Genomic DNA, 72,089 nt, shown 5'->3' with positions numbered 1-72,089 from the left:
TCAGCCAGTCGAAGTCTTGATACCGTCGCCGCACGCAATAATCGGGCAGGTCAAATTCCATCCGTGTCGTCTTGAGGGAAAATACACATGTTGCACCATTAGCCACTTAAAATACACATGTTGCACCATTAGCCACTTAAAATACACATGTTGCACCATTAGCCACTTAAAATACACATGTTGAACCATTAGCCACTTAAAATACACATGTTGCACCATTAGCCACTTAAAATACACATGTTGCACCATTAGCCACTTAAAATACACATGTTGCACCATTAGCCACTTGCTGTTAAAATACACATGTTCTTGCATTCAGCACACCTTACAACAGTGGTAATAAAAGATGCAACCTATGCTTAAAAGAGAAACTGTTTATTATATACCGCCCAGACCTGTCATCCCTCAACAAGCGCAGCGAGATTGTATCAGCATGTCGTCACAGAAGGAAACACCTCCTAGGTAACACATGAGCCAATCACCACGCCCCTACGCCTGCCTGTACCTACCCGTTCTGAGCCCTATATAAACCATGGTATGTGAATGCTTCTATTAAAATCTCCTGATGATTGAGGGAACCCCTCATGAAACAGGCCTGTAGAGATGAAGTAGTCTTGTGATTTTTTTCCCCACACATACATATATACAGGTATACACTACCGTTCAAAAGTTTGGGGTCACCCAAACAATTTTGTGGAATAGCCTTCATTTCTAAGAACAAGAATAGACTGTCGAGTTTCAGATGAAAGTTATCTTTTTCTGGCCATTTTGAGCGTTTAATTGACCCCACAAATGTGATGCTCCAGAAACTCAATCTGCTCAAAGGAAGGTCAGTTTTGTAGCTTCTGTAACGAGCTAAAGTGTTTTCAGATGTGTGAACATGATTGCACAAGGGTTTTCTAATCATCAATTAGCCTTCTGAGCCAATGAGCAAACACATTGTACCATTAGAACACTGGAGTGATAGTCGCTGGAAATGGGCCTCTATACACCTATGTAGATATTGCACCAAAAACCAGACATTTGCAGCTAGAATAGTCATTTACCACATTAGCAATGTATAGAGTGTATTTCTTTCAAGTTAAGACTAGTTTAAAGTTATCTTCATTGAAAAGTACAGTGCTTTTCCTTCAAAAATAAGGACATTTACATGTGACCACAAACTTTTGAACGGTAGTGTGTGTGTATATATATATATATATATATATATATATATATATATATATATATATATATATATATATATATATATATATATATATATATATATATATATATATATATATACATATACATATACATATATATATATACAAACCCTGTTTCCATATGAGTTGGGAAATGGTGTTAGATGTAAATATAAACGGAATACAATGATTTGCAAATAATTTTCAAGCCATATTCAGTTGAATATGCTACAAAGACAACATATTTGATGTTCAAACTGATAAACATTTTTTTTTGTGCAAATAATCATTAACTTTAGAATTTGATGGCAGCAACACGTGACAAAGAAGTTGGGAAAGGTGGCAATAAATACTGATAAAGTTGAGGAATGCTCATCAAACACTTATTTGGAACATCCCACAGGTGTGCAGGCTAATTGGGAACAGGTGGGTGCCATGATTGGGTATAAAAGTAGATTCCATGAAATGCTCAGTCATTCACAAACAAGGATGGGGCGAGGGTCACCACTTTGTCAACAAATGCCTGAGCAAATTGTTGAACAGTTTAAGAAAAACCTTTCTCAAGCAGCTATTGCAAGGAATTTAGGGATTTCACCATCTACGCTCCGTAATATCATCAAAGGGTTCAGAGAATGTGGAGAAATCACTGCACGTAAGCAGCTAAGCCTGTGACCTTCCATCCCTCAGGCTGTACTGCATCAACAAGCTACATCAGTGTGTAAAGGATATCACCACATGGGCTCAGGAACACTTCAGAAACCCACTGTCAGTAACTACAGTTGGTCGCTACATCTGTAAGTGCAAGTTAAAACTCTCCTATGCAAGGCGAAAACCGTTTATCAACAACACCCAGAAACGCCGTCGGCTTCGCTGGGCCTGAGCTCATCTAAGATGGACTGATACAAAGTGGAAAAGTGTTCTGTGGTTTGACGAGTCCACATTTCAAATTGTTTTTGGAAACTGTGGACGTCGTGTCCTCCGGACCAAAGAGGAAAAGAACCATCCGGATTGTTCTAGGCGCAAAGTGTAAAAGGCAGCATGTGTGATGGTATGGGGGTGTATTAGTGGCCAAGACATGGGTAACTTACACATCTGTGAAGGCACCATTAATGCTGAAAGGTACATACAGCTTTTGGAGCAACATATGTTTGCCATCCAAAAAGTTTATGAGTTTGAACATCAAATATGTTGTCTTTGTAGTGCATTCAATTGAATATGGCTTGAAAATGATTTGCAAATCATTGTATTCCGTTTATATTTACATCTAACACAATTTCCCAACTCATATGGAAACGGGGTTTGTGTATATATATATATATATATATATATATATATATATATATATATATATATATATATATATATATATATATATATATATCTATCAACTATAGTACATTATTAACCAGGGTGTGTTCACATCCTGTATAGTACATTATTAACCAGGGTGTGTTTACATCAACTATAGTACATTATTAACCAGGGTGTGTTCACATCCTATATCAACTATAGCACATTATTAACCTGGGTGTGTTCACATCCTATATCAACTATAGTACATTATTAACTTGGGTGTGTTCACATCCTATATCAACTATAGTACATTATTAACTTGGGTGTGTTCACATCCTATATAGTACATTATTAACCTGGGTGTGTTTACATCATATATAGTACATTATTAACCTGGGTGTGTTCACATCCTATATAGTACATTATTAACCAGGGTGTGTTCACATCTTATATAGTACATTATTAACCAGGGTGTGTTCACATCCTATATAGTACATTATTAACCAGGGTGTGTTCACATCTTATATAGTACATTATTAACCAGGGTGTGTTCACATCCTATGTATATGAACTAGAGTCCACAGTGCACGTGTGCAAATAGAGCACTGTTAAAAACCCTCACTTAATGCACACTATGTCTTCATATTTGCCTGGGATGTTTGTTTAAAGCCTTTCACCCTCAACACCCTAGTCACATAGCAACGGTCGCCATGACGCCAACAGGCCTGGACCTACAGTAAAGGAGGCGAGGCGATCAAGCTGGTAAATAGAAGCTATTGAATTTACCATTGAATCATTTTTCATAGGAGGGATTGAAAGAAGAAGCTGTGCCCAAAATGGAATGAATGTGTTTCTTCAGCCGAGAGAATGACTTGAGTTTATTACCACAGGATGATGTCATCATTTGTCAATAACTGATAGTCTGCTACTGTATTTGACCTCTGGAACAGATGACTGTTCTAGAAGTATGGCTTTATTTCATGGTAGAGAGAACTAAGATATTAATTAGGGAGAAGACTTTATAGACATTGTTTCCTATAAAATATATTTTAATAATATTTTTCAAAAATAAGTAACGGTCAAGGTAACTGTTCTTTAAAACTTAATAAAAAAGACTGTTTAAAATATAATTTTGGGTGTTAAATTGTGCTCAGCATCAGCAGTGAACTCCTAATAACTGTCTAAATAGTGCCTAATAACTGAGATTAATTCAATCAATCAAAGTTGACTTATATAGCCCTAAATCACGAGTGTCTCAAAGGGCTGCACAAGCCACAACCACATCCTGGGCTCAGATCCCACATCAGGGCAAGGAAAAACTCAATGTCCCGATGGAATGACAATGAGAACCTTGGAGGGGACCGCAGATGTTCACTTTAACACACATTTTTCTCTTGGAAGAGAAAAAGGAGGCCACCATTTGGGAAAGGGATTTAGTGAAACACGCAACAATCAGGCTTGTGCAAAATTCAGATTTCTGAATTTGAATTGAAATGACTGCACACCACGGGATCATTTACAAGTGGAATTGAATTCATTGCAATTCAGAGAAATGTCTTATAGTCGTGTTACAAGAGGAATTTGTCTAACAAAGGTTTTTGTTAGACAATACTTACAAAGACTAAAATTAGACATAAAAATGTGAAATTATTTCCCATCATTTTAGGTCACAAATTCCGTGACTTTTAGTTTTAGATCTACAAAATTGGCTAAAATGCAGATAGTTAGCATGCTAACTGTTACTTATGTCTTTTATAGAAGACACTTCTATTTTTAAAGGGGCTGTTTGCAACTTTCTCAGAGTTAAAACCACAAACATCTTAGTGGTTTATTGGAAAATATGTGTTTATATTTTTACAATTACAAATTATGTTGGATAAAAATAGCCTAAGGAATTTGCGTGTCACTCACTTCACACGTGCACGCACTGCACGCGTACACTCACTGCACGCGTGCACTCACTGCACGCGTGCACTCACTGCACGCGTGCACTCACTGCACGCGTGCACTCACTGCACGCGTGCACTCACTGCACGCGTACACTCACTGCACACAATCACTGCACACAATCACTGCACACGTACGCTCACTGCACACGTACTCACTGCATGCACACACTCACTGCATGCACACACTCACTGCACACGTACGCTCACTGCACACGTACGCTCACTGCACACGTACGCTCACTGCACACGTGCGCTCACTGCACACGTGCGCTCACTGCAAACCCACATTATCAATTGGAATTTCATTGAATTTGACTTCCCTCATTTCAAATTGGCATTGCAAATCTAACTCCTGTTTGCAACCTCAATTCAATTTCCAGTGAAAACTTTGAATTTGAGAGACATTCTCAACTACTTTGGGAGTTTTGCACAAGCCTGCGGTCACTTAAATACGGGAATTCCGTTTCTTAAAGAAAAAATGAATGATTGGTAGGTTGGCCGAACATAAGCAGTTCCTAGGGCTTGACCATGTCACCATGACGGAAGTAAACAACAGACCATTGTGGACACTCTGTAGGTGATGTAGGTCTCCATGGTAGAGACGTGCTTCTTTGGGTCGTCCACCGTGACAAACAGATCACGGGTTTCAGTGGAAACGTAGTGGTCTCGTGGGTCGGATTCCAGGTCGTCGTCCAGCTGCAGCCTGTTGAACAGTGAGGACGTAGAGGCGGGACTCGGCGTGTCCACTGGCGTGCCATTGGACAGCCCTGCCTCCTGAGAAGACAGATGTATATATCTTTAAAAAGGCTGAGGAAGAGGAAGGGCAAACAAAGGGGTGATAGAATGATGCTGATTCAGTTGTTTGTTGCTGTGAATGAAGCTATTGTTGGCGTCCCGCTTATGTGCTCGCCTTGCACCATGCATCATGTGACCCAACATCTGCAGTCACCCTAACTGAGTGATGGCTGAGGCAAGAGAAATGGAGCAAACATTGCACTGTAATTATAGCAAAAGTGAACACAACTTAGTTTTCCCACTCAGAGACTAAAGAAATGAACGCCCCAAGTCTTTGCTTTGTAGTGCCAACACTTAAAAGGAGGCTGCGCTGGCAAATACAAAAAATATAAGAGATTATTTTGAGGTCAACCAGCATCCTGGAATTCAGATTTTACTGCATTAGTCCCACGTTTGTTTTGAAGCCAACAGAAAGTGTTGAGAATCTCTTGGTCTTCCCTCCTTTCCTCCTCCCTCGGGTTCAGAGTGTTTTTTCCCTTTTACACTGCGGCACAAACCCCTAAACTTGTAATCACAGCCCACGTAATTGCAGTGGCTTGCATCATTGTATCACAGGGAGGAACAGCCAGGCCACTCACTCACAGAAAATAACACATTGAGAGTCCAGAAATGTATTTGTTTCTTTAAAAAGAAAATCTGGCAGACGTGTTGGTGTCATTTTAGTGCTGCCTCATTGGAATTACATTTGTTGCACATTTTTTGGCCACGAGTGTTACCCAGAAGGTTAGCAACTAACTATGGCAAACCTGGTATTTGAACACATTTCCTAATTATCCAAAGAGCAAAAAACATAATTGTGTGGTACCTCAACTTAAGAGTGTTTAAGATAAGAGCTGTTTCTTGGCTAATTGTTATGCTTTAAGTTGGAAGCAAACATTTGAGTTACAAGCACCCTTGCCATTAGTTGGCGTAGAAAATGCCACAGTGAACCCCGTAAGTCCGCCCAAAACAGCTGGTCTTAATTAGCATTAGCTTGCCATCTCCACTCAGGCATTAAAGGCCTACTGAAAGCCACTACTAGCGACCACGCAGTCTGATAGTTTATATATCAATGATGAAATCTTAACATTGCAACACATGCCAATACGGCCGGGTTAACTTATAAAGTGACATTTTAAATTTCCCGGGAAATATCCGGCTGAAACGTCGCGGTATGATGACGTATGCGCGTGACGTAGTCAGTTAAACGGAAGTTATGGTACCCCGTAGAATCCTATACAAAAAGCTCTGTTTTAATTTCATAATTCCACAGTATTCTGGACATCTTTTGCAATTTGTTTAATGAACAATGAAGGCTGCAAAGAAGAAAGTTGTAGGTGGGATCGGTGTATTAGCAGCGGACTACAGCAACACAACCAGGAGGACTTTGTTGGAGAGCAGACGCGCTAGCCGGCGACCTCACCTTGACTTCCTACGTCTCCGAGCCGCCAAACGCATCGGGTGAAGTCCTTCGTCCTTCCGTCGATCGCTGGAACGCAGGTGAGCACGGGTGTTGATGAGCAGATGAAGGCTGGCTGGCGTAGGTGGAGAGCTAATGTTTTTAGCATAGCTCTGTGAGGTCCGGTTGCTAAGTAGGCTTCAATGGCGTCGTTAGCACAGCATTGTTAACCTTCGCCAGCCTGGAAAGCATTAACCGTGTATTTACATGTCCACGGTTTAATAGTATTGTTGATTTTCTATCTATCCTTCCAGTCAGGGGTTTATTTTTTTTGTTTCTATATGCAGTTAAAGCACGATGCTATCACGTTAGCTCGTAGCTAAAGCGTTTCGCCGATGGTTTGTCGTGGAGATAAAAGGCACTGAATGTCCATTTCGCGTTCTCGACTCTCATTTTCAAGAGGATATAGTATCCCAGGTGGTTTAAAATACAAATCCGTGATCCACAATAGAAAAAGGAGAGAGTGTGGAATCCAATGAGTCAGCTTGTACCTAAGTTACGGTCAGAGCGGAAAAAAAAATGTATTTCACTGCATTCTAGTCCGTCACTCTAACGTTCCTCGTCCACGAATCTTTCATCCTCGCTCAAATTAATGGGGTAATGGTCCGAATAGCTCTAGCTGCGTTGAAAACAATAGGAAAATATGAGGGAGTGAACAACTGACAACGTCACGCTACTTCCGGTAGGGGCAAGGTTTTTTTTTAATCAGAGACCAAAAGTTGCGAACTTTATCGACGTTGTTCTATACTAAATCCTTTCAGCAAAAATATGGCAATATCGCAAAATGATCAAGTATGACACATAGAATGGATCTGCTATCCCTGTTTAAATAAAAAAATGTCATTTGGGGCGGTATAGCTCGGTTGGTAGAGCGGCCGTGCCAGCAACTTGAGGGTTGCAGGTTCGATCCCCGCTTCCGCCATCCTAGTCACTGCCGTTGTGTCCTTGGGCAAGACACTTTACCCACCTGCTCCCAGTGCCACCCACACTGGTTTGAATGTAACTTAGATATTGGGTTTCACTATGTAAAGCGCTTTGAGTCACTTGAGAAAAAGCGCTATATAAATGTAATTCACTTCACTTCACTTCAGTAGGCCTTTAAAAAAAGAATAGACCTAAAAATGAGCGATCATCAATCTTCACTATGACGTCCCTTTTGTTACTTGAGTGACATTCACGGCACCCGAGGGTCTAGTGAGATGATGCTGCCAGATCATTGTTAAGAAAAAACGACCGTCAGGAAGGCGAGAAACACTTTTTATTACAACAGACTCTCGCGTCGTACCTGCTGTCAAAACCCTAAAGACCGACCGCACAGTTCATGTCTTCACAATAAAAGTACTGCTCCATCCTGCCTGCACTAACAAAATAAGAACAAGCTAGCAAGCTACAGAGTTTGCTGTGAATGTATTTCTTACGAAGTGTATAAAAACAAATATTGAAGGTGGACAAAGAGGAAGCTAAAAAGCAACCACCGATAGAAAATGGATGGATATTTATTCAATTAATGAATTATTGAAAATGATGAATTGACTTAGAATCGGGATGAATAACAATCGCGATTCGGATTTGAATCGATCTTTTGTGCACTTCGAGCAAAAATGATCAATTATTGCATACTAACAAAGCACTACCACTTTTTTTGTCAAACTATCCCACACATACAAGATACACTGAGTTGTTTAAATAATAACCCTTGCTATCACATTGATATTAACAATAATAATAATAATAACAACCCTTGCTATCACAATGATATTAATAATAATAACAACCCTTGCTATCACAATGATATTAATAATAATAATAATAACAACCCTTGCTATCACAATGATATTAATAATAATAATAATAATAACAACCCTTGCTATCACAATGATATTAATAATAATAATAATATCAAAACCCTTGCTATCACAATGGGTGGCGTGGCGAAGTTGGTAGAGTGGCCGTGCCAGCAATCGGAGGGTTGCTGGTTACTGGGGTTCAATCCCCACCTTCTACCATCCTAGTCACGTCCGTTGTGTCCTTGGGCAAGACACTTCACCCTTGCTCCTGATGGCAGCTGGTTAGCGCCTTGCATGGCAGCTCCCGCCATCAGTGTGTGAATGTGTGTGTGAATGTGGAAATAGTGCCAAAGCGCTTTGAGTACCTTGAAGGTAGAAAAGCGCTATACAAGTATAACCCATTTATTATTTATCATTTAATGATATTATTAATAATAATAATAATAACCCTTGCTATCACAATGATATTAACAATAATAATAACAACCCTTGCTATCACAATTATATTAATAATAACAACCCTTGCTATCACAATGATATTAACAATAATAATAATAACCCTTGCTATCACAATGATATTAACAATAATAATAATAACCCTTGCTATCACAATGATATTAACAATAATAATAATAACCCTTGCTATCACAATGATATTAACAATAATAATAACAACCCTTGCTATCACAATTATATTAATAATAACAACCCTTGCTGTCACAATGATATTTGTATTTCAAAATGGTTAAGTTTGAAATTTAGCACCAACAGGTTAGTAAACATGAATGAATGAAAGCACCATCACTGCTCTTTTCCCTCACTTCTGTCCAGCGACGTGGAGCCTACCTTGTGGCCCCCAGGGGTGACGCTGCCATGTGGCCCCGGGGACAGAGGCTCCTCGGCGGCGGACAGCGGGTGGACAATGTCTGCGAGGTGCTTCTGCCCCGAGCTGGCCAGGCCTCGCGGGGCGCCGACACTCATGGCGCAGCAGGCGGGGAGCGGAGGCCAAATTTACCGCGACTATTAGTTGTTTGTCCGCTCCTCGGCTCCTCGGCTCCTAAGCTCCGTGTGTCTTCCTGCAGCTTGGAGCCGCTATTTGCTCTGGTAGTCAGCACAGCTCTACTGCGCAGCTGCGGAAGTTAAACGCTGAGAGACCGGAAGTAAACACCGTGACTGTCTGTGACAACGAGACGCGCACAATTACTTTGAATAACGTATGTATTTTCTCCCGTTAAATGGAGTTTGTAGTATCACAATGTGTTTGATAACAGTATGTATTTTATGTTTTTGAATTTGAAGGTTTGTCATATTTGTAATCAGGCATCCGCACGGACACCTTAGTACGGCGCCCGAGAGAATCACCGCGCGAGGACACAAGAAAGCAGACACGTGGTAGGCGACACGTTGCAGGCAAATAAAGCAAAGACTTACTTTATTATCTCCAAAGACTTACTTTATTATCTCCACTTAATCTGTCTTTTCCCTCGTCGATATGACCGCTAATCCTCCAGGACCAGGTAAACTTACTCCCTGTGCGAGTATGACGGCAGCGTCTTCTTGTGCTTTGTCCTTATCAAGCCTGCCGAACTATTTCACTCTTTTGCTGTCCGTGCTCTTTAAACTCAATACCATTTAAAGCTGACACCAAAACTCTGCTTAATTCTATGGAGATTGTACTCATGTATGTATTTATGATATTACACCAATTTGTTGGCTTCTACAACTGTTAGTTAACCATAGGACAGGTTGTACAACTGTTAGTTAACCATAGGACTGGTTGTACCACTGTTAGTTAACCATAGGACTGGTTGTACCACTGTTAGTTAACCATAGGACTGGTTGTACCACTGTTAGTTAACCATAGGACTGGCTCTACAACTGTTAATTAACCATAGGACTGGTTGTACAACTGTTAGTTAACCATAGGACTGGTTGTACCACTGTTAGTTAACCATAGGACTGGTTGTACCACTGTTAGTTAACCATAGGACTGGCTCTACAACTGTTAATTAACCATAGGACTGGTTGTACCACTGTTAATTAACCATAAACTGTTAGTTAACCATAGGACTGGTTGTACAACTGTTAATTAACCATAGGACTGGTTCTACAACTGTTAGTTAACCATAGGACTGGTTGTACAACTGTTAGTTAACCATAGGACTGGTTGTACCACTGTTAATTAACCATAGGACTGGTTGTACCACTGTTAGTTAACCATAGGGCTGGTTGTACCACTGTTAATTAACCATATGACTGGTTGTACAACTGTTAGTTAACCATAGGACTGGTTGTACAACTGTTAATTAACCATACGACTGGTTGTACCACTGTTAATTAACCATAGGACTGGTTGTACAACTGTTAGTTAACCATAGGACTGGTTGTACAACTGTTAATTAACCATAGGACTGGTTCTACAACTGTTAGTTAACCATAGGACTGGTTGTACAACTGTTAGTTAACCATAGGACTGGTTGGACCACTGTTAATTAACCATAGGACTGGTTGTACCACTGTTAGTTAACCATAGGGCTGGTTGTACCACTGTTAATTAACCATAGGACTGGTTGTACAACTGTTAGTTAACCATAGGACTGGTTGTACAACTGTTAATTAACCATAGGACTGGTTCTACAACTGTTAGTTAACCATAGGACTGGTTGTACAACTGTTAGTTAACCATAGGACTGGTTGTACCACTGTTAATTAACCATAGGACTGGTTGTACAACTGTTAATTAACCATAGGACTGGTTCTACAACTGTTAGTTAACCATAGGACTGGTTGTACAACTGTTAATTAACCATAGGACTGGTTGTACAACTGTTAGTTAACCATAGGACTGGCTCTACAACTGTTAGTTAACATGGGGCTGGTTGTACAACTGTTAGTTAACCATAGGACTGGTTGTACCACTGTTAGTTAACCATAGGACTGGTTCTACAACTGTTAGTTAACCATAGGACTGGTTGTACCACTGTTAGTTAACCATAGGACTGGTTCTACAACTGTTAGTTAACCATAGGGCTGGGTCCAACACATTGTTGTGACGTCAGAAATATGTTTTTGTCAGCTGTGGTCCCTATGGCTGCAGCGGTACTCAGTTGTAAAACACTTTTCCACCACTTGTGGCAGTAATCACAATATCAGACAAACAGAAGAAGTCTAGAGCTAAAGTCTGATAAGTTTCATAAGCGCACAAATTATGACTAAAGAGGTGAAAGCTGTATTTTTATTTGCACATATATTTTGCTGACAGTATATTTTAGAAACATACATGTTATTTGGAATGTAGTTATTTTAGCACTGCATAATCAGTTTTAATGAGTTACTTCTTGTGCAGTATATTTGATTAGTATTTATTTTTGTAATCAGCCTGACCTAAGCCATGATGGATTAGTCTACATTTTAGTTTCCTTTTTCATGACCCTAGAAAACATATTTGCCTGGGAAGCCTTATCGAAGCGATGATAAGGTCATATCTGCTTTTTAAAGGGCTGCCACACCAATAGAAGTGTGTGGACAACAAGGGAGACTATGTCAGGGAAAAAAACCCACACATGGTCAAATTGGAGCATTGTAGTCAGCCTATGAGCTTCTCAGCTCACCCTCGTACATACACAATCTGCTTATGGGTGTATTCAGAGTTGCATGTGTATTAAATACCACTGTACTAGTAATTATGTTCTTTTACTAACTGCAGTCTTCCAGAATAAGGCCCGAGTACAAATCCTGGCTGAGCTGGAGAAAGAGAGAAAACGCTTGATGCAGAATCCGTCCATGACCACTCCAGGAGCCAGGTAGCTGAGTATCACAATGTCCATTAAAGTAACACTAACCAGGTAGCTGAGTATCACAATGTCCATTAAAGTCCCACTAACCAGGTAGCTGAGTATCACAATGTCCATTAAAGTAACACTAACCAGGTAGCTGAGTATCACAATGTCCATTAAAGTCACACTAACCAGGTAGCTGAGTATCACAATGTCCATTAAAGTAACACTAACCAGGTAGCTTAGTATCACAATGTCCATTAAAGTCACACTAACCAGGTAGCTGAGTATCACAGTGTCCATTAAAGTCACACTAACCAGGTAGCTGAGTCTCACAATGTCCATTAAAGTCACACTAACCAGGTAGCTGAGTATCACAATGTCCATTAAAGTCACACTAACCAGGTAGCTGAGTATCACAATGTCAATTAAAGTCACACTAACCAGGTAGCTGAGTATCACAATGTCCATTAAAGTCACACTAACCAGGTAGCTGAGTATCACAATGTCCATTAAAGTCACAGGTAGCTGAGTATCACAATGTCCATTAAAGTCACACTAACCAGGTAGCTGAGTATCACAATGTCCATTAAAGTCACACTAACCAGGTAGCTGAGTGTCACAATGTCCATTAAAGTCACACTAACCAGGTAGCTGAGTGTCACAATGTCCATTAAAGTCACACTAACCAGGTAGCTGAGTATCACAATGTCCATTAAAGTCACACTAACCAGGTAGCTGAGTATCACAATGTCCATTAAAGTAACACTAACCAGGTAGCTTAGTATCACAATGTCCATTAAAGTCACACTAACCAGGTAGCTGAGTATCACAGTGTCCATTAAAGTCACACTAACCAGGTAGCTGAGTCTCACAATGTCCATTAAAGTCACACTAACCAGGTAGCTGAGTATCACAATGTCCATTAAAGTCACACTAACCAGGTAGCTGAGTATCACAGTGTCCATTAAAGTCACACTAACCAGGTAGCTGAGTATCACAATGTCCATTAAAGTCACACTAACCAGGTAGCTGAGTATCACAATGTCCATTAAAGTCACACTAACCAGGTAGCTGAGTATCACAATGTCCATTAAAGTCACACTAACCAGGTAGCTGAGTATCACAGTGTCCATTAACCTGTCCCTCCAGAAATATGCAATGTCGCAATTCAACCGTTCCCCGTGAATTATGCCCGCACATTTAGGCCAATCCACGTTGCGTAGCTCAGACCGATATCCGATATTCCGATATTGTCCAAATCTTAATTACCGATTCCGATATCAACCGATTTATACAGTCGTGGAATTAACACATTAGTATGCCGAATTGTGTTGTGATGCCCCGCTGGATGCATTCAACAATGTAACTTTACCATGAATTAATTAACGTGGACCCCGACTTAAACAAGTTGAAAAACTTATTGGGGTGATACCATTTAGTGGTCAATTGTACGGAATATGTACTGTACTGTGCAATCTACTAATACGAGTTTCAATCAGTCAATCAAAAACAAGGTTTTCCAAAATAAGATAACTTCAAATCAAGTTATGGAAAAAAGTGCCAACATGGCACTGCAATATTTATTATTGAAGTCACAAAGTGCATTATTTTTTTTAACATGCCTCAAAACAGCTTGGAATTTGGGACATACTCTCCCTGAGATAATCCTGATACCCACTACAACTATGGGAAATACTATACTTTGACTTTCACAAAGTGCATTATTTTTTATTTCTTTTAAACATGCCTTAAAACAACAGCTACAAAAACAATGAAGGCACACAGCTTCAGTCCAGAGTATACTAGAGCATACTTGCCAACCTTGAGACCTCCGAATTCGGGAGATGGTGGTAGCGGGGGGGTGTATATTGTAGCGTCCCGGAAGAGTTAGTGCTGCAAGGGGTTGTGGGTATTTGTTCTGTTGTGTTTATGTTGTGTTACGGTGCGGATGTTCTCCCGAAATGTGTTTGTCATTCTTGTTTGGTGTGGGTTCACAGTGTGGCGCATATTTGTAACAGTGTTAAAGTTGTTTATACGGCTACCCTCAGTGTGGCCTGTATGGCTGTTGATCAAGTATGCCTTGCATTCACTTGTGTGTGTGTAAAAGCCGCATGTATTATGTGACTGGGCCGGCACACTGTTTGTATGGACCTGACGACAGGTTGTAGAGGACGCTAAAGGCAGTGCCTTTAAGGCACACCCCCTTTATTGTTGTCCGGGTGGAAATCGGGAGAAATTCGGGTGAATGGTTGCCCCGGGAGAATTTCGGGAGGGGCACTGAAATTCGGGAGTCTCCCGGGAAAATCGTGAGGGTTGGCAAGTATGCCCTACGTTCGTGTTTTACCGGATATGTACCGCTACGTACAGCGGCGTTTTAAAAAGTCATTAATTTTACTTTTTGAAACCGATACCGATAATTTCTGATATTACATTTTAAAGCATTTATCGGCCGATAATATCGGCAGGCTGATATTATCGGACATCTCTACTGTCAACAGTTCACAAATGCTCTTAACTTGCAGGCGTAAATGTGTTGGAACATAAGTGAAGGGTTAAGTTGAGCAAACACTTCAAGCATACACAGAAAATGCAATGATGGAGGACAAGGCAGACAGCAGACAATAAGGAAGCCATTGGTGGTGTTTCTTTTTATAATGACAGTATAATTATTATATATATATATTATATAACTATTTCAAATAAACCTCTATAAAAAAATGTAGGTCTGGGTTAGTTTTTTCCTCACTTCAACTGACAAATGTGTGAAGAATGTACTACCAACCTGATAAGTCAGAAAGAGATTCTATCTCCTCACAGGAATGAGACAAAAATACAACCTTACCTACAGTCTGATTAATTATTACTATGATTGGTAATAATGAATGAATACATTTGACAGCGAGTATGTGCCATCTAGCGTGTACTTGAACTCTGCTTTAACGCAGTATTTGTTTTCCTTTAAAACCTGTGACATTTGAGGTCACCAGGAACACTTCAACCACGGATAATCAAATCATAGGTCGATTCAATGTTGTTGGACAAAGAAAATTAGCCTCAAAACATTGCAACCTTCTTGATTTAAACATGGCAAGAGTATGTAGAACAGTCCTTAGGTCAGGAAGTTAAAAAGACTTCTTTTGTGAGGAGGTGACTCCTTTAAGGTAATTATTGACCTAATGTACACCCTCAGAAATGTCATTTAAAAGTGATTGATTGTCATTTCTCATCTAAGAGCCCCTGCTCTTTTCTTCCTCATATTCATCTTACAGCAGCCCGATTTCTCGGCCCAGCATGAAGGAGTTCCGGGACAGTGCAGAGCAACAACACATTGTTGTCCAGCAGAAAGCAGCCCTGCAGGTGATGCACCTTCTTTAATGACGCCATAATCCATCATCTAAGACACAGGTGAAACTAGTGTGCGCTCTTTCCTTGCAGCATGCACACGCACACTCGTCAGGCTTCTTCATCACTCAGGACTCCTCATTCGGTAACCTCATCCTCCCTGTGATTCCACGCCTGGACCCTGAGTCGTGACGCACACTCCCAGGTTTCTTATCATGTGACCACATACAACATACCAAGACTGTACACCAGTCTTCCATGCCATCACTACCAAACATAGGGCTCATTATTTTCTACACATTGAATTGTTTGGAATGCTGTCTAGGTAATAAAATTCTAATATTCAATTTGATGTTTTTTTCCATCAGTATATCTTTAAGCGTACTGTTTATTTCGGAGCCTTTTGAAGAACTCACAGAACACTACATTAGGTCCCCTACTCACAGCTAATACAAAACGAGCTCTGTAATAATGTTTGGGTAATTATTACTTATCAGTGTTGTTAAGTTTGTAATGATACGTTTTTGGATAAAACCGATACGCCTGATGGTATTTCTTCTATACCAGAGAAAATAATCTTGCAGCAAAGAATGCACTGCTCCTTTTGGCCATAAGATGCCAGCAGTTGGCGTTCAGGTTGTCCTGAACTACAGTAGAACCTGCTTCAGGCCTGACTGTGCTCAATTAATTTTCGAGGAGAAGGAATGATTCAACATAAATGGAATATTTTCATAGCTGGTACATAAGTCTTCTAAATATGTTTGATACCATTATGAGAGCCCTCTCTTTCCACCCAATATAGTGATGTCACCCAATCAGTGGACCTGATACTGATGTCTTTGCTCTCATCTCGTGTCCAATTATGCTGCAATATTAATACTTACAGTTCATTTAGCCATTTTCATGCTTTAAAAATGGTAATGTAGGCCAAAAATACATAGATTATGCTTTTTAAAAGTGTGATAGCAGTAAAGTTGCAAACTTGGTTGTGCATTGTAGCAACTGTACTTTCTTCCTAAATGATGGGCAACACTAAATGGTCCCTAGTGTGTGAATGTTGTCTGTCTGTGTTGATGAGGTGGCCACTTGTCCGGGGTGTACTCTGCCTTCTCCCCGGATGCAGCTGGGATAGGCTCCAGCGACCCCGAAAGGGACAAGCGGTAGAAGATGGATGGATGGATAAAAAAAAAAGAGGGTTTACAATCACAATTGGTGGTCAACTTTTTTTTAAATGATTAAGTACAAAACCCAAAAGCAGTGAAGTTGTCATGTTGTGTAAATGGTAAATAAAAACAGAATACAATGATTTGCAAATCCTTTTCAACTTATATTTTTTGCAAATAATCATGAAGTTAGAATTTAATGGCAGCAACACATTGCAAAAAAGGCACTTTTACCACTGTTACATGGTCTTTCCTTTTAACAACACTCAGTAAAGGCTTGGGAAGTGAGGAGACACATTTTTGTATTTTAACACATACCTTGGCATTGTCTTGCTGAATAAGCAGGGGCGTCCATGGTAACGTTGCTTGGATGGCAACATATGTTGCTCCAAAAGCTGTATGTACCTTTCAGCATTAATGGTGCCTTCACAGATGTGTAAGTTACGCATGTCTTGGCCACTAATACATCCCCATACCATCACACATGCTGCCTTTTACACTTTTGAGATGTTGTAAATTCTAAAAGAACCAAAATGGAAAACTGAGCTTTGTCAACGAGATAGATTCATGTATTGTCATGGTAAATAAACACACCATTGGATTTAAAGCACAAAGTGAAACTCATGGAATATACAACAACTAAAAAGATCAATAATGTTCCATTCATACTTCTCATGCATGCAAGCCAATAGTGCCTAAAGATGTACTGTGATGATAAAAGAAGCTTTTTCTGTATTTAAAATGTATGGGAATGGCCTCATGTTTTTAAGGACTTGATGTAGTTTGGTGATGGTTTGAGAATAACAACTATGTCTTGTACAACCAGGGCTGCCTTATTGTGAAGAAACATCATTTTACTCAACACAACAACAATGAAAAAATATCATTTAAAACAATAATTGTATTTATGAAAACATCTCCTTAGTGATGTGTAACAGAACCTAGTCCACTTCAAGAACTGTACTGATGATCTGGGAGATCCCCTGTGCTTTTAGCTCAGTAGTCAGCAGGCATCTCACACCGGTGACATGGCTTTGTGCCCCGCCCACAGCAGTATGAAGAAAACAGAGGAGTTGACTATCGCTCTGTGATTGACAGCTATGAACACCAATCCTTGCATTCCCTCTGATGGGATGAGGGCCTCAAGGGCTTCAGCCCAGGTAAGTCTCTGCATTAAGGCAATGTAACGTGTCTTATATGTCTACTACAAACCTGTATGTATTCTGTCTTATATGTCTACTACAACCCTGTATGTAACCTGTCTTATATGTCTACTACAACCCTGTATGTAACCTGTCTTATATGTCTACTACAACCCTGTATGTAACCTGTCTTATGTCTACTACAACCCTGTATGTTACCTGTCTTATGTCTACTACAACCCTGTATGTAACCTGTCTTATATGTCTACTACAACCCTGTATGTAACCTGTCTTATATGTCTACTACAACCCTGTATGTAACCTGTCTTATATGTCTACTACAACCCTGTATGTAACCTGTCTTATGTCTACTACAACCCTGTATGTTACCTGTCTTATATGTCTACTACAACCCTGTATGTAACCTGTCTTATGTCTACTACAACCCTGTATGTTACCTGTCTTATGTCTACTACAACCCTGTATGTTACCTGTCTTATATGTCTACTACAACCCTGTATGTAACCTGTCTTATGTCTACTACAACCCTGTATGTAACCTGTCTTATATGTCTACTACAACCCTGTATGTTACCTGTCTTATGTCTACTACAACCCTGTATGTAACCTGTCTTATATGTCTACTACAACCCTGTATGTAACCTGTCTTATATGTCTACTACAACCCTGTATGTAACCTGTCTTATGTCTACTACAACCCTGTATGTAACCTGTCTTATATGTCTACTACAACACACCCATGTTTTTTTTTCAAAGATATATTTTGAAGCTAGGTGTACATTGGTTGCTGCACATAATGTAAATATTGATATTGTATGTTTCAATGTGCAGGGGGTATACCCACTGCTAAATGACTCTTTAAAAGGCCACTTTAAAACATGTTATTCATTGATTTATTTGCCTGCTTTTAAAGAATGCATGTTGACATGCTGAATTGTTTTGTTTTGAAAACATAATGTATGTGAATGTGAGAAAGACATTACAACTGTCCCCCAAACTATTCACTAGGTTTTAGTACATTTGATATAAATCCTGAAATTTCACCCGAAAGCTGAACACCCTGAACGTTTTGTGAGTTGTATTAATGAAAGAAACGTTGATAAAAGTTCTTCAAAACCATACTCCTCCAAGCAATGTGTGCATTGTTGGAGGTCATTGTGCCATGTGACCACTAGATGGCAGCATTGTGGGAGGTCATTGCTCCATGTGACCACTAGATGGCAGCATTGTTGCAGGTCATTGCTCCATGTGACCACTAGATGGCAGCATTGTGGGAGGTCATTGCTCCATGTGACCACTAGATGGCAGCATTGTGGGAGGTCATTGCTCCATGTGACCACTAGATGGCAGCATTGTGGGAGGTCATTGCTCCATGTGACCACTAGATGGCAGCATTGTTGCAGGTCATTGCTCCATGTGACCACTAGATGGCAGCATTGTTGGGGGTCATTAGATGGCAGCATTGTTGGAGGTCATTGCTCCATGTGACCACTAGATGACAGCATTGTGGGAGGTCATTAGATGGCAGCATTGTGGGAGGTCATTGCTCCATGTGACCACTAGATGACAGCATTGTGGGAGGTCATTGCTCCATGTGACCACTAGATGGCAGCATTGTGGGAGGTCATTAGATGGCAGCATTGTGGGAGGTCATTGCTCCATGTGACCACCAGATGGCACCATTGTGGGAGGTCATTAGATGGCAGCATTGTGGGAGGTCATTGCTCCATGTGACCACCAGATGGCACCATTGTGGGAGGTCATTAGATGGCAGCATTGTGGGAGGTCATTGCTCCATGTGACCACTAGATGGCAGCATTGTGGGAGGTCATTGCTCCATGTGACCACTAGATGGCAGCATTGGTCCCCACACTGCCTCTCGCTCTATTTTCACTCTCTCTCTCTCTCTCTCTCTGCTCTCTATTTCCCGGCAGGAAGCAGTCTTCTATTGGAGAGTCCTGCTGGAGTATGAGAGCATCTCAGCACACCTGAACAGGAGGAACGGAGGCGAGGAGCCTGTCGCAGGTGAGCAAACTCACGTGGGCTATTTGGAGAAGTTCCCCAGGTAAAATTGTGTTACAGTAGGAAGGAAGGAATTGGATGTTAATGTGACGTAGAATCCAACATATTGTTTAGGAGGACCTTCCTACAGGTGTGACATTGGCTCTACATGTTCAGCAATGCACACATTTGACAGTAAAAGTCACTATTTTCTCCACAATTTGAGTTCATTAAGGTATCATTTGCATCTCAATAAATTAGAATATGGTGCAAATGTTTTCTGATTTCAGTCATTTCTAAGCGAGTGATGAAAAATACATCTCCATTAGAGCTGTTGACAATATTTCTATTGTTATAAGATAGTGGGTTTGGATTTGAATGATGCAGCATATTCATTACAATGATGAAGAAATACAGTCTTGAATATTTGACAGTGTGTAGTGATGAAGAAATACAGTCTTGAATATTTGACAGTGTGTGTAGTGATGAAGAAATACATTCTTGTATATTTGACAGTGTGTGTAGTGATGAAGAAAAGTCCCACTTTGAAATGAACTGTGGAAATAACGTATGTGGGCTCTGTACCGAGGATGTCGTTGTGGCTTGTACAGCCCTTTGAGACACTTGTGATTTAGGGCTATATAAATAAACATTGATTGATTGATTGAATGAGATAACTACAGCAGTTGTAATGTGTTTTGAATGACAGGAGGGTTCACTCTTTATTTCAAAAAACGTGCCCAGGTGCTGAGATCAATGCAAAGAGTGAACCCTCTGGCAGCCTGTTTGGAAGACGTACATTTCATTTGTCCTTGGATTTAGTACTCCTGCCATCCGGTTACGTAATGACTGCCATGTGTTTGTTTCTATCTTAGTTGGGAACAAAAGTTATGGCAGCATTTTGATTCAACTTGAAGGAAATGTCAGGGATAATTAAGGAGTAGATCTTGAAGATGATCCGGAACACCATTTGCATTCAGAATAAAAAAAACAGATTCTTTACTATTAGTAGATAGAGCTTGGCTGAGGTCGGTGCGCTGTGTGAGGTCTTTGTTGTGATTGACTTAAACCTGAGCTCAACTTCTGTTGCTCTACTGCTGCCCTAACATTCTAGTAGCTTCTCTGAATAAGGACCAAGAGAACAGCTAATCATCAGGCCTAACATTCTAGCAGCTTCTCTGGATAAGGACCAAGAGAACAGCTAATCATCAGGCCTAACATTCTAGCAGCTTCTCTGGATAAGGACCAAGAGAACAGCTAATCATCAGGCCTAACATTCTAGTAGCTTCTCTGGATAAGGACCAAGAGAACAGCTAATCATCAGGCCTAACATTCTAGTAGCTTCTCTGGATAGGGACCAAGAGAACAGCTAATCATCAGGCCTAACATTCTAGCAGCTTCTCTGGATAGGGACCAAGAGAACAGCTAATCATCAGGCCTAACATTCTAGTAGCTTCTCTGGATAAGGACCAAGAGAACAGCTAATCATCAGGCCTAACATTCTAGCAGCTTCTCTGGATAGGGACCAAGGGAACAGCTAATCATCAGGCCTAACATTCTAGTAGCTTCTCTGGATAAGGACCAAGAGAACAGCTAATCATCAGGCCTAACATTCTAGTAGCTTCTCTGGATAGGGACCAAGAGAACAGCTAATCATCAGGCCTAACATTCTAGCAGCTTCTCTGGATAGGGACCAAGAGAACAGCTAATCATCAGGCCTAACATTCTAGTAGCTTCTCTGGATAGGGACCAAGAGAACAGCTAATCATCAGGCCTAACATTCTAGTAGCTTCTCTGGATAAGGACCAAGAGAACAGCTAATCATCAGGCCTAACATTCTAGTAGCTTCTCTGGATAGGGACCAAGAGAACAGCTAATCATCAGGCCTGACATTCTAGTAGCTTCTCTGGATAAGGATCAAGAGAACAGCTAATCATCAGGCCTAACATTCTAGTAGCTTCTCTGGATAGGGACCAAGAGAACAGCTAATCATCAGGCCTAACATTCTAGTAGCTTCTCTGGATAGGGACCAAGAGAACAGCTAACCATCAGGCCTAACATTCTAGCAGCTTCTCTGGATAGGGACCAAGAGAACAGCTAATCATCAGGCCTAACATTCTAGTAGCTTCTCTGGATAGGGACCAAGAGAACAGCTAATCATCAGGCCTAACATTCTAGTAGCTTCTCTGGATAAGGACCAAGAGAACAGCTAATCATCAGGCCTAACATTCTAGTAGCTTCTCTGGATAGGGACCAAGAGAACAGCTAATCATCAGGCCTGACATTCTAGTAGCTTCTCTGGATAAGGATCAAGAGAACAGCTAATCATCAGGCCTAACATTCTAGTAGCTTCTCTGGATAGGGACCAAGAGAACAGCTAATCATCAGGCCTGACATTCTAGTAGCTTCTCTGGATAAGGATCAAGAGAACAGCTAATCATCAGGCCTAACATTCTAGTAGCTTCTCTGGATAGGGACCAAGAGAACAGCTAATCATCAGGCCTGACATTCTAGTAGCTTCTCTGGATAAGGATCAAGAGAACAGCTAATCATCAGGCCTAACATTCTAGTAGCTTCTCTGGATAGGGACCAAGAGAACAGCTAATCATCAGGCCTAACATTCTAGTAGCTTCTCTGGATAGGGACCAAGAGAACAGCTAATCATCAGGCCTAACATTCTAGCAGCTTCTCTGGATAGGGACCAAGAGAACAGCTAATCATCAGGCCTAACATTCTAGTAGCTTCTCTGGATAGGGACCAAGAGAACAGCTAATCATCAGGCCTAACATTCTAGTAGCTTCTCTGGATAAGGACCAAGAGAACAGCTAATCATCAGGCCTAACATTCTAGTAGCTTCTCTGGATAGGGACCAAGAGAACAGCTAATCATCAGGCCTGACATTCTAGTAGCTTCTCTGGATAAGGACCAAGAGAACAGCTAATCATCAGGCCTAACATTCTAGTAGCTTCTCTGGATAGGGACCAAGAGAACAGCTAATCATCAGGCCTAACATTCTAGCAGCTTCTCTGGATAGGGACCAAGAGAACAGGACAATTTGACCCGTTTCGTGGTCCTTAACAATATTTTGCTTTTGCCCCAATTTAGTTTTTGTAATATTACTTTGGTTTGATTTGATAACTTGCAACATAAGTTTCTATGCCCTGTTCTGCACCAAGAGAGTCCCCAATGTGGTTCTTTCTCCTAATGGTTCTGTTTTTCTGACAAACCAACTTCATTATTCGACCGATTTTTTGTTCTTGTCTAATAAAAGTCATGAAGAGGAAGTCTTCTGTGCGTCTGATGGCTGACATGATGTCGTCAGCTCTGCAAACAACATTTACTGTAGGGCCACACCCGGCTGCAGGCTTCAAAAAAGCAACTGTGGTTGTAAAGATTTTTGAAGGCAGTAAAACGGCTGATCAAACAAAACAGGAAAGTCATTGATGTCTTTATTCATCCTTTATGAGATGAATGAGATTTTATTTTTGTTTTATTAAAGGAGTCATATGTAATAATGTGGCCATGCACGGTACTGCAATCACCGTCAAAATCATGTAATCTAGTGAAAATAAGTAGAACATGTTTAGCAGACTAATGTACGCCCAACACTGAAGAGGAGACATTTGACCAAGGTATGCCTATAGGCTACTGTTTCAAACCTTTCACATTGCCATATAAGTTGGTACATGTAGTCCACAATATGCAAACACCAATGAGGAATTTTTTGATCATGTGATTTGTCTCCATACCTTTCACATTGTCATGATGACTAATGTTGGAAGCATTTCCTCAGCGTATTGAGAAGCAAATAGGCACTGACACTACACATAGCCACATAGCTTTTATTTGTACTAAATACATGTTGTCCTGTCAGTTGGATGACACATGGACATACATGCTAACTAGCATATGTTAGCATGTATGTCCATGTGTCATTGACCGGGCTAGCATGCTAACATTGGTTGCAGGAACATACAAACCCTGTTTCCATATGAGTTGGGAAATTGTGTTAGATGTAAATATAAACGGAATACAATGATTTGCAAATCATTTTCAAGCCATATTCAGTTGAATATGCTACAAAGACAACATATTTGATGTACGAACTGATAAACTTCTTTTTTTTTTGCAAATAATCATTAACTTTAGAATTTGACGGCAGCAACACGTGACAAAGAAGTTGGGAAAGGTGGCAATAAATACTGATAGAGTTGAGGAATGCTCATCAAACACTTATTTGGAACATCCCACAGGTGAACAGGCTAATTGGGAACAGGTGGGTGCCATGATTGGGTATAAAAGTAGATTCCATGAAACGCTCAGTCATTCACAAACAAGGATGGGGCGAGGGTCACCACTTTGTCAACAAATGCCTGAGCAAATTGTTGAACAGTTTAAGAAAAACCTTTCTCAAGCAGCTATTGCAAGGAATTTAGGGATTTCACCATCTACGCTCCGTAATATCATCAAAGGGTTCAGAGAATGTGGAGAAATCACTGCACGTAAGCAGCTAAGCCCGTGACCTTCCATCCCTCAGGCTGTACTGCATCAACAAGCCACATCAGTGTGTAAAGGATATCACCACATGGAACACTTCAGAAACCCACTGTCAGTAACTACAGTTGGTCGCTACATCTGTAAGTGCAAGTTAAAACTCTCCTATGCAAGGCGAAAACCGTTTATCAACAACACCCAGAAACGCCGTCAGCTTCGCTGGGCCTGAGCTCATCTAAGATGGACTGATACAAAGTGGAAAAGTGTTCTGTGGTTTGACGAGTCCACACTTCAAATTGTTTTTAGAAACTGTGGACGTCGTGTCCTCCGGACCAAAGAGGAAAAGAACCATCCGGATTGTTCTAGGCGCAAATTGTAAAAAGCAGCATGTGTGATGGTATGGGGGTGTATTAGTGGCCAAGACATGGGTAACTTACACATCTGTGAAGGTGCCATTAATGCTGAAAGGTACATACAGCTTTTGGAGGAACATATGTTGCCATCCAAGCAACGTTACCATGGACGCCCCTGCTTATTTCAGCAAGACAATGCCAAGCCACGTGTTACATCAACGTGGCTTCATAGTAAAAGAGTGCGGGTACTAGACTGGCCTGCCTGTAGTCCAGACATTGAAAATGTGTGGCACCTAAAATAGCAGAAGGGAGACCCCCGGACTGTTGAACAACTTAAGCTGTACATCAAGCAAGAATGGGAAAGAATTCCACTTCAAAAATGTGTCTCCTCACTTCCCAAACCTTTACTGAGTGTTGTTAAAAGGAAAGGCCATGTAACACAGTGGTGAACATGCCCTTTCACAACTACTTTGTCACGTGTTGCAGCCATGAAATTCTAAGTTAATTATTATTTGCAAAAAAAAAAAAAAAAAGTTTATGAGTTTGAACATGAAATATGTTGTCTTTGTAGCATATTCAACTGAATATGGCTTGAAAAAGATTTGCAAATCGTTGTATTCCGTTTATATTTACATCTAACACAATTTCCCAACTCATATGGAAACAGGGTTTGTACTTTAATGGCTAAGTTCAGGCCATTTAGATATTTGAAGGTCAACTAATTTCACTTCAGTACACGAGCAGTTGTATGCTCAAACTGCTTTGCCAAGTCAGCGCCACGCTCGGTCATGTTTTTGATGATTTATTTCTTGAATTCAATAAATATCATCCACTCCTTCACTCACACTTTCTCCATCCCAATAGTTGGAAAAACAAAGTTGTAATCATTGCTAGCAAGAAAGACTGAATGTTTGGCTGGGATATTTCAGGTGTGACATTTGCTTTGCCAGCGAGCACAAATGTTTGCTGGCAGCAAAAACAACAAACAAGTAAAAGAGTAAACAAGTAAAACAAGTAAAATAATGTAAAACAAGTAAAAGAGTAAACAAGAAAGACTGAATGTTTGGCTTGGATATTTCAGGTGTGACATTTGCTTTGCCAGCGAGCAGAAATGTTTGCTGGCAGCCTCAATAAATGACAAATAAGGCCAGAGACAGAAAGACTAGAATTGTATTCCCATTCCCAGGCACAGCCACCGCTGCTGCTCACTGCTCCCCTCACCTCCCAGGGGGTGAACAAGGGGATGGGTCAAATGCAGAGGACACATTTCACCACACCTTGTGTGTGTGTGTGTGTGTGTGTGTGTGTGTGTGTGTGTGTGTGTGTGTGTGTGTGTGTGTGTGTGTGTGTGTGTGTGTGTGTGTGTGTGTGTGTGTGTGTGTGTGTGTGTGTGTGTGTGTGTGTGTGTGTGTGTGTGTGTGTGTGTGTGCGTGCGTACATCATTCATGATATTAGTTGTCTTTACCAAGTACATCATTCATGCTATTAGTTGTCTTTACCAAGTACATCATTCATGCTATTAGTTGTCTTTACCAAGTACATCATTCATGCTATTAGTTGTCTTTACCAAGTACATCATTCATGCTATTAGTTGTCTTTACCAAGTACATCATTCATGCTATTAGTTGTCTTTACCAAGTACATCATTCATGCTATTAGTTGTCTTTACCAAGTACATCATTCATGCTATTAGTTGTCTTTAACAAGTACATCATTCATGCTATTAGTTGTCTTTAACAAGTACATCATTCATGTTATTAGTTGTCTTTACCAAGTACATCATTCATGCTATTAGTTGTCTTTACCAAGTACATCATTCACGTTATTTGTTGTCTTTAACAAGTACATCATTCATGTTATTAGTTGTCTTTACCAAGTACATCATTCATGTTATTAGTTGTCTTTACCAAGTACATCATTCATGTTATTAGTTGTCTTTACCAAGTACATCATTCATGTTATTAGTTGTCTTTACCAAGTACATCATTCATGCTATTAGTTGTCTTTACCAAGTACATCATTCATGTTATTAGTTGTCTTTACCAAGTACATCATTCATGTTATTAGTTGTCTTTACCAAGTACATCATTCATGCTATTAGTTGTCTTTACCAAGTACATCATTCATGTTATTAGTTGTCTTTACCAAGTACATCATTCATGCTATTAGTTGTCTTTACCAAGTACATCATTCATGTTATTAGTTGTCTTTACCAAGTACATCATTCATGCTATTAGTTGTCTTTACCAAGTACATCATTCATGCTATTAGTTGTCTTTACCAAGTACATCATTCATGCTATTAGTTGTCTTTACCAAGTACATCATTCATGCTATTAGTATGGTCATCGATCATCAACATAGTAAACATAGAATAAATCATACATCACAAAGTCTGTAAGTTTATTCTAGATCATTAATCATACATCACAAAGTCTGTAAGTTTATTCTAGATCATTAATCATACATCACAAAGTCTGTAAGTTTATTCTAGATCATACAAGATAGCTCCAAATCTATTTGTGGCTGTCCAAATGTATTAGTGGCGTACTTTGACTTTGAGCCCTCACTGCTTGCCTCACTATCTGACTATGGTCACACTCACTATATTCTACATTTAGACAAATATTTGTTTTTAATGTGTACATAAATGTGTGAGTGTACATTAAAGCACAGCTCCATTTTTTACTTACAGTATCACTTTTTAATTTGTTTTATCTGGGAGATTCAGCTTCCTCTTGTCCAAATATTACAGATTACAGAGTGATACCATGTTCAAATATTACAGAGTGATACCATGTTCAAATATTACAGAGTGATACCATGTTCAAATATTACAGAGTGATAACATGCTCAAATATTACAGAGTGATAACATGCTCAGCACAGTTTCCTTAGCAACTAGATCTGAATATCCTCCACATTGCAAAAGTGTTGGTGCGTGCACACGCACGCACACACACACACACACACACACACACACACACACACACACACACACACACACACGCACACACTCGGTTCACATCTCAAAGCTGTGAGAAGATGATGTGTCCAGTTCAGTCCTGTCAGGACTCAGGAGGCTTTTTGTTTACATGTTGTCATGTTTACATGTTGTCATGTTTACATGTTGTCATGTTTACAAGAATTAGATCTAATATTGACATTCATGCTACAATCTGAAAACATGCTAAATATTCTTCTAACTTCTTGAGACTTCATGATGCTGTCAGTGTATAGATGAGGGGTCGGGAACCTTTTTGGCTGAGAGAGCCATGAAAGCCAAATATTTTAAAAAGTATTTCCGTGAAAGCCGTATAATATTTTTTAACAATGAATACAACTAAGTGCGTGCATTTTTAAGTAAGACCAACATTTTTAGAGTATAATAAGTCTCTTATCTTACCATTAATGCGACTTCTGGTGCTGCATGGTTTTGCTGATGGCTTTGTAGTCTGGTTGATACGTGGTTGTTTTTAACACTGTGATTACCAGCGCAATTATTCATTACTTAAGTGTTAAGCAGTGTTAGCTAACATTTATCTGAGAGCCAGCTGCAGTCATCAAAAGAGCCACATCTGGCTCTAGAGCCATAGGTTCCCTACCCCTGGTATAGATGAAAGATATAGATGTAAGTATTTCACAAAGAGATGAAAGTTATAGATATAGATGTAAGTATTTCTGATATAGATGAAAGAAAATGCTAACACTCAAATGTATTAGTTAGTCTGTTTATTGAGACACACAATCAGTTGCTAGCTTGACTCAGTGTCAGCCAATTAGTGATTGGCATTAAGAGACATTATTCTGCAATGGTGATCACAAATTTGTGAATGAAACTCATTCAATACTGATTGGTGGCACATCTACAGTTTGCACACACTATTTAGCACGCAGTACTTGGGATCTTATAGATAGTGTAGTAAAAAAATGTTTGTATAAAAACATCTAACACCTCAATCAATGTCAGACTTTCAATGCAGTTAAGATCTAATCCAAGAAATGTAGTGAGGAAGGACAAAGATGAAAAGTGGAAGCTCCGGTGTACGTCATCCAGTGGAGAGAAGGATTATATAACCATACCACTGATATAACCATACCAGTAATGTAACCATACCAGTAATATAACCATACCAGTAAAATAACCATACCAGTAATATAACCATACCAGTAATATAACCATACCACTAATATAACCATACCAGTAATGTAACCATACCAGTAATGTAACCATACCAGTAATATAACCATACCAGTAATATAACTATACCAGTAATGTAACCATACCAGTAATATAACCATACCAGTAATATACGAGTAATATAACCATATGAGTAAGTATTGACAGTATCACTTTGAGAGTACTGTGTTGACGTTTGAGTGCGACAACACCTCCCAGTGGTCATACAAAGACAAGATATGAAGTCATGATAGGTGTTCAAAGATATGAAGTCGTGATAGGTGTTCAAAGATATGAAGTCGTGATAGGTGTTCAAAGATATGAAGTCGTGATAGGTGTTCAAAGATATGAAGTCGTGATAGGTGTTCAAAGATATGAAGTCCTGATAGGTGTTCAAAGATATGAAGTCCTGATAGGTGTTCAAAGATATGAAGTCCTGATAGGTGTTCAAAGATATGAAGTCGTGATAGGTGTTCAAAGATATGAAGTCGTGATAGGTGTTCAAAGATATGAAGTCGTGATAGGTGTTCAAAGATATGAAGTCGTGATAGGTGTTCAAAGATATGAAGTCGTGATAGGTGTTCAAATATATGAAGTCATGATAGGTGTTCAAAGATATGAAGTCGTGATAGGTGTTCAAAGATATGAAGTCATGATAGGTGTTCAAAGATATGAAGTCATGATAGGTGTTCAAAGATATGAAGTCGTGATAGGTGTTCAAAGATATGAAGTCATGATAGGTGTTCAAAGATATGAAGTCATGACAGGTGTTCAAAGATATGAAGTCATGATAGGTGTTCAAAGATATGAAGTCGTGATAGGTGTTCAAATATATGAAGTCATGATAGGTGTTCAAAGATATGAAGTCGTGATAGGTGTTCAAATATATGAAGTCGTGATAGGTGTTCAAAGATATGAAGTCGTGATAGGTGTTCAAAGATATGAAGTCGTGATAGGTGTTCAAATATATGAAGTCATGATAGGTGTTCAAAGATATGAAGTCATGATAGGTGTTCAAAGATATGAAGTCGTGATAGGTGTTCAAATATATGAAGTCCTGATAGGTGTTCAAAGATATGAAGTCCTGATAGGTGTTCAAAGATATGAAGTCGTGATAGGTGTTCAAAGATATGAAGTCGTGATAGGTGTTCAAATATATGAAGTCGTGATAGGTGTTCAAAGATATGAAGTCGTGATAGGTGTTCAAAGATATGAAGTCGTGATAGGTGTTCAAATATATGAAGTCATGATAGGTGTTCAAAGATATGAAGTCGTGATAGGTGTTCAAAGATATGAAGTCATGATAGGTGTTCAAAGATATGAAGTCATGATAGGTGTTCAAAGATATGAAGTCGTGATAGGTGTTCAAAGATATGAAGTCATGATAGGTGTTCAAAGATATGAAGTCATGACAGGTGTTCAAAGATATGAAGTCATGATAGGTGTTCAAAGATATGAAGTCGTGATAGGTGTTCAAATATATGAAGTCATGATAGGTGTTCAAAGATATGAAGTCGTGATAGGTGTTCAAATATATGAAGTCGTGATAGGTTTTCAAAGATATGAAGTCGTGATAGGTGTTCAAAGATATGAAGTCGTGATAGGTGTTCAAATATATGAAGTCATGATAGGTGTTCAAAGATATGAAGTCATGATAGGTGTTCAAAGATATGAAGTCGTGATAGGTGTTCAAATATATGAAGTCATGATAGGTGTTCAAAGATATGAAGTCAGGATAGGTGTTCAAAGATATGAAGTCCTGATAGGTGTTCAAAGATATGAAGTCGTGATAGGTGTTCAAAGATATGAAGTCCTGATAGGTGTTCAAAGATATGAAGTCGTGATAGGTGTTCAAAGATATGAAGTCGTGATAGGTGTTCAAAGATATGAAGTCATGATAGGTGTTCAAAGATATGAAGTCGTGATAGGTGTTCAAAGATATGAAGTCATGATAGGTGTTCAAAGATATGAAGTCGTGATAGGTGTTCAAAGATATGAAGTCGTGATAGGTGTTCAAAGATATGAAGTCATGATAGGTGTTCAAAGATATGAAGTCGTGATAGGTGTTCAAAGATATGAAGTCGTGATAGGTGTTCAAAGATATGAAGTCGTGATAGGTGTTCAAAGATATGAAGTCGTGATAGGTGTTCAAAGATATGAAGTCGTGATAGGTGTTCAAAGATATGAAGTCATGATAGGTGTTCAAAGATATGAAGTCGTGATAGGTGTTCAAAGATATGAAGTCGTGATAGGTGTTCAAAGATATGAAGTCGTGATAGGTGTTCAAAGATATGAAGTCATGATAGGTGTTCAAAGATATGAAGTCATGATAGGTGTTCAAAGATATGAAGTCATGATAGGTGTTCAAAGATATGAAGTCGTGATAGGTGTTCAAAGATATGAAGTCATGATAGGTGTTCAAAGATATGAAGTCATGACAGGTGTTCAAAGATATGAAGTCATGATAGGTGTTCAAAGATATGAAGTCGTGATAGGTGTTCAAATATATGAAGTCATGATAGGTGTTCAAAGATATGAAGTCGTGATAGGTGTTCAAATATATGAAGTCGTGATAGGTGTTCAAAGATATGAAGTCGTGATAGGTGTTCAAAGATATGAAGTCGTGATAGGTGTTCAAATATATGAAGTCATGATAGGTGTTCAAAGATATGAAGTCGTGATAGGTGTTCAAAGATATGAAGTCATGATAGGTGTTCAAAGATATGAAGTCATGATAGGTGTTCAAAGATATGAAGTCGTGATAGGTGTTCAAAGATATGAAGTCATGATAGGTGTTCAAAGATATGAAGTCATGACAGGTGTTCAAAGATATGAAGTCATGATAGGTGTTCAAAGATATGAAGTCGTGATAGGTGTTCAAATATATGAAGTCATGATAGGTGTTCAAAGATATGAAGTCGTGATAGGTGTTCAAATATATGAAGTCGTGATAGGTGTTCAAAGATATGAAGTCGTGATAGGTGTTCAAAGATATGAAGTCGTGATAGGTGTTCAAATATATGAAGTCATGATAGGTGTTCAAAGATATGAAGTCATGATAGGTGTTCAAAGATATGAAGTCGTGATAGGTGTTCAAATATATGAAGTCATGATAGGTGTTCAAAGATATGAAGTCGTGATAGGTGTTCAAAGATATGAAGTCATGATAGGTGTTCAAAGATATGAAGTCATGATAGGTGTTCAAAGATATGAAGTCGTGATAGGTGTTCAAATATATGAAGTCGTGATAGGTGTTCAAAGATATGAAGTCGTGATAGGTGTTCAAAGATATGAAGTCGTGATAGGTGTTCAAAGATATGAAGTCATGATAGGTGTTCAAAGATATGAAGTCATGATAGGTGTTCAAAGATATGAAGTCATGATAGGTGTTCAAATATATGAAGTCGTGATAGGTGTTCAAAGATATGAAGTCCTGATAGGTGTTCAAAGATATGAAGTCCTGATAGGTGTTCAAAGATATGAAGTCCTGATAGGTGTTCAAAGATATGAAGTCGTGATAGGTGTTCAAAGATATGAAGTCGTGATAGGTGTTCAAAGATATGAAGTCGTGATAGGTGTTCAAAGATATGAAGTCGTGATAGGTGTTCAAAGATATGAAGTCGTGATAGGTGTTCAAATATATGAAGTCATGATAGGTGTTCAAAGATATGAAGTCGTGATAGGTGTTCAAAGATATGAAGTCATGATAGGTGTTCAAAGATATGAAGTCATGATAGGTGTTCAAAGATATGAAGTCGTGATAGGTGTTCAAAGATATGAAGTCATGATAGGTGTTCAAAGATATGAAGTCATGACAGGTGTTCAAAGATATGAAGTCATGATAGGTGTTCAAAGATATGAAGTCGTGATAGGTGTTCAAATATATGAAGTCATGATAGGTGTTCAAAGATATGAAGTCGTGATAGGTGTTCAAATATATGAAGTCGTGATAGGTGTTCAAAGATATGAAGTCGTGATAGGTGTTCAAAGATATGAAGTCGTGATAGGTGTTCAAATATATGAAGTCATGATAGGTGTTCAAAGATATGAAGTCATGATAGGTGTTCAAAGATATGAAGTCGTGATAGGTGTTCAAATATATGAAGTCCTGATAGGTGTTCAAAGATATGAAGTCCTGATAGGTGTTCAAAGATATGAAGTCGTGATAGGTGTTCAAAGATATGAAGTCGTGATAGGTGTTCAAATATATGAAGTCGTGATAGGTGTTCAAAGATATGAAGTCGTGATAGGTGTTCAAAGATATGAAGTCGTGATAGGTGTTCAAATATATGAAGTCATGATAGGTGTTCAAAGATATGAAGTCGTGATAGGTGTTCAAAGATGTGAAGTCATGATAGGTGTTCAAAGATATGAAGTCATGATAGGTGTTCAAAGATATGAAGTCGTGATAGGTGTTCAAAGATATGAAGTCATGATAGGTGTTCAAAGATATGAAGTCATGACAGGTGTTCAAAGATATGAAGTCATGATAGGTGTTCAAAGATATGAAGTCGTGATAGGTGTTCAAATATATGAAGTCATGATAGGTGTTCAAAGATATGAAGTCGTGATAGGTGTTCAAATATATGAAGTCGTGATAGGTGTTCAAAGATATGAAGTCGTGATAGGTGTTCAAAGATATGAAGTCGTGATAGGTGTTCAAATATATGAAGTCATGATAGGTGTTCAAAGATATGAAGTCATGATAGGTGTTCAAAGATATGAAGTCGTGATAGGTGTTCAAATATATGAAGTCATGATAGGTGTTCAAAGATATGAAGTCATGATAGGTGTTCAAAGATATGAAGTCCTGATAGGTGTTCAAAGATATGAAGTCGTGATAGGTGTTCAAAGATATGAAGTCCTGATAGGTGTTCAAAGATATGAAGTCGTGATAGGTGTTCAAAGATATGAAGTCGTGATAGGTGTTCAAAGATATGAAGTCATGATAGGTGTTCAAAGATATGAAGTCGTGATAGGTGTTCAAAGATATGAAGTCATGATAGGTGTTCAAAGATATGAAGTCGTGATAGGTGTTCAAAGATATGAAGTCATGATAGGTGTTCAAAGATATGAAGTCGTGATAGGTGTTCAAAGATATGAAGTCGTGATAGGTGTTCAAAGATATGAAGTCGTGATAGGTGTTCAAAGATATGAAGTCGTGATAGGTGTTCAAAGATATGAAGTCGTGATAGGTGTTCAAAGATATGAAGTCATGATAGGTGTTCAAAGATATGAAGTCGTGATAGGTGTTCAAAGATATGAAGTCGTGATAGGTGTTCAAAGATATGAAGTCGTGATAGGTGTTCAAAGATATGAAGTCATGATAGGTGTTCAAAGATATGAAGTCATGATAGGTGTTCAAAGATATGAAGTCATGATAGGTGTTCAAAGATATGAAGTCGTGATAGGTGTTCAAAGATATGAAGTCATGATAGGTGTTCAAAGATATGAAGTCATGACAGGTGTTCAAAGATATGAAGTCATGATAGGTGTTCAAAGATATGAAGTCGTGATAGGTGTTCAAATATATGAAGTCATGATAGGTGTTCAAAGATATGAAGTCGTGATAGGTGTTCAAATATATGAAGTCGTGATAGGTGTTCAAAGATATGAAGTCGTGATAGGTGTTCAAAGATATGAAGTCGTGATAGGTGTTCAAATATATGAAGTCATGATAGGTGTTCAAAGATATGAAGTCGTGATAGGTGTTCAAAGATATGAAGTCATGATAGGTGTTCAAAGATATGAAGTCATGATAGGTGTTCAAAGATATGAAGTCGTGATAGGTGTTCAAAGATATGAAGTCATGATAGGTGTTCAAAGATATGAAGTCATGACAGGTGTTCAAAGATATGAAGTCATGATAGGTGTTCAAAGATATGAAGTCGTGATAGGTGTTCAAATATATGAAGTCATGATAGGTGTTCAAAGATATGAAGTCGTGATAGGTGTTCAAATATATGAAGTCGTGATAGGTGTTCAAAGATATGAAGTCGTGATAGGTGTTCAAAGATATGAAGTCGTGATAGGTGTTCAAATATATGAAGTCATGATAGGTGTTCAAAGATATGAAGTCATGATAGGTGTTCAAAGATATGAAGTCGTGATAGGTGTTCAAATATATGAAGTCATGATAGGTGTTCAAAGATATGAAGTCGTGATAGGTGTTCAAAGATATGAAGTCATGATAGGTGTTCAAAGATATGAAGTCATGATAGGTGTTCAAAGATATGAAGTCGTGATAGGTGTTCAAATATATGAAGTCGTGATAGGTGTTCAAAGATATGAAGTCGTGATAGGTGTTCAAAGATATGAAGTCGTGATAGGTGTTCAAAGATATGAAGTCATGATAGGTGTTCAAAGATATGAAGTCGTGATAGGTGTTCAAAGATATGAAGTCATGATAGGTGTTCAAAGCCAATGAGACCCCCTGCTGATACAAAAGATTGTGTAAAGTGGCTTCAAATACAGTAAGGACATAAAAAGGTAGTTATTAACGTATACTCGTCTACCTTTCTGCTTACAAAGCACATTCGCATTATTTCCGTAATTTTAACATCTGTTTGTTCAAAGTGAATTGTTTAGAAGTTGTGGAATTGAAGCTCACACCTCCAAAGCATCCTGGTGTACTTTCTGCAAATGTTCCACCAGGGCAGGAACATGGGGTGACCTGGGCCGACCTCAAGGCAGATGACCAGTGATGGCCACAGCATCACCTGGACTGTAAGTGCTTCACTCATCACTGCGCTACACAATCAACCGTTTTGATTTCATTCTTTCTAGATTTCAGCATGACGTCATTAAGGCAGAACGGGAAGAAGAACTGCTGAAGTCACTGGAGAGCATCCTTCTCACCGCCGGGCTGTCCATCATCATCGTCATGACGGTGTTTGGAAACCTGCTGGTCATGGTGGCGCTCTGCAAGGATCGAAATCTACGGTCGGTCTTTTGAAACTCTCTAAACTGCTTGTTGGACTCATTGTGTAAGTCACAACAATGTAGCATTAGCATCATAAAACTCAAATCACAATAATGTAGCATTAGCATCATAGTACTCGAGTCACAACAATGTAGCATTAGCATCAAAGTACTCAAGTCACAACAATGTAGCATTAGCATCATAGTACTCAAGTCACAACAATGTAGCATTAGCATCAAAGTACTCAAGTCACAACAATGTAGCATTAGCATCATAGTACTCAAGTCACAACAAGGCCAGCTGTTCCTTCCAATCTTGCCTCTCCAGGTCTCACCGTTGTTGCCAACGTGAGCAATGAAGTCATCCAGTAGAACAACGGAATCCCCTGAGGGAACACTCTCCAGTACTTCCTTTAGGGACTCAAAAAAAGTCGGGTACTCTGAACTACTGTCAGGACCTGTCCCCCCACCCAGAGGCGGAAGGAAGCTACCCTCTCATCCAGCGAGTTAAACTCCAATGTACAGGCTCTGAGCCGCGGGCCAACAAGTATTGCCACCCCTGTCTGTCGCCTCTCACTGCTTGGAACGCCAGAGTGGAAAAGAGTCCAGCCCCTCTCAAGAGAACTGTTTCCAGAGCCCTTGCTGTGCATCCAAGTGAGACCGACTATATCAAGCCGCAATTTCTTCACTTCGTGCACCAGATCAGGCTCCTTACCCCCCAGAGAAGTGACACTCCACGTCTCCAGAGCTATCTTCAGTAGCTGAGGATCAGACCGCCAGGGGCCCTTCCTTTGACTGCCGCCCAGCTCACAAAGCACCCAACCCTCTATGGCCCCTCAGATGGGTGGTGAGCCTTTTGGAGCCCCACCTCTAGGCCTGGCTCCAGAGGGGGGCCCCGGTGACCCGCAACCGGGTGAGGGCAAACTGAGTTCCCGTTCTTGTCTATTCATAGAAGTCTTTGAGATGCTCTTTGTCTGGTCCCTCACTGAGGACCTGTTTCTCCTGGGAGACCCTACCAGGGGCTTAGGAGCCCCAGACAACATAGGTCCTAGGATCTTGGGACATGTCCTGGGAGACCCTACTAGGGGCTTAGGAGCCCCAGACAACATAGGTCCTAGGATCTTGGGATTGTCCTGGGAGACCCTACTAGGGGCTTAGGAGCCCCAGACAACATAGGTCCTAGGATCTTGGGACATGTCCTGGGAGACCCTACTAGGGGCTTAGGAGCCCCAGACAACATAGATCCTAGGATCATTGGGACACGCAATCTGCGATAAGGTAGAAGCTCAGAGAGGAGTGAAATGATCATGAAACATAGCAATTGGTCATAGAATAAATACATTGGTCATGAATTATTTTTATTAGTTTGAAATACTGTAATATTATTTTGCAAATAAATGAATGTACTTTTCAATAAATTGTTTTAATTGTGTTAGTTTCTTTAATTGTCTTTTTATAAAACACTATTCAACACTTGCTTATCTCAGGAAGAAAAAGACCAACTACTTCATCGTCTCGTTGGCCTTTGCCGACCTGCTGGTGGCGCTGGTGGTGATGCCCTTCGCCGCCATCGAGCTGACCACCGGCGTGTGGAAGTACGGCCAGCTCTTCTGTCTGGTGCGGACCTCGCTGGACGTCCTGTTGACCACCGCCTCCATTCTGCATCTCTGCTGCATTGCACTGGACAGGTGTGTGTGTGTGTGTGTGTGTGTGTGTGTGTGTGTGTGTGTGTGTGTGTGTGTGTGTGTGTGTGTGTGTGTGTGTGTGTGTGTGTGTGTGTGTGTGTGTGTGTGTGTGTGTGTGTGTGTGTGTGTGTGTGTGTGTGTGTGTGTGTGTGTGTGTGTGTGTGTGTGTGTGTGTGTGTGTGTGTGTGTGTACAATGGGAGGCTAACATTGGAAGTGTGTTCCAGGTACTACGCCATCTGCTGCCAGCCTCTGGTGTACAGACACAAGATGACCCACCTCAGAGTGGCGGTGATGCTCGGTGGCTGCTGGCTCATCCCCACCTTCATTTCCTTCTTACCCATCATGCAAAGCTGGCACGCCATTGGCATCGAGGATATTGTAAGTCCTAGAACGCTGCACCCAGGACAAGAGAATCAAGTCTTACACAGCAAGGTCAACCAACTGTCCTGAAGAGTTGGTATACCTCCTTAAAGAGGAAGAGGATGTTTGGAGAAGGCATCACATGGTGTCTTCCTAATAACATTCTAATAACATTCCCAATCCCTCCAACACACTAAACTCAACTATTTCATCCTCAGCGGAGGCTCAGTGGCTGCGAGCGACTTCAGCAGACATTTTCTGCTGCTTTGTGGCCAGGTTATTTTACAACTACCTCAACATGAGCTGCAGAAATCCCAGCCAGCAGGACAGAGCCTACTTTAATGAAATACACATCTGCCTCTAAGCCAGGCTGCTTGCAGACAACATGCTGGATGTGTCAGAGATGTTTACACACATCATGATATTATATACTGGATGTGTCAGAGATGTAGTCCATGTTTACACACATCATGATATTATAGGAACATGCTGGATGTGTCAGAGATGTAGTCCATGTTTACACACATCATGATATTATAGGAACATGCTGGATGTGTCAGAGATGTAGTCCATGTTTACACACATCATGATATTATAGGAACATGCTGGATGTGTCAGAGATGTAGTCCATGTTTACACATATCATGATATTATGGGAAGAAGTCAATGGAGCTACTGATTCATGGTGACAACATATCACACCTCTGCATTGTTTTTAATGAATACTTAGGCCTACTACACTACTGTATTTAATGTTGTCATTATGGTGGTACTTAATGAATACTTAGGTCTACTACACTACTGTATTTAATGTTGTCATTATGGTGGTACTTAATGAATACTTAAGTAAGTAAGGTATTTGAGAAAGACCGGAGTTATGAGTGACAATCAAGCCTGTTCTCCTATATATATATATATATATATATATATATATATATATATATATATATATATATATATATATATATATATATATATATATATATATATATATATATATATATATATATTGTTTAGGTTGTCTGTTGAAGACGATGGTCTGATGGCTAACATACTGTAGTTCCTGGTATGCTTGTTAGGTAGGTAGGTCTGATCACTAACATACTGCAGTTCCTGGTATGCTTGTTAAGTATGTATGTAGGTAGGTAGGTCTGATCACTAACATACTGCAGTTCCTGGTTATTTTCACCTTTCTTGCAGATCGAGGAGAGGCGTTCCTCACCAGGAGGCTCCAACGACACAAGTTGCGTGTTTGTGGTCAACCGTCCATACGCTCTGATCTGCTCCACGGTGGCCTTCTACGTGCCGCTGGCCCTCATGGTCCTGGCCTACCAGCGCATCTACGTCACCGCCATGAGCCATGTGCGGCAGATTGAGACGCTACAACGCGCTGGCTCCGCCCCAGTTACCCCCGCCATCATCATGAGGTCATCGACCTGCTCGGACCACTACCACCTGAGGACGGAGCAGACTCCACTTGCCAACAGTCGCATGCACATTGAGACCAAAGCGGCAAAGACCCTGGCCATCATAATGGGCTGCTTCTGCCTGTGCTGGGCACCCTTCTTCATCACCAACGTGGTGGACCCCTTCATCCACTACTCCGTGCCCTGGCAGCTATGGACTACATGGCTTTGGCTCGGCTACATCAACTCGGGCCTGAACCCCTTCCTCTACGCCTTCCTCAACCGGGCTTTTCGAAGGGCCTTTCTGGTGATTCTTTGCTGTGGGGATGAGCGCTTCGTACGCCAGGCTAGCTCCTCCTATGGACCCGCCCACAGAGTGTGCTCGCCATCCGTCAACGGGACTTCCATGGCACTAAGGTAAAGATACCACTTTCTGTGTTCCCACTTTGGTATAGTGGCAAATAAGATATTCCTTCTGGGCGGTAATGGTAAACTTGCATTGTTCAACCAATAAAGACAAAGTCCAAAACTAAAAACACCAAGCTAGTTATGTGCTAAAGAAAATGTCTTGTGTTTACAACATGATCCAGAACAGTAACACAAACTCTGCAGCTAACTCAACTTTATACGCCACTAAAGTCATCTGGGCCAATGTAATAACGTTCTTCTTGTAAGCAATGATTTCATCTACTTGTCCTCTCAACATTAAAAATAGCCTCACTTTTCATCACAATAATGACTCGTAACGCTGGATGTTAGCCACGGCTCAGTTGACAGCTGTGTTTGGGTTCAAGTGGAGAGGATGATGGAGGCGGCGACCCACTCGGGTCTGCTTTGTTTCCCTTGTCACACAACGTGCAGAGACTAAAGAAAAGGCATGAACATTCTTGAAAAATGGACACACACACACACACACACACACACACACACACACACACAAAAGATGTATGAACTTAGGCAACATTAACAGAATAAAACAAATGTCTGCTAGAACAAACGACTACCAGGTCTTACTTAGTCCACAACATAACTAGCTTGGATTGGAACACTAGACTCTGTTTGGATTTTTTATTTGTCTTACTTTTCTTCCTTTTGCCGTGTGGAGGCAGACTCACTCTTATCACACATCTGACTGCAGATTGGTCAGCTGTTGCGTGCTGTCAATCATGGTCATACTGGCAAGAAGGCAGCCCCACAAAGCCAATCAATGCACTTTTGAACGGTGCAAAGGCGACAAGCTTCAGCCTGAACAACCGTTTTCCGCCTGGAGCTAGTGTTGGACTGGCCTCTGTTGAATAGCGCTACATTAGCTTCGGACCTTAAAAAGTGTGCGGGACAAAACTGCTTGTTGAAAAAGTGCAAGGCACATGTCGACCCCTCCCACCCCACAATTACGTCCATGGCTCAGTGCAGAGGAGGCTAGAGTTCCTGGTATGCTTGTTATTATTTATTGATGAGTTTCCACACCAGAGAGCTCTGTCTCTCAAGTTGTGGTATGAAAATGCACAGAACTTTTTCTTTGGTGTAGACACTTCAACGTTTGGTGTATTTCATCTCAAATTGTAAATATTTAGCTCTTTGGTGTTTGTCCTCTGGAGGTTACACGGAATCCTAAACAATTGGAGAATTTACAGTAGTGGTGTTTGTGGGATGCAGCATTTTTTTCAGGGTTCAAGAAATCCCTTTTGTAAGGCGAATTAACTTTTGTAAAGTGAATTGTGTTTTCTGGTGTGTGCTCGCACGTGATTGTGTTCCGAGAACAGTCAGGCAGACACTCTTGCAGCAAATCTAAGAACTTCTCTCTTAAAATGAGACAATCCTAGAAAAGTCTATGCTGAAGTTATAGAGGAGTCTTAACTACAAACCCCAAAAGCAGTGAAGTTGTGTAAATGGTAAATAAAAAGAGAATACAACAAATCCTTTTCAACTTATATTCAATTGAATAGACTGCAAAAACAAGATATTTAACGTTCGAACTGGTAAACTTTGTTATTTTTTGCAAATATTAGCTCATTTGGAATTTGATGGCTGCAACATGTTTCAAAAAAGCTGGCACAAGTGGCAAAAAAGAGTGATAAAGTTGAGGAATGCTCATCAAAGACTTATTTGGAACATCCCACAGGTGAACAGGCTAATTGGGAACAGGTGGGTGCCATGATTGGGTATAAAAGCAGCTTCCATGAAATGCTCAGTCATTCACAAACAAGGACGCGGCGAGGGTCACCACTTTGTCAACAAATTGTTAAAGAACAACATTTCTCAAGCAGCTATTGCAAGGAATTGAGGGATTTCACCATCTACGCTCCGTAATATCATCAAAAGGTTGAGAGAATGTGGAGAAATCACTGCAGGTAAGCAGCAAGGCTGAAAACCAGCATTGAATGTCCGTGACCTTCCATCCCTCAGGCTGTACTGCATCAACAAGCGGCATCAGTGTATAAAGGATATCACCACATGGGCTCAGGAACACTTCAGAAACCCACTGTCAGTAACTACAGTTGGTCGCTACATCTGTAAGTGCAAGTTAAAACTCTACTATGCAAAGCCAAAGCCATTTATCAACAACACCCGGAAACGTTTCACTGGGCCTGAGCTCATCTAAGATGGACTGATGCAAAGTGGAAAATTGTTTTGTGGTCTGATGAGTCCACATTTCAAATTGTTTTTGGAAACTGTGGACATTGTCACCAAAGAGGAAAAGAACCATCCGGATTTTGCTTGTTTTCTGTCTAATGATAAAAGTTGCTTCTTTTAAATGATATTCCTGTGAATCTGCACAGAAATGGAATTGTGTAGAAAGAACTCCTGACTAGATATGATATCCTCGTGGCAACAATATCTGTCATCATTTAAATCCTCAGATCCCCGAATAACATTCAAATAATACAGTTAGACTAAATGAATGACATCATTGATCATCATTTGACATGAAGCATACTTATCTTGTTCAGTTGCTTCAATGTGGCGTTAAAGGTGAATAAACAAATAGTCATGGCTTTAGCTTGTTGACATGTAGCATGTTGCTAACCCACTTAAATCTATGATTATCTTTATCAGCTTCTTTCTGCCATGAGAACCTCAAAGAGGCTGAACTCCAGAATGAAAGTCAAGCAATAAAGTGGTATGAAAAAAAAGGTGAAGTCAACAAAGCATCCCATGTAAAGGTAAGCCAAAAGGCTATTATGCAACATCCCATGTAAAGGTAAGCCAAAAGGCTATTCTGCAAGCTGCTGCATAACAAACTACAACTCAGCATGTCAAAGTCTTCCTGGACACTAAATCTAGTTCAGTACCTCCATCCTGAAGTTACCTTATCTCCTAACCATGACATCATCACCGCTCTCATGGATCTTGTCCACGCCGTGTTTGCTGCAGAATAACATTTGTCTTGGAATTAGAGAATGATCACGATAAGGAAGTTGGAAAATTACTCTTTCTGAATTTGACAGAAATGAGGAAAAGGTGTTGAGATCTTAAGTATAGTTGGAAACAGAAAGAAGCGTGACTACAACTCTAATGTATCACATCTTATGATAAATCAACTTGGATATGTAGCTAGGCCACAAAGGCTTTTTTTATATATATATATTACTTTTATGTTTTGGGTATCAAACCAATGTCACCTTTATTATGTCGCAGCCTTTTAATGCCCAAAGAAGCTCAATGGAGTTTGAACATCTCCGAAAGGGACAAGCGGTAGAAAATGGATGGATGGATGGATGGATGGATATTTGAGCAGGTCGTTGTCAACTTGAGCAGTGAGAAGCATTTCTCAATCAATGTTTGGTGGAGCACAAAGCTGATTGATCATTTATTGTTGTTTGATTGAAACCCAAATCCTACTTTCACTCTTCCTACGTCCTGTTTACATGTCATTAACATTTCAATTGTCCTTTCTCATCTGGATTCCTTCTTTATGTGCACATTAATTATTGTTTCTCATACATACACTGAAGTTGTCATGCTACTCCAATGTAAGCTAAGCTAGAAACATCCATGTATTTGCTTTTCCATATAGGTGACAAAGCACATCTGCATCCACATCAGCATCCACATCTGCATGAACATCTGCATCCACATCTGCATCCACATCAGCATCCACATCAGCATCCACATCTGCATCCACATCTGCATCCACATCAGCATCCACATCTGCATCCACATCTGCATGAACATCTGCATCCACATCTGCATCCACATCTGCATGAACATCTGCATGAACATCTGCATCCACATCAGCATCCACATCTGCATGAACATCTGCATGAACATCTGCATCCACATCTGCATCCACATCAGCATCCACATCTGCATCCACATCTGCATCCACATCAGCATCCACATCTGCATCCACATCAGCATCCACATCTGCATCCACATCTGCATCCACATGTTTTAAACAACAAAAGTTATTGTATCTTGAGAAAAGGGGTCAAGGTCAAACCTTTTGGAGGGCCAAATGGAAAAAACAACAAATCAATATATAAAACATTATTGTTTAAATGTGTCATTAATAATTATAAGTATAATTTAAATATTTATCATTTAATCAATTAATGATTTAATTATTTTATTTTAATTATATATTTCACAATTTAATTTATTTATTCAATGTTAATTTATTGATTTAATTGATTAATGACACATTTAAGTCATTATTTTCTAAATGATTTATTTATTGAATTGTGTCTCATTGGACCCTCCCTGAAGCCCTTTGGTGGTCTCTGGAGTGATGAGTGGATGATGTCATCCTCTTGAGGCACCCTGGTGAGCTCATATACAGGAGGGACAGAGACAATAGAGAATGTTGCTACAGAATTAGAGACTGCACTTGGTGGGTGTTTGTGAAAGTAGCAAAGAGTGTGAATGAATGTTGCTTGTTCTTTATGTTGATGTAGTTTCGCTGTGGATAGCAGCACACTTACAATTAGTACTCAGTCACATTTCCTTGTTTCCACAGAGATGGTTCTTTGTTTTTGATAACAGACATATAAATAATAAACAGTACATATAATGATATATTTGTACAAGTATGTTGGTGATCAACTATTTACCCTGAGTAGCCTTTTGGGAATTGTTTAAATCCAGCTCTTATTTAGGAGCTTAGCCAAAAGAACCGACTCACTTCAACGATCTGAAAAGCCCATTGCTATTATTTACGATAGGTTTTAAGTCAAGTTTAGTAAAACATTCGACACAATTCATTGGTCATAAATAGTTTTAGCCAATTAAAAAGAAGATGAAATGTAATGTGTAAAAAACAGATGAGTCATTGGAATAAAAATGCTAAATATGAAAGTTTCTAATGAACACCTGGGCCTTACGTCACTTTTCCACAAGCAAGATATTTTCTTCTGAGAAGATGTTGACTCCCTGGAGTCTGAGGATCCAGCAAAGACCTTCTGAACGCTGCCTGGGGACTTTAGCCTCAGCTGAGGATCCAGCAAAGACCTTCTGAACGCCGCCTGGGGACTTTAGCCTCAGCTGAGGATCCAGCAAAGACCTTCTGAACGCCGCCTGGGGACTTTAGCCTCAGCTGAGGATCCAGCAAAGACCTTCTGAACGCCGCCTGGGGACTTTAGCCTCAGCTGAGGATCCAGCAAAGACCTTCTGAACGCCGCCTGGGGACTTTAGCCTCAGCTGAGGATCCAGCAAAGACCTTCTGAACGCCGCCTGGGGACTTTAGCCTCAGCTGAGGATCCAGCAAAGACCTTCTGAACGCCGCCTGGGGACTTTAGCTTCAGCTGAGGATCCAGCAAAGACCTTCTGAACGCCGCCTGGGGACTTTAGCCTCAGCTGAGGATCCAGCAAAGACCTTCTGAACGCCGCCTGGGGACTTTAGCCTCAGCTGAGCGATCCAGCAAAGACCTTCTGAACGCCGCCTGGGGACTTTAGCCTCAGCTGAAGATCCAGCAAAGACCTTCTGAACGCCGCCTGGGGACTTTAGCCTCAGCTGAGGATCCAGCAAAGACCTTCTGAACGCCGCCTGGGGACTTTAGCCTCAGCTGAGGATCCAGCAAAGACCTTCTGAACGCCGCCTGGGGACTTTAGCCTCAGCTGAGCGATCCAGCAAAGACCTTCTGAACGCCGCCTGGGGACTTTAGCCTCAGCTGAAGATCCAGCAAAGACCTTCTGAACGCCGCCCGGGGACTTTAGCCTCAGCTGAAGATCCAGCAAAGACCTTCTGAACGCCGCCTGGGGACTTTAGCCTCAGCTGAGCGATCCAGCAAAGACCTTCTGAACGCGGCCTGGGGACTTTAGCCTCAGCTGAGGATCCAGCAAAGACCTTCTGAACGCCGCCCGGGGACTTTAGCCTCAGCTGAAGATCCAGCAAAGACCTTCTGAACGCCGCCCGGGGACTTTAGCCTCAGCTGAAGATCCAGCAAAGACCTTCTGAACACCGCCCGGGGACTTTAGCCTCAGCTGAAGATCCAGCAAAGACCTTCTGAACGCCGCCTGGGGACTTTAGCCTCAGCTGAGGATCCAGCAAAGACCTTCTGAACGCCGCCTGGGGACTTTAGCCTCAGCTGAGGATCCAGCAAAGACCTTCTGAACGCCGCCTGGGGACTTTAGCCTCAGCTGAGGATCCAGCAAAGACCTTCTGAACGCCGCCTGGGGACTTTAGCTTCAGCTGAGGATCCAGCAAAGACCTTCTGAACGCCGCCTGGGGACTTTAGCCTCAGCTGAGGATCCAGCAAAGACCTTCTGAACGCCGCCTGGGGACTTTAGCCTCAGCTGAGCGATCCAGCAAAGACCTTCTGAACGCCGCCTGGGGACTTTAGCCTCAGCTGAAGATCCAGCAAAGACCTTCTGAACGCCGCCTGGGGACTTTAGCCTCAGCTGAGGATCCAGCAAAGACCTTCTGAACGCCGCCTGGGGACTTTAGCCTCAGCTGAGGATCCAGCAAAGACCTTCTGAACGCCGCCTGGGGACTTTAGCCTCAGCTGAGCGATCCAGCAAAGACCTTCTGAACGCCGCCTGGGGACTTTAGCCTCAGCTGAGCGATCCAGCAAAGACCTTCTGAACGCCGCCTGGGGACTTTAGCCTCAGCTGAGGATCCAGCAAAGACCTTCTGAACGCCGCCTGGGGACTTTAGCCTCAGCTGAGGATCCAGCAAAGACCTTCTGAACGCCGCCTGGGGACTTTAGCCTCAGCTGAGCGATCCAGCAAAGACCTTCTGAACGCCGCCTGGGGACTTTAGCCTCAGCTGAAGATCCAGCAAAGACCTTCTGAACGCCGCCCGGGGACTTTAGCCTCAGCTGAAGATCCAGCAAAGACCTTCTGAACGCCGCCTGGGGACTTTAGCCTCAGCTGAGCGATCCAGCAAAGACCTTCTGAACGCGGCCTGGGGACTTTAGCCTCAGCTGAGGATCCAGCAAAGACCTTCTGAACGCCGCCTGGGGACTTTAGCCTCAGCTGAGGATCCAGCAAAGACCTTCTGAACGCCGCCTGGGGACTTTAGCCTCAGCTGAGCGATCCAGCAAAGACCTTCTGAACGCCGCCTGGGGACTTTAGCCTCAGCTGAAGATCCAGCAAAGACCTTCTGAACGCCGCCTGGGGACTTTAGCCTCAGCTGAGGATCCAGCAAAGACCTTCTGAACGCCGCCTGGGGACTTTAGCCTCAGCTGAGGATCCAGCAAAGACCTTCTGAACGCCGCCTGGGGACTTTAGCCTCAGCTGAGGATCCAGCAAAGACCTTCTGAACGCCGCCTGGGGACTTTAGCCTCAGCTGAGGATCCAGCAAAGACCTTCTGAACGCCGCCTGGGGACTTTAGCCTCAGCTGAGGATCCAGCAAAGACCTTCTGAACGCCGCCTGGGGACTTTAGCCTCAGCTGAGGATCCAGCAAAGACCTTCTGAACGCCGCCTGGGGACTTTAGCCTCAGCTGAGGATCCAGCAAAGACCTTCTGAACGCCGCCTGGGGACTTTAGCCTCAGCTGAGGATCCAGCAAAGACCTTCTGAACGCCGCCTGGGGACTTTAGCTTCAGCTGAGGATCCAGCAAAGACCTTCTGAACGCCGCCTGGGGACTTTAGCCTCAGCTGAGGATCCAGCAAAGACCTTCTGAACGCCGCCTGGGGACTTTAGCCTCAGCTGAGCGATCCAGCAAAGACCTTCTGAACGCCGCCTGGGGACTTTAGCCTCAGCTGAAGATCCAGCAAAGACCTTCTGAACGCCGCCTGGGGACTTTAGCCTCAGCTGAGGATCCAGCAAAGACCTTCTGAACGCCGCCTGGGGACTTTAGCCTCAGCTGAGGATCCAGCAAAGACCTTCTGAACGCCGCCTGGGGACTTTAGCCTCAGCTGAGCGATCCAGCAAAGACCTTCTGAACGCCGCCTGGGGACTTTAGCCTCAGCTGAAGATCCAGCAAAGACCTTCTGAACGCCGCCCGGGGACTTTAGCCTCAGCTGAAGATCCAGCAAAGACCTTCTGAACGCCGCCTGGGGACTTTAGCCTCAGCTGAGCGATCCAGCAAAGACCTTCTGAACGCGGCCTGGGGACTTTAGCCTCAGCTGAAGATCCAGCAAAGACCTTCTGAACGCCGCCCGGGGACTTTAGCCTCAGCTGAGGATCCAGCAAAGACCTTCTGAACGCCGCCTGGGGACTTTAGCCTCAGCTGAGCGATCCAGCAAAGACCTTCTGAACGCCGCCTGGGGACTTTAGCCTCAGCTGAGCGATCCAGCAAAGACCTTCTGAACGCCGCCTGGGGACTTTAGCCTCAGCTGAGGATCCAGCAAAGACCTTCTGAACGCCGCCTGGGGACTTTAGCCTCAGCTGAGCGATCCAGCAAAGACCTTCTGAACGCCGCCTGGGGACTTTAGCCTCAGCTGAAGATCCAGCAAAGACCTTCTGAACGCCGCCCGGGGACTTTAGCCTCAGCTGAAGATCCAGCAAAGACCTTCTGAACGCCGCCTGGGGACTTTAGCCTCAGCTGAGCGATCCAGCAAAGACCTTCTGAACGCCGCCTGGGGACTTTAGCCTCAGCTGAGGATCCAGCAAAGACCTTCTGAACGCCACCTGGGGACTTTAGCCTCAGCTGAGGATCCAGCAAAGACATTCTGAACGCCACCTGGGGACTTTAGCCTCAGCTGAGGATCCAGCAAAGACCTTCTGAACGCCGCCTGGGGACTTTAGCCTCAGCTGAGCGATCCAGCAAAGACCTTCTGAACGCCGCCTGGGGACTTTAGCCTCAGCTGAAGATCCAGCAAAGACCTTCTGAACGCCGCCCGGGGACTTTAGCCTCAGCTGAAGATCCAGCAAAGACCTTCTGAACGCCGCCTGGGGACTTTAGCCTCAGCTGAGGATCCAGCAAAGACCTTCTGAACGCCGCCTGGGGACTTTAGCCTCAGCTGAGGATCCAGCAAAGACCTTCTGAACGCCGCCCGGGGACTTTAGCCTCAGCTGAGGATCCAGCAAAGACCTTCTGAACGCCGCCCGGGGACTTTAGCCTCAGCTGAAGATCCAGCAAAGACCTTCTGAACGCCGCCTGGGGACTTTAGCCTCAGCTGAAGATCCAGCAAAGACCTTCTGAACACCGCCCGGGGACTTTAGCCTCAGCTGAAGATCCAGCAAAGACCTTCTGAACGCCGCCTGGGGACTTTAGCCTCAGCTGAGGATCCAGCAAAGACCTTCTGAACGCCGCCTGGGGACTTTAGCCTCAGCTGAGGATCCAGCAAAGACCTTCTGAACGCCGCCTGGGGACTTTAGCCTCAGCTGAGGATCCAGCAAAGACCTTCTGAACGCCGCCTGGGGACTTTAGCCTCAGCTGAGGATCCAGCAAAGACCTTCTGAACGCCGCCTGGGGACATTAGCCTCAGCTGAGCGATCCAGCAAAGACCTTCTGAACGCCGCCTGGGGACTTTAGCCTCAGCTGAGCGATCCAGCAAAGACCTTCTGAACGCCGCCTGGGGACTTTAGCCTCAGCTGAGCGATCCAGCAAAGACCTTCTGAACGCCGCCTGGGGACTTTAGCCTCAGCTGAAGATCCAGCAAAGACCTTCTGAACGCCGCCCGGGGACTTTAGCCTCAGCTGAAGATCCAGCAAAGACCTTCTGAACGCCGCCTGGGGACTTTAGCCTCAGCTGAAGATCCAGCAAAGACCTTCTGAACGCCGCCTGGGGACTTTAGCCTCAGCTGAGGATCCAGCAAAGACCTTCTGAACGCCGCCCGGGGACTTTAGCCTCAGCTGAGGATCCAGCAAAGACCTTCTGAACGCCGCCCGGGGACTTTAGCCTCAGCTGAAGATCCAGCAAAGACCTTCTGAATGCCGCCTGGGGACTTTAGCCTCAGCTGAAGATCCAGCAAAGACCTTCTGAACACCGCCCGGGGACTTTAGCCTCAGCTGAAGATCCAGCAAAGACCTTCTGAACGCCGCCTGGGGACTTTAGCCTCAGCTGAGGATCCAGCAAAGACCTTCTGAACGCCGCCTGGGGACTTTAGCCTCAGCTGAGGATCCAGCAAAGACCTTCTGAACGCCGCCTGGGGACTTTAGCCTCAGCTGAGGATCCAGCAAAGACCTTCTGAACGCGCCTCAGCTGAGCGATCCACGCTGGAATAAATCCTAACTTCATTAGCAACATGACATCTCTCGCCAGCCTAAAGGGCCTCAAAGGGTTTGAGCGGCTAGCATGACCCGCTTCTTTTCCCGCTAATCTCATGAAGGACAAAAGCAGGACGGGCAGACAAATGTGTGACGGCTTTCGGCACTTTTGTCATCCTTTGGATTGTTCTGGTACCAAGAGGTACAGTGGAACCTCCATTTAGGAACTTGAGTGCTTTCCAGCTTCTATCACATTTGGGGATGAGCTCTCCACTTTTGCTGGATTATTTGCTGTGTTTTTATGTTGTTGTTGTTTTGAAGTCAACCCCACAGTTCAACTGTAAGGAAGCATCTAATTGTTCATGTTTCTCCTTCCATGCTCATCATGAACTGGACTTCCAGCTGTTGTTTGATGAGCTATAAACTCTCCTGGTGGTGTTTCACTGCCTTCTAACATGTGCTGTCAATCATGTGCATCCATCACATGAGCGTCACCGACTCTGGCAGTCAGGAGGACTCCAAATCTTTTTTTGTTGTCGTTTTTGTTCATGTTTTCAAACTCCATGAATAAGACCCTGAACACAACACATGGGGAAATTACACAAATGTGTGATTGACTGTAGAGTTACTTATATACTGTATATATAATTATATTATTTTGAACAGTTTCAATGTGTTACATCACAAATGTCACAATAGTAGACTATAGAGTTACTTATATACTGTATATATAATTATATTATTTTGAACAGTTTCAATGTGTTACATCACAGATGTTACATTAGTAGACTATAGAGTTACTTATATATACTGTTGGTTGTTGGATGTTTATTTTGAACAGTTTCAATGTGTTACATCACAAATGTTACATTAGTAGACTGTAGAGTTACTTATATATACTGTTGGTTGCTTGATGTTTATTTTGAACAGTTTCAATGTGTTGCATCACAAATGTTACATTAGTAGACTATAGAGTTACTTATATATACTGTTGGTTGGTTGATGTTTATTTTGAACAGTTTCAATGTGTTACATCACAGATGTTACATTAGTAGACTATAGAGTTACTTATATATACTGTTGGTTGGTTGATGTTTATTTTGAACAGTTTCAATGTGTTACATCACAGATGTTACATTAGTAGACTATAGAGTTACTTATATATACTGTTGGTTGGTTGATGTTTATTTTGAACAGTTTCAATGTGTTACATCACAGATGTTACATTAGTAGACTATAGAGTTACTTATATATACTGTTGGTTGTTGGATGTTTATTTTGAACAGTTTCAATGTGTTACATCACAAATGTTACATTAGTAGACGGTAGAGTTACTTATATATACTGTTGGTTGTTGGATGTTTATTTTGAACAGTTTCAATGTGTTACATCACAAATGTTACATTAGTAGACTGTAGAGTTACTTATATATACTGTTGGTTGCTTGATGTTTATTTTGAACAGTTTCAATGTGTTACATCACAAATGTTACATTAGTAGACTATAGAGTTACTTATATATACTGTTGGTTGGTTGATGTTTATTTTGAACAGTTTCAATGTGTTACATCACAAATGTTACATTAGTAGACTATAGAGTTACTTATATATACTGTTGGTTGTTGGATGTTTATTTTGAACAGTTTCAATGTGTTACATCACAGATGTTACATTAGTAGACTGTAGAGTTACTTATATATACTGTTGGTTGCTTGATGTTTATTTTGAACAGTTTCAATGTGTTACATCACAAATGTTACATTAGTTCTTTGTTTGACTTCTTTGCTTAATCCATTCCATCATTCAATTCCACATAATGATACAGTATTGATCCCTTGGGTACGCCGCAAGATACATTTAGCACTGTTGAAATATTTCCACCTATCTTCACGTATTGCTTCCTGTTGGTTAAGTAGCTTCTTACCCAGCTCAAGACCAACACTCTGATTCTAAACCAGTCTAATGTATTAATGAAGCATTTAGGATTAATTGTGTCACATGATCCATAAATACTGCAGCTGCACACTGTTTGATATCTACTGTGCATCTCCTGCAATGTTTGATATCTACTGTGCATCTCCTGCAATGTTTGATATCTACTGTGCATCTCCTGCAATGTTTGATATCTACTGTGCATCTCCTGCAATGTTTGATATCTACTGTGCATCTCCTGTAATGTTTGATATCTACTGTGCATCCCCTGCAATGTTTGATATCTACTGTGCATCCCCTGCAATGTTTGATATCTACTGTGCATCTCCTGCAATGTTTGATATCTACTGTGCATCTCCTGCAATGTTTGATATCTACTGTGCATCTCCTGTAATGTTTGATATCTACTGTGCATCTCCTGCAATGTTTGATATCTACTGTGCATCTCCTGCAATGTTTGATATCTACTGTGCATCTCCTGCAATGTTTGATATCTACTGTGCATCTACTGCAATGTTTGATATCTACTGTGCATCTCCTGCAATGTTTGATATCTACTGTGCATCTCCTGCAATGTTTGATATCTACTGTGCATCTCCTGCAATGTTTGATATCTACTGTGCATCTCCTGCAATGTTTGATATCTACTGTGCATCTACTGCAATGTTTGATATCTACTGTGCATCTCCTGCAATGTTTGATATCTACTGTGCATCTCCTGCAATGTTTGATATCTACTGTGCATCTCCTGCAATGTTTGATATCTACTGTGCATCTCCTGCAATGTTTGATATCTACTGTGCATCTACTGCAATGTTTGATATCTACTGTGCATCTCCTGCAATGTTTGATATCTACTGTGCATCTCCTGCAATGTTTGATATCTACTGTGCATCTCCTGTAATGTTTGATATCTACTGTGCATCTACTGCAATGTTTGGTATCTACTGTGCATCTCCTGCAATGTTTGGTATCTACTGTGCATCTACTGCAATGTTTGGTATCTACTGTGCATCTCCTGCAATGTTTGATATCTACTGTGCATCTCCTGCAACAGTTGATGCACTGAGACTGCAGCAGAGGCCAAACAGGCTTAAGTCACATCCAGGATGTGATTAGCGGGTGTCACACATCCAGGATGTGATTAGCAGGTGTCACACATCCAGGATGTGATTAGCAGGTGTCACACATCCAGGATGTGATTAGCAGGTGTCACACATCCTGGATGTGATTAGCAGGTGTCACACATCCAGGATGTGATTAGCAGGTGTCACACATCCAGGATGTGATTAGCAGGTGTCACACATCCTGGATGTGATTAGCAGGTGTCACACATCCAGGATGTGATTAGCAGGTGTCACACATCCAGGATGTGATTAGCAGGTGTCACACATCCTTCATTATACCACACCCTGTCTTTTTTTATATGGAAGAATAGACGTAACTCTTGTTGCACAAACTACCGAGTGTCTTCTCACAAAAATTGAATAGAATTTGTGATAAGTCTTTGATGAGCATTCCTCAACTTTCTCACTCTTTTTTGCCACTTGTGCCAGCTTTTTTGAAACATGTTGCAGCCATCAAATTCCACATGAGCTAATATTTGCAAAAAAAAAAGGAAGTTTCTCAGTGTGAACATGAAATATCTTGTCTTTGCAGTCTATTCAATTGAATATAAGTTGAAAAGTATTCGTTGTATTCTCTTTTTATTGAGCATTTACACAACTTGACTGCTTTTGTACTTAGTATTATTATCCCCGCCCTCTGCTACTACGAGGACTAACTGACAAAGTTGCAAAGTGGAAGTGCAGCAGGCGTCCAACATCATCGCAGAAGCCAAATAAAACTTCACTGTAATCCAAGTTGATGAAATACAAACAGTCTTCTTTATTGGATATAAGATCTAGCAAATAGCTTTCAGGATTTAAGGAGAAATGAACACATGATGTAAATCTATTATAAATACCAAAGAATCTCTTTAGATTCCGAAAGGACTACATGGACTAAAACCACACGGCCAATGAATGAAATTCAAGTTTGTGGACACGCAATTCTTTTTGTTTTTGACAATTGCCGAGTCTTGCTTTTTTCTGCAAGCGGGAGTTTGTAAAAGTCTCCATCCATCCATCTGATGGGATGCTTGTATCTTTCAGCACTTGTTACATTCAGAATGATCCTCACTCCCCAGGTATAAAACGTGTCTTAGCAATGTTGCGATGGCCTAATGCTGCACTTTCTTTGTTGACAGCCAACATTACAGCCGTATTGTATCAACTTGCTAGCGTATGGATTTTATAAGTTGACCAACTTCTCAGCTTGGTGCCACAACTTCCTGTATAGTAATACAGGTGACCTCCTACTATATAGGTGACCTCCTACTATACAGGTGACCTCCTACTATATAGGTGACCTCCTACTATATAGGTGACCTCCTACTATACAGGTGACCTCCTACTATATAGGTGACCTCTTACTATATAGGTGACCTCCTACTATATAGGTGACCTCCTACTATATAGGTGACCTCCTACTATACAGGTGACCTCCTACTATACAGGTGACCTACTATATAGGTGACCTCCTACTATATAGGTGACCTCCTACTATACAGGTGACCTACTATATAGGTGACCTACTATATAGGTGACCTCCTACTATACAGGTGACCTCCTACTATATAGGTGACCTCCTACTATATAGGTGACCTCCTACTATACAGGTGACCTCCTACTATACAGGTGACCTCCTACTATACAGGTGACCTCCTACTATACAGGTGACCTCCTACTATATAGGTGACCTCCTACTATACAGGTGACCTACTACTATACAGGTGACCTCCTACTATACAGGTGACCTCCTACTATACAGGTGACCTCCTACTATACAGGTAACCTCCTACTATACAGGTGACCTCCTACTATACAGGTAACCTCCTACTATATAGGTGACCTCCTACTATACAGGTCACCTCCTACTATACAGGTGACCTCCTACTATACAGGTAACCTCCTACTATATAGGTGCCCTCCTACTATACAGGTAACCTCCTACTATATAGGTGACCTCCTACTATACAGGTGACCTCCTACTATATAGGTGACCTCCTACTATATAGGTGACCTCCTACTATATAGGTGACCTCCTACTATACAGGTGATAGTCATGATTTATAACTGGCATGAACTCAAAAGCAATACAGCAGAAGCAGCTCAAGCTCCTCCTTCTTTATTTTAATCAATCTTATTGACACAATTGGCAAATTTGCATAATTGGCAGTGAGACTTTTGCAAAAATGTAATTTTAAAAAGTCTTATGCTTATAACTACAAATGGACTTTTGTCGATTTGTAATGTCACAAATAAAACTGAGCCCCCTGTGAGGGTTTTTACAGATGGGGGAGGGTCCGATGTGCTTTAATGTCTGAATCCCCAAAGGTTTCTACATGAAAATGTTGCTCCTAGTTGCCCTTAGAAAAAAAAATATATACAAGTATCTGGAGGTGTCTTATTACTGGCTAAAAATAGCTGATAAGTTGGCAACACCTTCTTGCTCTTTTATTTGTGGGTGTTAATGAGCGACAAATCATCTGTGGCGGTCTGCAGGACCACTCCACATGCTTGGACCCTAACCCTAACCCTAACCCTAACCCAACACTCTGTCTGAGGAATCATTGCAAAGTAGGACCATTTCTTTTTCAAGCCAATTTCAACAAAACCATTTTAGTATCCTAATGATTTTAGAAGATAGATAGATAGATAGATAGATAGATAGATAGATAGTACTTTATTGATTCCTTCAGGAGAGTTCCCTTCAGGAAAATTAAAATTCCAGCAGCAGTGTACAGAATTGAGATCAAATTTAAAAAAGTAAACAATGGGGGTATAAATGGAAACAAAATAGAAAAATATTACAATAGAATAGAAACAAAAAGCATCAATGAGAATACAAATATAACAGTAAAATAAGAATATAACAAGAGAAACTAGGCATTAGTGACCATGTTATGAAAACGTATTACACTGTTATTGTTTTGCATCCCCCGTCATTCTAGTACCCCCCCTGCCCCCCAGAGAGGAGTTGTACAGTCTAATGGCGTGTGGGACAAAGGAGTTTTTTAGTCTATTAGTCCTGCACTTGGGATGAAGCAGTCTAGCACTGAACAGGCTCCTCTGGCTACTGACAACGGTATGCAGAGGGTGACGGGCATCATCCAGGATGCTCACTAGTTTTTCCACAGTCCTCTTCTCTGCCACCGTCACCAGTGAGTCCAGTTTTAGTCCGATCGTAGAACCGGCCCGCCTGATCAGTTTCTCCAGTCTGGAGCTGTCCTTCTTAGATATACTGCCCCCCCAGCACACTACCATGTAGTACAGAACACTGGCAACCACAGACTGGTAGTACACCCACAATAGTTTTTTACAGACGTTGAAGGAGTGCAGCCTCCTCAGGAAGTACAGCCTGCTCTGTCCTTTCCTGTACAAGTGGTCCGTGTTAACAGTCCAGTCCAGCTTGTTGTCCACCCACACCCCGAGGTACTTGAATGAGTCCACGGTCTGTACCTCGACTCCCTCGATCACAATAGGTTGTGACCTTGGACTCGACCTCCCAAAGTCAATGACCAGCTCCTTGGTCTTTGAAGGGTTGAGCTGCAAGAGGTTCCTGTGGCACCAGACAACAAAGTCCCTCACCAGCCTCCGAAACTCCTCCTCTCTGCCGTCCCTGATGCACCCGACGATGGCTGTGTCATCCGCGTACTTGTGGATGTGACACAGCTCTGAGTTGTAGCAGAAGTCAGCGGTGTACAGGGTGAAGAGAAGAGGGGCCAGCACCGTTCCCTGGGGTGCTCCGGTGCTGCTGATCACAGTGTCAGATGTGATGTCCTTCAGTCTGACGTACTGTGGCCTATGGGTGAGGTAGTGGCAACCAGGCAGGGATCCACTCGCATTCTGTCCAGCTTGTCCTGGAGTAGGCGGGGCTGGATAGTATTAAAGGCACTCGAGAAGTCCAGGAACAGGATCCTCACAGTGCCATTTCCCTTATCCAGGTGTGAGTGGGCTCGGTGCAGCAGGTAAAGGATAGCATCCTCCACACCAACGCCTGCCTGGTACGCAAACTGCAGGCTGTCCTGGGCATGTTGCACCTGTGGTCTGAGGAGGCTGAGAAAGAGCCGCTCCATTGTCTTCATTATATGAGAGGTGAGCGCCACTGGTCTGTAGTCGTTCAACTCACTGGGGCAGTTCTTTTTGGGAACTGGAACGATGCACGACATCTTCCAGAGGGTGGGCACTCTCCCCAGCTGCAGGCTGAGGTTGAAGATCCGCTGGAGTGGTTCACCCAGTTCTGCAGCACAGGTCTTCAGGAGTCGGGGGCACACCTTGTCTGGGCCTGCTGCTTTCCTAGGCTTCCTCAGTTGACCTCTGACCTGGTCTGCAGAGATGACTAATGTCTGCGTAGAGGTGGTGGAGGGGGGTGTTGCCATGGCTGGGGGGGAGGTGTGTTGAGGGGAAAGGGGGTGGCTGCGATGGGGATTGAGGGGTGGAGAGGACACGGGCTGGTTGAACCGGTTGAAGAAGTTATTCATCTCATTGGCCCTCTCTATTGTCCCCCCAACAGCTCTGGTCTTTGCCTTGTGGCCTGTGATGGTTTTCACACCTTCCCAGACCTCCCTCATGTTGTTCTGCTGCAGCTTCTGCTCCAGCTTCTTCCTGTAGCTGTCCTTAGCTTCCCTCACGCGTTGTTTCACCTCCCGCTGTGCTGCTCTCATTGCCTCCCTGTCTCCACTCCTGAAGGCAGCTTTCTTCTTGTTGAGGACAGCTTTAACCTCTTGTGTTACCCAGGGTTTGTTATTAGGCTAGCACCGAACAGTCTTAGCAGGGCAGATCACGTCCACACAGAAGTTGAGGTAATCCGTGAGACAGTGAGTCAGCCCATCAATGTCCTCACCCTGTGGAAGCAGCACATCCCAGTCTGTGGTGTTGTAGCTTCCATTTCAGGGGACCATCTCCTCACAGAGCAAGTGTTAACAGGCTGCCTTTGGACCAGGGGGGTGTATTTTGGCTGCAAATGGACAAGATTGTGGTCAGACTTCCCTAGTGGGGGGAGGGGTGTGACCTTGTATGCATCCTTGACATTAGCATACAGTAGGTCAATTGTCCGACATTTATGAGGTAGCTACGGTCCAAATATCTCCAGTACATCATTTGCATGCAGCATCATGTGTTCCTCCAAGTGGACCCCTACACTAATGCAGCATCATGTGTTCCTCCAAGTAGACCCCTACACTAATGCAGCATCATGTGTTCCTCCAAGTGGACCCCTACACTAATGCAGCATCATGTGTTCCTCCAAGTAGACCCCTACACTAATGCAGCATCATGTGTTCCTCCAAGTAGACCCCTACACTAATGCAGCATCATGTGTTCCTCCAAGTGGACCCCTACACTAATGCAGCATCATGTGTTCCTCCAAGTGGACCCCTACACTAATGCAGCATCATGTGTTCCTCCAAGTGGACCCCTACACTAATGCAGCATCATGTGTTCCTCCAAGTGGACCCCTACACTAATGCAGCATCATGTGTTCCTCCAAGTGGACCCCTACACTAATGCAGCATCATGTGTTCCTCCAAGTGGACCCCTACACTAATGCAGCATCATGTGTTCCTCCAAGTGGACCCCTACACTAATGCAGCATCATGTGTTCCTCCAAGTGGACCCCTACACTAATGCAGCATCATGTGTTCCTCCAAGTAGACCCCTACACTAATGCAGCATCATGTGTTCCTCCAAGTGGACCCCTACACTAATGCAGCATCATGTGTTCCTCCAAGTGGACCCCTACACTAATGCAGCATCATGTGTTCCTCCAAGTAGACCCCTACACTAATGCAGCATCATGTGTTCCTCCAAGTGGACCCCTACACTAATGCAGCATCATGTGTTCCTCCAAGTGGACCCCTACACTAATGCAGCATCATGTGTTCCTCCAAGTAGACCCCTACACTAATGCAGCATCATGTGTTCCTCCAAGTGGACCCCTACACTAATGCAGCATCATGTGTTCCTCCAAGTGGACCCCTACACTAATGCAGCATCATGTGTTCCTCCAAGTGGACCCCTACACTAATGCAGCATCATGTGTTCCTCCAAGTGGACCCCTACACTAATGCAGCATCATGTGTTCGTCCAAGTGGACCCCTACACTAATGCAGCATCATGTGTTCCTCCAAGTGGACCCCTACACTAATGCAGCATCATGTGTTCCTCCAAGTGGACCCCTACACTAATGCAGCATCATGTGTTCCTCCAAGTGGACCCCTACACTAATGCAGCATCATGTGTTCCTCCAAGTAGACCCCTACACTAATGCAGCATCATGTGTTCCTCCAAGTAGACCCCTACACTAATGCAGCATCATGTGTTCCTCCAAGTGGACCCCTACACTAATGCAGCATCATGTGTTCCTCCAAGTGGACCCCTACACTAATGCAGCATCATGTGTTCCTCCAAGTAGACCCCTACACTAATGCAGCATCATGTGTTCCTCCAAGTAGACCCCTACACTAATGCAGCATCATGTGTTCCTCCAAGTAGACCCCTACACTAATGCAGCATCATGTGTTCCTCCAAGTAGACCCCTACACTAATGCAGCATCATGTGTTCCTCCAAGTAGACCCCTACACTAATGCAGCATCATGTGTTCCTCCAAGTGGACCCCTACACTAATGCAGCATCATGTGTTCCTCCAAGTGGACCCCTACACTAATGCAGCATCATGTGTTCCTCCAAGTAGACCCCTACACTAATGCAGCATCATGTGTTCCTCCAAGTGGACCCCTACACTAATGCAGCATCATGTGTTCCTCCAAGTAGACCCCTACACTAATGCAGCATCATGTGATCCTCCAAGTGGACCCCTACACTAATGCAGCATCATGTGTTCCTCCAAGTAGACCCCTACACTAATGCAGCATCATGTGTTCCTCCAAGTGGACCCCTACACTAATGCAGCATCATGTGTTCCTCCAAGTAGACCCCTACACTAATGCAGCATCATGTGTTCCTCCAAGTGGACCCCTACACTAATGCAGCATCATGTGTTCCTCCAAGTGGACCCCTACACTAATGCAGCATCATGTGTTCCTCCAAGTGGACCCCTACACTAATGCAGCATCATGTGTTCCTCCAAGTAGACCCCTACACTAATGCAGCATCATGTGTTCCTCCAAGTAGACCCCTACACTAATGCAGCATCATGTGTTCCTCCAAGTGGACCCCTACACTAATGCAGCATCATGTGTTCCTCCAAGTGGACCCCTACACTAATGCAGCATCATGTGTTCCTCCAAGTAGACCCCTACACTAATGCAGCATCATGTGTTCCTCCAAGTAGACCCCTACACTAATGCAGCATCATGTGTTCCTCCAAGTAGACCCCTACACTAATGCAGCATCATGTGTTCCTCCAAGTGGACCCCTACACTAATGCAGCATCATGTGTTCCTCCAAGTAGACCCCTACACTAATGCAGCATCATGTGTTCCTCCAAGTGGACCCCTACACTAATGCAGCATCATGTGTTCCTCCAAGTGGACCCCTACACTAATGCAGCATCATGTGTTCCTCCAAGTGGACCCCTACACTAATGCAGCATCATGTGTTCCTCCAAGTAGACCCCTACACTAATGCAGCATCATGTGTTCCTCCAAGTAGACCCCTACACTAATGCAGCATCATGTGTTCCTCCAAGTGGACCCCTACACTAATGCAGCATCATGTGTTCCTCCAAGTAGACCCCTACACTAATGCAGCATCATGTGTTCCTCCAAGTGGACCCCTACACTAATGCAGCATCATGTGTTCCTCCAAGTAGACCCCTACACTAATGCAGCATCATGTGTTCCTCCAAGTAGACCCCTACACTAATGCAGCATCATGTGTTCCTCCAAGTAGACCCCTACACTAATGCAGCATCATGTGTTCCTCCAAGTGGACCCCTACACTAATGCAGCATCATGTGTTCCTCCAAGTAGACCCCTACACTAATGCAGCATCATGTGTTCCTCCAAGTAGACCCCTACACTAATGCAGCATCATGTGTTCCTCCAAGTGGACCCCTACACTAATGCAGCATCATGTGTTCCTCCAAGTAGACCCCTACACTAATGCAGCATCATGTGTTCCTCCAAGTGGACCCCTACACTAATGCAGCATCATGTGTTCCTCCAAGTAGACCCCTACACTAATGCAGCATCATGTGTTCCTCCAAGTAGACCCCTACACTAATCTCCACAATAAATCACAAAGTAGTTTCACAGTTTGTAATTAACCTGCTTTTAAACCTTTCAAATAAAAACTCTTCTGATCGTGATCACCATCAATGCTGCAGCTTTTCCTCACTTTTGCAGCTCCAAAGGCAAAGAGAGACGAGTGTTTCATGTTCTCGGAGGATATTAGAAGCAAATGAAAGGAACACAAAGGTCTCCTATCTCTGGTGTCCATCTCTCTCGGGTGCACAGCTCTCAGTCAAGTGCCTTGCAGCAGTTGAAACGCCTCCAAAATAAATATGTTTTTCCACTGTGAAGACAAGTTTTTGTTTCCCCGCTGTGACCATCCAAGTACAAAAAGCTGGAAATGGTTGCTGTCATTTGAATGTAGGGACTAAAAGTAGACGTAAAGTTCCTGCAAGTGGAAACTAGAAGTATGGAGTGGAACTAGGAAGCCCTGCAGGACCTTGACATGAAAATGAGCTGAAAGAAGAGAAGCTGTTTTGACAACACACTCTTGGCTCTAAGCAGGAGAAGAGGAGAACATGATGTGGCTCACTTTTAGCTGGAGGTAACACCAAAAACAACCAACATTTATTTGAAAAAGTGCAAAAGATTGTTCTGGTAGTTTTAAAAAAAGTATGAAAATTACACAATTCTAACTAGAAAAGCACTAAGAGAGCGCAGACCTGCACCAAGTTAAAACAAGTCAACAATCCAGACTGTGATCCAGTTAAAACAAGTCAACAATCCAGACTGTGAACCAGTTAAAACAAATCAACAATCCAGACTGTGATCCAGTTAAAACAAATCAACAATCCAGACTGTGATCCAGTTAAAACAAATCAACAATCCAGACTGTGATCCAGTTAAAACAAGTCAACAATCCAGACTGTGATCCAGTTAAAACAAGTCAACAATCCAGACTGTGATCCAGTTAAAACAAGTCAACAATCCAGACTGTGATCCAGTTAAAACAAGTCAACAATCCAGACTGTGATCCAGTTAAAACAAGTCAACAATCCGGACTGTGATCCAGTTAAAACAAGTCAACAATCCAGACTGTGATCCAGTTAAAACAAGTCAACAATCCAGACTGTGATCCAGTTAAAACAAGTCAACAATCCGGACTGTGATCCAGTTAAAACAAGTCAACAATCCAGACTGTGATCCAGTTAAAACAAGTCAACAATCCAGACTGTGATCCAGTTAAAACAAGTCAACAATCTAGACTGTGATCCAGTTAAAACAAGTCAACAATCCAGACTGTGATCCAGTTAAAACAAGTCAACAATCCAGACTGTGATCCAGTTAAAACAAGTCAACAATCCATACTGTGATCCAGAGTGCCACCAAAATGGAATCACTTGTTTCTTATCCCATTTCTGACATTTCCTGAAAGTTTCATCAAAACTTTACCAGCTATCTGCAGTGCATCCAGAAAGTGTTCACAGCTCTTCACTTTTTACACATTTCTTAATCCAAAGTGGAATACATTCATTTTTGTTCTCCAAATTCTGCAGATAATAACCTGTAATGACAATGTGAAACTTTTTTTAAAACATTTTGCAAATGTAATCCAAATAAAACACTAAAAGATCCAACACACCATTACAGTGACGCATGGTGGTGGCAGCATCATGATGTGGTGGCAGCATCATGATGTGGTGGCAGCATCATGATGTGGTGGCAGCATCACGATGTGGTGGCAGCATCATGATGTGGTGGCAGCATCATGATGTGGTGGCAGCATCATGATGTGGTGGCAGCATCATGATGTGGTGGCAGCATCATGATGTGGTGGCAGCATCATGATGTGGGGATGCTTTTCAGTGACAAGAACTAGGACACGTGTCTGTATGGAGAAGAAGATGAATGTAATGTACATCCTGGATGAAAAGCAACCTGATGTAGTTTGAGAGGTTCTGCAAAGAGGAAAGTACACAAAGAGGTGTGCCAAGTTTGTATTCAACAAGACTTGAGGCTGCAATTGTTAATAATGACTTCTGTGTGAAGAAGCACTAATAGTGACTTCTGTGTGAAGAAGCACTAATAATGACTTCTGTGTGAAGAAGCACTAATAATGACTTCTGTGTGAAGAAGCACTAATAATGACTTCTGTGTGAAGAAGCACTAATAATGACTTCTGTGTTGGTCCTGCTTTGTGTTTGTCATTCCTCTTTCTGAGATCCAGTTGGACAGTGAAGACTTAAAAGGACTTGAAAGGATGATTTGTCAGAACATCCATGAGGTGTCTTTAAAAGTTCATGTGATCACTTCTCCAAAATAACCTTTTTCTGACTTTGAGGAATGTTCTGTTTGTGGGGGAATTTGCTTTTTTTCTACTTTTCCGACCATATAAAGCTGTCTTAGACCAAAAAGTTGGACAGTTAATGTCTAATAACTAATAACTAATAACTAATGTCTAATAACCCAGCAAAGATTTATACAAAACATTCCTCTCATTTCATGTTTGAAGAATATCTTTGATTTATCTGCTGCTCCAAACTTCTCCTTTAGCCTTAAAGCTTCATGTTTGTGTCTAGCCAGTAACCATACCATATATGAACACTATATGTACACTATATGAACACTATATGAACAGTGTGTGTACACTATATGTACAGTATATGCACAGTATGTGTACAGTACATGTACAGTATGTGAACAGTGTGTGTACACTATATGTACAGTACATGTACAGTATACTCAACACAGCGACCTTGATTTCAACTTAATTTGTACTGGTAAGTAACTTTTATGGTGTTTACTATCAAGTACTTTTATTTCACTACATGACGCATATTTGATTGCGAAGCAGATTTTGTGGGGCATAAGACATAGTAGCTAATAAGTTATTAGCCTTAGTGGCTAATAACTTATTAGCCTTAGTGGCTAATAAGTTCATGTGAAAACAAATAATAATATAGACTACTATCAAGATTATGGACTGTTTGACAATATTGCTTATGAGCCACTAATTCTGTGTGAAATATAAATATTTATTGGGAATATATTAAAAATGAAAGATCTATGTAACACAATTTGTATGCAAATGGGATTAAAAGTGACTTCTGGCACCAGTTTGTTACTTTTAGACTTCACATTTTTCTCCCCAAATAGGAAATCACTGAAATAGGAAAGAAGAAGAAAAAAAAAGCTGTATTTTATTGTGAGAACAGAAACTTAATATCCATGCAAATATTTCACTCCCTGCTTTAATATCTTCACCTCTTTTTCTTTTTTTTCCTACATTTGTGATGTCTGGCCAGCATCTTATCAGCAGTGTGATAGTCACAGCTGTGATTATTTATCAGCAGTGTGATAGTCACAGCTGTGATTATTTATCAGCAGTGTGATAGTCACAGCTGTGATCATTTATCAGCAGTGTGATAGTCACAGCTGTGATTATTTATCAGCAGTGTGATAGTCACAGCTGTGATTATTTACCTGCAGTGTGATAGTCACAGCTGTGATCATTTATCAGCAGTGTGATAGTCACAGCTGTGATTATTTATCAGCAGTGTGATAGTCACAGCTGTGATTATTTATCAGCAGTGTGATAGTCACAGCTGTGATTATTTATCAGCTGTGTTCTTGTCAAATGAGCTGACAAATGAATAATAAATAGAAGACTTACATGTGGAATATGAGGTTGAATCAAGAACAAAGCATTTTATACATCAGATATATTTGAGTATTCATTGTTGGAATTGATGTTGTGACTTATTTGTGTGATGAAGATGACAAGTTCCCTCAGCGTCCTCCTGATCACTAACAAGTTCCCTCAGCGTCCTCCTGATCACTAACAAGTTCCCACAGCGTCCTCCTGATCACTAACAAGTTCCCTCAGCGTCCTCCTGATCACTAACAAGTTCCCTCAGCGTCCTCCTGATCACTAACAAGTTCCCTCAGCGTCCTCCTGATCACTAACAGGATGTCATAGTTGGACACTAAATCCTCACTAAAGCTGTTTACTGCTCAACTTCAAGGAGCAGATCTTCTTGTTTGGACACTAAACATTCTCCTTGGACACAAAACACAAGTGGAAGAACATTCCAGTCCAGGCTGGTGACGCCCACACAGTCTTTGGACCTGCTTGGTGGAACTTAGGCTTAGTGACATGGACTCTGCATGGAATTAGTCTTCCAGTATCTAATTAGTGACATGGACTGTGCATGGAATTAGTCTTCCAGTATCTAATTAGTGACATGGACTGTACATGGAATTAGTCTTCCAGTATCTAATTAGTGACATGGACTATGCATGGAATTAGTCTTCCAGTATCTAATTAGTGACATGGACTGTGCATGGAATTAGTCTTCCAGTATCTAATTAGTGACATGGACTATGCATGGAATTAGTCTTCCAGTATCTAATTAGTGACATGGACTGTGCATGGAATTAGTCTTCCAGTATCTAATTAGTGACATGGACTGTGCATGGAATTAGTCTTCCAGTATCTAATTAGTGACATGGACTATGCATGGAATTAGTCTTCCAGTATCTAATTAGTGACATGGACTGTGCATGGAATTAGTCTTCCAGTATCTAATTAGTGACATGGACTATGCATGGAATTAGTCTTCCAGTATCTAATTAGTGACATGGACTATGCATGGAATTAGTCTTCCAGTATCTAATTAGTGACATGGACTATGCATGGAATTAGTCTTCCAGTATCTAATTAGTGACATGGACTGTGCATGGAATTAGTCTTCCAGTATCTAATTAGTGACATGGACTGTGCATGGAATTAGTCTTCCAGTATCAGGGTAATTTCAAAGCTGCATGGATCACATTGAATAGAAGAATGTTTATTATCATTCTGTGTCGGCCCGTGCCTTTCTCATCTAGGCCTTCAGGATGTCCTACTTAGTATCTCCTAGGCCTTCAGGGATGTCCTACTTAGTATCTCCTAGGCCTTCAGGGATGTCCTACTTAGTATCTCCTAGGCCTTCAGGGATGTCCTACTTAGTATCTCCTAGGCCTTCAGGGATGTCCTACTTAGTATCTCCTAGGCCTTCAGGATGTCCTACTTAGTCTCACCTAGGCCTTCAGGATGTCCTACTTAGTCTCACTTCACCTCTCAAAATACCCTAATTTACTTCATGAATACTTAGGTCTACTACACTACTGTATTTAATGTTGTCATTATGGTGGTACTTAATGAATACTTAGGTCTACTACACTACTGTATTTAATGTTGTCACTATGGTGGTACTTAATGAATACTTAGGTCTACTACACTACTGTATTTCATGTTGTCATTATGGTGGTACTTAATGAATACTTAGGTCTACTACACTACTGTATTTAATGTTGTCATTATGGTGGTACTTAATGAATACTTAGGTCTACTACACTACTGTATTTAATGTTGTCATTATGGTGGTACTTAATGAATACTTAGGCCTACTACACTACTGTATTTAATGATGTCATTATTGTGGTACTTAATGAATACTTAGGTCTACTACACTACTGTATTTAATGATGTCATTATTGTGGTACTTAATGAATACTTAGGCCTACTACATTACTACAGGCCTCTTGTTTATTTGTATTTACTTTTATGTGTCTTTGTTTTTTTTTGTTTGTTTTTTTTAATTATTTTTTTATAAGTGTTTGTGTATATGTGTGCATGTGTATATGTATGTAGGTGTATTAATGTGTATATATGTGTGTGTGTGTGTGTGTGTGTGTGTGTGTGTGTGTGTGTGTGTGTGTGTGTGTGTGTGTGTGTGTGTGTGTGTGTGTGTATGTAAATGCATGCATATGTATATGTGTATATGTATGTATATACATATGTATATGTGTGTGTATGTATGTGTATATGAATGTGTAGGTGTGTTGTTGCGTCGGACCAGTTCTTCCTCCCAGGGAATCTAAATTACTGGTCAATCCCAAGTTCTTTAGATGACATATATGCTAAGTAAGAAGGACCGTCAAGACAGTTTTGGAATATTATCAAGTTTTACTGAAAGTTTCAGGAGAACCACCTAGACCAATACATTCATACCGGCTTCTTAAGTTGTTCTGGCATTCCAAGGGAAAAGGCAACTCATTTCACACAAAGAAAGCCCCCATCTCCCCCCCCCCCCCCCCCCCCTCTCAACACTGATAAAAAGGGAGAGACGTGGGGGTTGTCTTCACATTCTGATGGTTTACGACCCTTAACCAGGCATCTGAAATGTCTAAAGAAACTGGTAGAATACACAGAGGAAACATACTAGGCGCTACTCTAACATGGCTATCTAAAAAGAAAGAACTCTTAATCATATCTGCCTCCTTTCCACAATCCCCCTTCAGATCTTCTCCAAAAGATCTCTCCTACGAGAGCAACACTTCTAAAGCACACCCTACATTAAAGTAGGTGCGGGTTTGGTTTTTGAGCAAGCTGTCGATGAACAATCAAACCATAGTTACATGGGAGAGGGAAGGAGGGAGTCAACGTCAATGTCGTCATTGTCAGGGAAGGAAACTAACAGTCCCCGAAAGTCACCACTATGTTTGACCCCCTTCAGTGACATAGCAAACCCAGAAACAGGGTGGGGTTGACCTTCGACAGCTCTAACAATGATGCGGGTGCATAGAGACCTAGCACAAGGGGCGATAAAGCATCCGCATGAGGCTATGACGGCCAAGAAAACTCCAATGGAGACCAGGGCCGACTTAATTAGGTCAGACCACCTGCCGAAGATGTTAAAAGCCAATCTTTAAAGGGGTCAAACTTCAGTAAGTTCTTTGGACAGGGCTCGGAGGCCTTCTAAGGCCCTCTGGACCGAGCCATCGGGGGCAGTTTTGTTAGGAATGAAGGTGCAGCATTGGTCGCCAAACATTGCACACACCTTCTTCCTTGGCTAGGATGCGGTCAAGGGCTATGCGGTTCTGGACAGCCATTAGGGAGGTCGGGGCAAGTTGTTCAGAAAGTCCCTCAACAGCGTCACAAGTCCGGTTGGTCAGTCTCAACAGATTATAAAAAACGTAGTTAATGCGTTCTACATTTTTAGTAGCAGTCACAGGGAAAATAGCACTAATGATAGAAAGGTTATCGGCACCTGCACAGGATTCACACCACAACTTGTGCTCCCCACAATACCAAAATAAGTCAGCCCGTGACCAAGGGCCTATTTTTCAGCCATCTAACAGACTGGTGCACCAGGAAGGGTCAATGTCACCCAATTTGAAGACGGTCCTGTGAATCGAAAACATGTGTAATTCAGCTTTTGGGCTACAAAGGGAAGAAGTCGGGTGGAATTGTCAACAGGAGGGTACACACAAGTCGCAACCTGGGTTCAGAAAACAAGGAAATAAGACAGTTTTATTCCCGGACATTTGAATGATCATTAACGCTAATGGCAACATGTCAATCCAGTTCAATTTGGTCTGTGCACAGATTTTAGCCAATTTGTTTTGATATTCTGGTTCATCTTTTCAACTTTACCTTGGGACTGAGGATGGTACCCCGAGCCGAACCTGTGTTCTAGTCCGAGAGCCTTTTCGACCAAGGCTAAGTGACTATTTTTAAAATGGGTGCCAATGTCTGACCTAATCTTTTTGGGGAAACCATGTTGGGGTTTTAGGTCATTCACCAGCCATTTCATTACTGATTTGGCATCCTCCTTTGAGGTCAGGGTTGCTCCCGGCCAACCACTGTGATTGTCAACATAAGTCAGCAAGTACCTTTTCCCTTGTACCGGATTGATCATATCAAGGAAATCAACAACTGGACACGATCCACCCTCACCTCCCCCCCTTCTGTTTCTGAAAAAAGGACTGTTAGTAGTACTATCACTTTCAGAAACATCTAAGAAAAAGGGCAGATGATAGTCAAGCAAAGCAAGAGCAGAGGCGGAGGACAGGTCATGTTTGAGGTCAATGAAAGCCTTTTCAGCCTCTGTGGACCACTGGAGGGTGGCATTAGGGTAGGGGACCCCTAAGCGATATCTGTGGACCACTGGAGGGTGGCATTAGGGTAGGGGACCCCTAAGCGATATCTGTGGACCACTGGAGGGTGGCATTAGGGTAGGGGACCCCTAAGCGATATCTGTGGACCACTGGAGGGTGGCATTAGGGTAGGGGACCCCTAAGCGATATCTGTGGACCACTGGAGGGTGGCATTAGGGTAGGGGACCCCTAAGCGATATCTGTGGACCACTGGAGGGTGGCATTAGGGTAGGGGACCCCTAAGTGATATCTGTGGACCACTGGAGGGTGGCATTAGGGTAGGGGACCCCTAAGCGATATCGACCCTACATTTTATGCATATTATTCAATATGGTAAAAGCCACAAAATATGCTTATATATATATTGACACAAATATTAGAAAAACACTAACCATATGGTGGATGATTTTGCAATAGTAATTTGATATTTTACAACACCTAGTGGCCACAATAATTTATTAAGTAAAGCTCATGTTGTAGAAAGTTGAATGATGCGGACACGTTTGTTACTGAATACTTTCTGTCAGACTTCTGTCTTGGCGACTTTGTGTATGTAATAAGCAACTATAATTAATTGATATGCTTAAATGTGTTGTTTTAGCTCAGCTGTTGTGTAGCTGCTAGCTCCTCGTAGCCTACAGCAGGCGTGTCCAAAGTGCAGCCCATAGCTATGTGTTTAACAAACTGATAAAACTATTGAAAATGTGCTATTATTTAGGTCTAGTACATTATGGGGGTACTTAATGAATACTTAGGTCTAGTACATGATGGTGGTACTTAATGATTACTTAGGTCTAGTACATGATGGTGGTACTTAATGATTACTTAGGTCTAGTACATGATGGTGGTACTTAATGATTACTTAGGTCTAGTACATGATGGTGGTACTTAATGATTACTTAGGTCTAGTACATGATGGTGGTACTTAATGATTACTTAGGTCTAGTACATGATGGTGGTACTTAATGATTACTTAGGTCAGAGAAGCACTGATCATGTGGCCAACAAAACATTAAAGTGTTTCTTCATGTTCTTGTGTTTCCACTACAAGTTGTTTCATATTTTCCTTCTCCCACTGGAATCCATATTTTTGCAGCCTTTGTTTTTCTTACAGATTGTCCTTCCTACCAAACCGGAGCTACTGCGACAATGGAAGAAGGATTCTGGCTAACGAGCAGGAGTCCCAGGACTCTCTGGGACCACTTTGAGAAAGGACTTCTCCTCTAGGAGGTCATCAACTGATCCAAGTGTGTTTCTAGTTCATCTTTGACATGATTTGATGTATTGATCATCACTGCTGATCATTCCAGTTCCCAAGTGTGGAGGACAGGACTCAACAGGTGCTTGTGTTTAAGTAAGAGGGTCCAATTTAGCACAATTGATGCATCTTAGTAGTGTAAAATACATATATTGTGAAATAGTTTTGCACTTTAATAAAATGACAAGATCATTCCACAAAGGAAGACATTTTTACACAAAAACATCCAAAACAGTTTGGATTCAAAATCTTGGAACATTGTTATCAGTTAAGATAATGCAGGGATTAATATGAGGACATTTTTGTTCTGTACTGTGCTAAAATGACATGTTGCTGGTCCTTAATGTCACATTTCAATTCAGTATTTTCTGATGAAGCAAATATGTCTTAATTATTGTGTTGGAAAGTATTTTTCTCCTGCAATAGAAGCCAGAATTGAATCATGCGTAGTTAATAACAAACAATCATTTCCATGGACTTTCAATGAAAGAAAAATGAGCAACTTTCTTTTGACATGATTGATCATGTACATGAGCATTGAATGCTGAATATTATTATTATTATTATTTGTGTTCACAGCAGCAGGAAGCAAGAATTAGTAACAACATGCATCTTTTCAATAAATGGATCACAAGGCAGTCACTTTTTTCCTGGTAATTGATGATATTCAGTTATTGTTAGGCGCCCTCCAACATTTTGTGATGGGTGTGTTTTATTTTCACCAGCACTGCTTGGACGGGCCACAACATTAGGTACACTTGTATATTCTAATCACATCCAAAAAGTCCATCTTTGCAAATGTTTTGTACACAACATTATTTTACATAAGAGTAGTAGAACATGATTATAGTTTATTATTGGAGTTGTTGTTCTGCAATCTACTTCAGGGACTTCCAGCTATCTTTCTAAAGACATATTTTTAACACTTATTAGACAAACTACAAAAGCAGTGAAGTTGTCACGTTGTGTAAATGGTAAATAAAAAGAGAATACAACAAATCCTTTTCAACTTATATTCAATTGAACAGACTGCAAAGACAAGATATTTCATGTTCACACTGACAAACTTTGTTATTTAAACAAATAAGAGACAGTCAACAAATAAGTGACAGTAAACAAATAAGTGACAGTAAACAAATAAGTGACAGTAAACAAATAACAGACAGTAAACTAATAAGTGATAGTCAACAAATAAGTGACAGTCAACAAATAAGAGACAGTAAACAAATAAGTGACAGTAAACAAATAAGTGACAATCAACAAATAAAGTGACAGTCAACAAATAAGTGACAGTCAACAAATAAGTGACAGTCAACAAATAAGTGACATTCAACAAATAAGTGACAATCAACAAATAAGTGACAGTAAACAAATAAGTGACAGTAAACAGATAAGTGACAGTCAACAAATAAGTGACAGTCAACAAATAAGACACAGTCAACAAATAAGTGACAATAAACAAATAAGTGACAGTCAACAAATTAGTGACAGTAAACAAATAAGTGACAGTCAACAAATAAGTGCCAATCAACAAATAAGTGCCTATCAACAAATTAGTGACAGTCAACAAATAAGTGACAGTAAAAAAATAAGTGACAATCAACAAATAAGTGACAGTAAACAAATACGGTAAGTGACAGTAAACAAATAAGTGACAGTCAAAAAATAAGTGACAATCAACAAATAAGTGACAATAAACAAATAAGAGACAGTCAACAAATAAGTGACAGTAAACAAATAAGTGACAGTCAACAAATAAGTGACAATCAACAAATAAGTGACAGTCAACAAATAAGTGACAATCAACAAATAAGTGACAGTAAACAAATAAGTTACAGTCAACAAATAA

The 72,089-nt window shown here is 41.6% G+C and overlaps 3 protein-coding genes across 5 annotated transcripts in view; 2 read left to right on the top strand and 1 right to left on the bottom strand.

Moving 5' to 3' along the window:
* Positions 1–9,553, bottom strand: part of LOC133638805 (sorting nexin-30-like) — a 23,270-nt gene extending 13,717 nt beyond the window's left edge. The window contains exons 1-3 of the mRNA XM_062031775.1: positions 9,296–9,553; positions 4,988–5,203; positions 1–70 (exon numbers count right to left, since the gene is read on the bottom strand). The exon at positions 1–70 is cut by the window's left edge and continues 41 nt beyond it. Coding sequence (XP_061887759.1) covers positions 1–70; positions 4,988–5,203; positions 9,296–9,430 — 421 coding nt within the window. The 5' untranslated portion in view covers positions 9,431–9,553. The remainder of the gene's footprint in view (positions 71–4,987; positions 5,204–9,295) is intronic.
* On the top strand, positions 9,515–15,917 carry LOC133638806 (SOSS complex subunit C-like). Of its 2 annotated transcripts, none has more exons than XM_062031776.1 (5): positions 9,515–9,663; positions 9,749–9,966; positions 12,156–12,252; positions 15,498–15,585; positions 15,664–15,917. In XM_062031776.1, the coding sequence occupies exons 2-5, from the start codon at positions 9,942–9,944 to the stop codon at positions 15,760–15,762; spliced, it is 309 nt and encodes a 102-aa protein (XP_061887760.1). In that variant the 5' UTR covers positions 9,515–9,663; positions 9,749–9,941; the 3' UTR covers positions 15,763–15,917. The 2 variants fall into 2 exon arrangements, with proteins under 2 accessions (XP_061887760.1, XP_061887762.1); XM_062031778.1 differs by having other exon boundaries at positions 9,547–9,663; positions 9,770–9,966.
* Positions 15,918–17,731: 1,814 nt separating this feature from the next.
* On the top strand, positions 17,732–70,871 carry LOC133639116 (5-hydroxytryptamine receptor 4-like). 2 transcript variants are annotated; one of them, XM_062032264.1, is made up of 10 exons: positions 17,732–17,893; positions 19,830–19,920; positions 35,576–35,647; positions 35,708–35,863; positions 37,330–37,530; positions 37,753–37,906; positions 39,089–39,711; positions 41,701–41,807; positions 42,352–42,458; positions 70,097–70,871. In XM_062032264.1, exons 3-10 carry the CDS (start codon positions 35,625–35,627, stop codon positions 70,151–70,153), a joined length of 1,428 nt encoding a protein of 475 aa, XP_061888248.1. In that variant the 5' UTR covers positions 17,732–17,893; positions 19,830–19,920; positions 35,576–35,624; the 3' UTR covers positions 70,154–70,871. The 2 variants fall into 2 exon arrangements, with proteins under 2 accessions (XP_061888248.1, XP_061888249.1); XM_062032265.1 differs by lacking the exons at positions 41,701–41,807; positions 70,097–70,871 and having other exon boundaries at positions 42,352–42,417.
* Positions 70,872–72,089: the final 1,218 nt, after the last annotated feature.

Source organism: Entelurus aequoreus, linkage group LG21, assembly GCF_033978785.1.
Source record: "Entelurus aequoreus isolate RoL-2023_Sb linkage group LG21, RoL_Eaeq_v1.1, whole genome shotgun sequence".
Classification (NCBI taxonomy): domain Eukaryota; kingdom Metazoa; phylum Chordata; class Actinopteri; order Syngnathiformes; family Syngnathidae; genus Entelurus; species Entelurus aequoreus.
This window is presented reverse-complemented; position numbering and strand designations above follow the sequence as displayed.

Excerpts from the sequence above, each read along its gene's own strand:
- LOC133638806 (XM_062031776.1), top strand. The coding sequence starts at position 9,942 with ATGACCGCTAATCCTCCAGGACCAG. Across the intron at positions 12,253-15,497 it reads ATGACCACTCCAGGAGCCAG|CAGCCCGATTTCTCGGCCCA; the intron begins GTAGCTGAGTAT and ends TTCATCTTACAG. Across the intron at positions 15,586-15,663 it reads AGCAGAAAGCAGCCCTGCAG|CATGCACACGCACACTCGTC; the intron begins GTGATGCACCTT and ends CTTTCCTTGCAG.
- LOC133639116 (XM_062032264.1), top strand. The coding sequence starts at position 35,625 with ATGGCCACAGCATCACCTGGACT. Across the intron at positions 35,648-35,707 it reads GCCACAGCATCACCTGGACT|ATTTCAGCATGACGTCATTA; the intron begins GTAAGTGCTTCA and ends CATTCTTTCTAG. Across the intron at positions 37,531-37,752 it reads TGCTGCATTGCACTGGACAG|GTACTACGCCATCTGCTGCC; the intron begins GTGTGTGTGTGT and ends AGTGTGTTCCAG.